At 43.5% G+C, this 66869-nt stretch overlaps 7 protein-coding genes and 1 pseudogene across 10 annotated transcripts; 7 read left to right on the forward strand and 1 right to left on the reverse strand.

The window, feature by feature from the left end:
- The first annotated feature begins 2317 nt into the window (after nt 1-2317).
- On the forward strand, nt 2318-5879 carry LOC114797458 (zinc-binding protein A33-like). Its single transcript, XM_028992433.1, has 6 exons — nt 2318-2793; nt 2909-3004; nt 3682-3912; nt 3989-4011; nt 4092-4207; nt 4545-5879. The coding sequence occupies exons 1-6, from the start codon at nt 2392-2394 to the stop codon at nt 5087-5089; spliced, it is 1413 nt and encodes a 470-aa protein (XP_028848266.1). The 5' UTR covers nt 2318-2391; the 3' UTR covers nt 5090-5879.
- Nucleotides 5880-7470: 1591 nt separating this feature from the next.
- LOC114797416 (zinc-binding protein A33-like) lies at nt 7471-10484 on the forward strand. Its single transcript, XM_028992373.1, has 6 exons — nt 7471-7872; nt 8076-8171; nt 8295-8525; nt 8602-8624; nt 8705-8820; nt 9158-10484. The coding sequence occupies exons 1-6, from the start codon at nt 7471-7473 to the stop codon at nt 9700-9702; spliced, it is 1413 nt and encodes a 470-aa protein (XP_028848206.1). The 3' UTR covers nt 9703-10484.
- Nucleotides 10485-11533: 1049 nt separating this feature from the next.
- On the forward strand, nt 11534-17070 carry LOC114797461 (zinc-binding protein A33-like). Its single transcript, XM_028992436.1, has 6 exons — nt 11534-12476; nt 12680-12775; nt 12899-13129; nt 13193-13215; nt 13296-13414; nt 14211-17070. The coding sequence occupies exons 1-6, from the start codon at nt 12075-12077 to the stop codon at nt 14753-14755; spliced, it is 1416 nt and encodes a 471-aa protein (XP_028848269.1). The 5' UTR covers nt 11534-12074; the 3' UTR covers nt 14756-17070.
- A 7820-nt stretch (nt 17071-24890) lies between these two features.
- On the forward strand, nt 24891-27815 carry LOC114797453 (zinc-binding protein A33-like). Its single transcript, XM_028992428.1, has 6 exons — nt 24891-25687; nt 25883-25978; nt 26102-26332; nt 26409-26431; nt 26512-26639; nt 26823-27815. The coding sequence occupies exons 1-6, from the start codon at nt 25286-25288 to the stop codon at nt 27380-27382; spliced, it is 1440 nt and encodes a 479-aa protein (XP_028848261.1). The 5' UTR covers nt 24891-25285; the 3' UTR covers nt 27383-27815.
- A 1054-nt stretch (nt 27816-28869) lies between these two features.
- Nucleotides 28870-35954, forward strand: LOC114797460 (zinc-binding protein A33-like). The gene is made up of 6 exons (XM_028992435.1): nt 28870-29485; nt 29902-29997; nt 30776-31006; nt 31083-31105; nt 31199-31317; nt 34167-35954. Exons 1-6 carry the CDS (start codon nt 29084-29086, stop codon nt 34709-34711), a joined length of 1416 nt encoding a protein of 471 aa, XP_028848268.1. The 5' UTR covers nt 28870-29083; the 3' UTR covers nt 34712-35954.
- A 3074-nt stretch (nt 35955-39028) lies between these two features.
- Nucleotides 39029-41676, forward strand: LOC114797423 (zinc-binding protein A33-like; annotated as a pseudogene).
- A 3496-nt stretch (nt 41677-45172) lies between these two features.
- LOC114797419 (zinc-binding protein A33-like) lies at nt 45173-47696 on the forward strand. The gene is made up of 6 exons (XM_028992378.1): nt 45173-45834; nt 46037-46132; nt 46256-46486; nt 46563-46585; nt 46666-46781; nt 47044-47696. The coding sequence occupies exons 1-6, from the start codon at nt 45433-45435 to the stop codon at nt 47583-47585; spliced, it is 1410 nt and encodes a 469-aa protein (XP_028848211.1). The 5' UTR covers nt 45173-45432; the 3' UTR covers nt 47586-47696.
- A 12401-nt stretch (nt 47697-60097) lies between these two features.
- LOC114796762 (gap junction alpha-8 protein-like) lies at nt 60098-63472 on the reverse strand. 4 transcript variants are annotated; one of them, XR_003750779.1, is made up of 3 exons: nt 63335-63472; nt 60907-63171; nt 60098-60228 (listed from the first exon to the last, which is right to left on the reverse strand). XR_003750779.1 is itself a non-coding variant. In XM_028991245.1 (2 exons), exon 2 carries the CDS (start codon nt 63155-63157, stop codon nt 61214-61216), a length of 1944 nt encoding a protein of 647 aa, XP_028847078.1. In that variant the 5' UTR covers nt 63158-63171; nt 63335-63472; the 3' UTR covers nt 60104-61213. The 4 variants fall into 4 exon arrangements, 2 of the variants coding, with proteins under 2 accessions (XP_028847078.1, XP_028847079.1); XR_003750780.1 differs by having other exon boundaries at nt 60198-60225; XM_028991245.1 differs by having other exon boundaries at nt 60104-63171.
- Nucleotides 63473-66869: the final 3397 nt, after the last annotated feature.

A 66869-nucleotide genomic window follows, 5' to 3' on the forward strand; every position in this document is an offset into this window, starting at 1 on the left:
AAAATTTGACCTTCAAAACAATCCTCTGATCCACACCGTTGAAAGGTCATTAAGTGGACTGGTGAATCTCTAGGAGTTTAATTTGCACTACCTGATCTTTTCAAGGTGGTCTGCAGCACAGGAGCCCCACAGGGAACATTCTGGTGTGTTCCTCCTCACCATCTACACTGCAGACATCACAAACAGATCAAACTGCCCTGCACACACAAAACATGTGTGCCAAAACAAATGATAACAAAATGCTGAATACTGACAACCACCCAAGCTTACACAAATTCCTCTCCACCGAATGTGTACCTGAGGCCACAAACACAGCAGCGAAACTGTAAATCTGGTCCTTAACCTGCCTAACACAAGCTATCTTAACCTACCTGATCTTTGGAGGGTACCAATTGGAGGCAACTTTGAATGCCAAACGTCACCCCAGTCAGACTCAAGCCAAGGCTGTCCGTGTGATGATGTACCCCCACACGGAGAGAAAGAAAGGAACAAAGCAAAAAGACAAAAGTGGTGCTCTGCAGGGAGGGAAATGCTACAGCAAAGACCCCAAGATACACCCTAACTTACTGGATATACGATTCTGATCTGATCTGATTCTGACTCCGAACCAGGTGAAAACATCCCGGACGAGCCCCCATTTGTCGTATTCCTAGGGGTCTAAGAAATGCGACAAGGATGTGGAGAGGAGGACGTCCACTGTTACACACACAAACAAACAAAGCATTAAAATAGTGCTTTTATTTATAGTGAGCTGACAGGTTCAATAAAACAGCGGACTCAGCCCAGCTAACTAACATCAGTACAGCCTAAAGGAAGGGATTTTCCAGTTAGGATAACTCAAGCACGCACAAATGTTAATGAAAAGGGCTCATAAAGCTAACAGGCTAGCACAGGCTAACAACAAAAGGGGTATATCACACAAACTAACAAGACACACAAATGAAGTCCCCAACGGAGCTCCTTGCAGATCTCTGTGGACCCTGGAGACCTCCCAAAAGAAAAAGGGCCTAGCAGACCCTGGAGACCTACCGAACACCATTCAAAGTCTATTTATATAGGTGAAGGTGACCAATAGGCAGATGGTAGGTGGAGCTGGTAGGCTTCAACTCCTCCCATGAAGTCAACCTAAAAAAGACAGGACACAAAAACGCAGCCAGCCACACAGAACACGTAGGAGTATGTGTCCAGGAATGCAATACTTGGTGTTTGTCTGAACTATAAACTGGACTGGACTTACAACTCTTATGCCCTCTACAGGAAAGAGCAGAGCAGGCTGTAGAGGTTTTTAAAAAGTTCAAATTAATTTCTCTCTTGATACTTGAAAACCAGTTTGGTTTTTATGACCTATAGATTTTATGAAAACAACAAATTTTGAAAAAGCCAGACAGTTCAAATCATGTGGTCATGTGGAGGGAAGTCATGTGGAGGGACAGAAGGCAGCATTATGCATACAGCGCTTTTGTATCCTACAGTGGGAGGGATGAGTGCTGGGTGGTGGATGGAGTTCTAACACCGGAATATTCGAATATAAAATAAATTATGTCAAAAGTCACGTGACTGTCTTTATGAAACACCACAGAACAGCACATATTGACACAACGAAATGTGTCCTCTGAAATTAATCCATGACCTTGATGAGCAGTGTGCAGCCATGACAGGCGCCCAGAGAACAGTGTGTGGAGACGGCACCTTGCTCAGTGGCACCTTGGTGGCACCTTGGTGGCAACCTTTCGACTGACACACTAGGCCAACCACTTAATAAAACATTTCATTCATAAAATTAAAGTCATTATAACTTTATTATTTGTCAATTACATGTTTATATTTACCAGTAAAGAGAAGGCAAGGCCACACCGACATGGGGAGGGGCCTTTGAGGAGACCTTTAAATTTATTGTCATTGGACTCTCTTTCTTCATTAGAGAATAAGAGAGAAATGTTTCTTAAAAAGTTCTCTCTTGATACTTAAAAATCAGTATGATTTTTATGACCTGTAGCTCATAAATAAACATCTATTTTTTATGAAAATAACAAATTTGATAAAAACCAGACAGTTCAAATTATTTTATTTGTTAGTTTAAAAAAATACAAGTATACATAGATAAGTGAATTCTGTAATTAAATCAAATATATATATTTTAAAAAGTATTAGTTTAAGGGAGTGCACACTTATACTGCCAACCTATTAAATTTTTTTTACTCAATGGAACTCTAGTGGTTAAAGGTCACATTTGTCTTTCCAGAACAAGGAAGTGAAGATGAAACTGCCATTTGTAAACTCCGTGTTATGTTACAGTACAAACTAATATTCTGTAAACTGGAAGTAAGATGCAGTGCTGCAGATCATGAGGATTATAGATGGAATAAAAAGAGTTACAGTCAGATTAAGAAAATGGCTTCAAAATCTTTCTCACAAGAGGATTTTTCCTGTCCTGTGTGCTGTGAAATCTTCAAGGATCCTCTCCTCCTGTCCTGTAGTCACAGCGTCTGTAAAGTTTGTCTGCAGAAGTTCTGGGAGAGTAAAGAATCTCGAGAATGTCCAGTGTGTAGGAGAAGGAGCTCAAAAGAAGATCCTCCTGTTAATCTTGCTTTAAAGAACATGTGTGAGTCCTTCTCAGTAGAAAGAAGTCAGAGATCTTCAGCAGGGTCTGAGGTTCTCTGCAGTCAACATGGTGAGAAACTCAAACTCTTCTGTCTGGAGGATCAGCAGCCTGTGTGTTTGGTGTGTCGAGATTCCAAAAGTCATAAAAACCACAACTTCAGTCCAATAAATGAAGTAGCTCTGGATCTGAAGGTAAGAAAACTAAATGAAAATAAAATACATTTAAATATTCAGATAACATCACCAACTGTAATACAGAACATCTACTATAAATGATTTGTTTTTAATAAAAAAATTATATTTTCAGGAGGAGATGAAAATTAAACTGAAGCCCTTAAAGGAGAAGCTGGTCATCTTCAAAGACGTTAAACTCAAATATGATCAGAGTGCAGAGGAAATGAAGGTACGAGTAATCAATTATATCCTTTTCCATGCTTGCACATGAGAGCAGAATGAGATCAGGGAATAACACACCCAGATAGTCATATGAAAATCAGAACTGAAGAACAGTTGGTCCAGCAGGGGGCACCATGATGCAGATGAGACTCCAAGAGACTGTACTGGGTTCTTGTGTCTCTTGTTTTTTTTCTTATTCATCCCAAAACCCCATACAGTTAGTCTGAGTGGACTTTGACTGGACCTACATTTGACACCACACACTTTGACCCTTTCTGCAGACTAAAAACAGGAAGCAGGATCTAGAGTAACTCAGAAATAGACAGATTAGACTCGGGCAGCTGGGACTGAGTGGTTAAGGAAGATATCTGTGGACATGTGTCCCGGTGCCCAGGACAGTGTAGGTGAGATGAGCGTTATAGAATTTGTGGATTTTAACTGTTATGGAATGCTTGGCTAAAAAGTTGTGTCTTTACCCTGGACCTAAATATTGACACTGTATCTGAGTTCCCAACATTAGCAGGAAGTCTGTTCCAAAGCAGGGACGTTCTGTAGAAGAAAGCTCGTCCACCTGCTGAGAATTTGTTCATTCTCGGTACCAGTAAGAGTCTTGTAGTCATAATTCTCATGTAAAGACGTACACAGTTAAATACAAATCATGACAACACATTAATCTATTTCTAGATCCAGACCCAACACACAGAGAGGAGGATTAAGGAGGAGTTTCAGAAGCTTCACCAGTTTCTACGAGATGAAGAAGCAGCCAGGATAGCAGCACTGAGGGAGGAAGAGGAGCAGAAGAGTCAGATGGTGAAGGAGAAGATGGAGAAGATGAGTAGAGAGATATCATCTCTTTCAGACACAGTCAGAGCCGTAGAAGAGGAGATGGGAGCTGAAGACGTCTCATTCCTGCAGGTACCAAGACTGTTCTTGCTCTACCAGGATTTTTATAGATTTTATTAATAATAACTGGCATATTCCTGTTTCTCAGAACTACAGAACCACCATTACAAGGTAACTGACAGGCTTCTCTATCATCTCTGTGGTTCTGAACCCAAATCCACAGCAACTCTGACTCCTGAATGTTGTTCCAGAACCCAGTGCAGACTGGAGCATCCAGAGAGGCTTTCAGGAGCCCTGATCCATGTGGAGAAACACCTGGAGAACCTGAAGTTCACAGTCTGGGAGAAGATGCTGGAGATTATTCACAGTGAGTCTCTCACACACACGTACATGTAATAATAATTTGAATAATGAATTTGTGATGATATCATAGAAACTGCAGCAAAGTTTACAGTCTGAGAAAGATGCTGGAGATTATTCACTATAGTGAGTCTCTCACACACATAATAATAATTAGAATAACGAATCTGTGATAATTACACAATTTTGCACTTTTTTCATAATCTGTCTCTTTAAAATTATCTAAAATGATCTCTCTGGTGATTATTCAGACACTCTGTCATATCAATCCTAACTTCTGAATATAAAATATCAGACCTGCATCTTCTCTACCAAACCTCATGTGTGTGTTTTTCTCTCTTCAGCTCCTGTAACTCTGAATCCCATCACTGCTCACCCACAACTCGTCCTGTCTGAAGATCTGACCAGTATGAGATACAGTGATGAGAGACAGAAGCTTCCTGATAATCCAGAGAGATTTGATTTGTATGCAGCTGTTCTGGGATCTGAGGGCTTCAACTCAGGGACTCACTGCTGGGATGTTGATGTCGGGGAAAATACAAACTGGAGACTGGGTGTCATGGCAGAATCTGCAGAGAGGAAGGGAGAAGTTTGCAGCAGGAGTGGAATCTGCTATATGTTTTATTGTGCTGGTAAATATACAGCACGTTCTACACCGAAACCAGAGACTCTCCTCAGTGTTAACAGGAAGCTGCAGAAGATCAGAGTGACGCTGGACTGGGACGGAGGAAAGTTGTTGTTCTCTGACGCTGTTAATAACACACATCTACACACTCACACACACACTTTCACTGAGAGAGTCTTTCCTTACTTTAATACTGCCTGTAACCTCTCTCCTCTGAAGATCTTACCAGTGAAGGTTCGTGTATCAGTAGAACAGCAGAGCTGAAGAGGATGCTGCATCAGTTTCTGGGTTTTAAACATCACAGAAATGAGTCTGATGCTTGTTTCTGTTGTTTTATTTTTTTTTCACAATTTATTGTCAGTCTATAAAACTCATATTTGGGGTGTTTTTGATGATGATGATGATGATGGTATTAGTGCTGAATAGGAGCTGATCCTCACACAGCAGAACACACACAGGACCTCACACACACACACATTTACATTTACAGTATTTACCAGATGCCCTTATCCAGAGCGCCTTACAATCAGTAGTGACAGGGACAGTTCCCCCTGGAGACTGTCCCCCACTCAGGGTTAAGTGTCTTGCTCAGATGAAATATACTGGCATGTTCATATCTAGTGGCCGGGTTTGTATTTTAAAACTCATGCCACTGATCATTAAGGGTAATTGGCTAAATTCAGGACACATTTCTTTGTGCTTGCTTTGTATTACAATGACAAAAACACGTTTACTTTCTCTTGTGTGTTGTTAATTCCCTTGTTCCAGGGTCGTAGTGGTTTGAATATTGTTTGCATGTTCTCTGCTGTGGGTGTGTGTTTGTGTGTCTTTTTTCCTTTTTAGATGATTGAGGGGATGGAATTGGTGATTGGTGACTCCGCCCACACTACCATGTGCTGTCCCCAGGATGTATTTAGGACGCCTCTTTAACACAGATGCTCACAGAGGAAAGAGAGGAGATTATTACTTTGTTGTTTATGTTCTCTACCCCTAGACAGGAATGTGACGGTGTGTGTTACTATTAAATAATAATAAAATATTACATTTATTAAAATCTAAGTGTCTGCCTGTGTTTTGCTGTTGGAACCTGGGTCAGTGGGTTGTGAAAAGTTGTTCAGTAGGAGACACCGGTTATGACTCAATATGGCCAATACTCTGGATCAGACTTCCATCAGCTTCAACTAGTCATGACTAAACTAATCTAGAATGATTACATTCATAATTTTCCTTGTTATTGTTATAAATATCTTAAAGCATTCATTCAAATAAAAATTTGTGTTATTCTGAGATAGTGCAGAACCACCCAAGGTCACAAAGCATAATGTGTCCACCCTTGGTTAGCAGTGGGCAGTGAGAAAGGTGCTCGGGGAGCAGTGTGTACGGACCTTCATCAAGGTGGCACCTTGTCAGTGGCACCTTGTCCGATCTGGATTCGAATGAGCCGCTTCCTTAACTGCTAGGCCACCTCTGCCCAGCCTGTAGAGATGTATGGCAGGTATATTATTACTAGGCACAAATCTAAAGAAATACCAGGGTTAACATCCAAATTTCATTTTAATATAGTACTCTCTGTCTCTCTCAAACACACACATACACACACTCAGTGTGCGACATGAATGCCAGTACCATTCACACCTTTGCACAAAGCAGCAGTCAAACTTGGAGGATTAAACTAGTGCAACACTGACACCTGCTGGTTGATGGTGGAATCTCATTTAGCGCATCTTGGTATCTGTATGGGGGGAACAAACAACATAACACACGTCTACACACATCTCTCACACACACTTTCTGCATACGTTTCTACAGTTTACACGCCTACCAAACTCTTTCATTGGCCAAGTTTGAGATGTGTAGTCAGCTAAACAGCTAAACAAGTCACGATAAATTGCACTAAAAATCTAGTCCCCTATTATGAAATTTTCACTTTAATTATTAATTTAACATTAATAAGAGATCCCCTAGACTGTCTATGGTCCTGCATTGGCTATAAATGTCAATAGAAGTGCGGCATAAACAGTTCCTGTTTGCGGCAAACAGGAAGTGTTGAAGACGATTGCCTCTCAACTTCTATAGGCCGCTCTCCTCCTCATCCCGTCTCTCTCCTCCTCATTAGCATTTAAAGCTACAGACACCGAAACAGCGCACCCTGGGAAATCTAATTGTGGGACGGGATCAAAGTGGCGGTAATTCTGCACCACGGCTGAATTAAGAAAGAGACGTCACATATAGAATTAGGGGACCAACAAGACTGATATAAAAGCAAAAATGTTTCTCTGTATAAGGGCGGTAAAAAACATAAATGTAAACTGTTTATGTCGGTTCCACCTGGTGCGACTGGGACCAGCCTCTGCCTGTAAGATATTGAGATGAATTCCTGTCAAGTCCTGTCACGCCGGAGTCTGATATAAGGAAGACGAGGGACGGCAAAAGGGACAAGGGAAAAGAACAGTTTATTGCCGTTCAGGTATTTTATTCAACATTTGTAAACTCCATGTTATGTTACAGTACAAACTAATATTCTGTAAACTGGACGTAAGCTGCAGTGCTGCAGATTTTGATGGAATAAAACGAGTTACAGTCAAGATTCTTCTCAACAGTGAAAGTGGAAATTAAATCAGTTGTTCTGGTCTTTGGAAAAGAAAATGGCTTCAAAATCTTTCTCAGAAGAGGATTTCTCCTGTCCTGTGTGCTATGAAATCTTCAAGGATCCTCTCCTCCTGTTCTGTAGTCACAGCGTCTGTAAAGTTTGTCTGCAGAAGTTCTGGGAGAGTAAAGGATCTCGAGAATGTCCAGTCTGTAGGAGAACTAGCTCAAAAGGTGAACTTCCTGTTAATCTTGCTTTAAAGAACCTGTGTGAGTCCTTCTCGGTAGAAACGATCCAGAGATCTTCAGAAGGGTCTGAGGTTCTCTGCAGTCAACATGATGAGAAACTCAAACTCTTCTGTCTGGAGGATCAGCAGCTTGTGTGTTTTGTGTGTCGGGATTCAGCCAAACACAGAAACCACAGATTCCAGCCTGTAGATGAAGCAGCAGAGGAATTTAAGGTATCATCAAAAAACTATACCATTATGGTCGGTATAATCAGTCAAACTTTTGTCTTCATTAACCTGTTTAAATATATGATACAGTTTTTTATATTATTTTACATATCTAATAATATTTTCTAGCAAGACACTTTAAAACAAACCCAATACTGAGCTGAATGTTTCAGGTCTGTTACATGATGAATCTTCCTGATTTTTTTCAGGAGAATCTGAAGATGAAACTGAAGCCCCTACAGGAGACGCTGAAGATCTTTAAAGATGTTAAACTTACCTGGAATCAAACAGCAGAGAAGATTCAAGTAAAATAATAAAATACAACATTACAAACACTGAATATCAATAATACTGTACAGCTACAATTTAGCAATAAGAACAAAGACTGTAAACAGAATATTAACAATATCAACGTTAATCACACACAGATCCAGACCCAACACACAGAGAGGAGGATTAAGGAGGAGTTTCAGAAGCTTCACCAGTTTCTACGAGATGAAGAAGCAGCCAGGATAGCAGCACTGAGGGAGGAAGAGGAGCAGAAGAGTCGGATGATGAACGAGAAGATGGAGAAGATGAGTAGAGAGATATCATCTCTTTCAGACACAATCAGAGCCCTAAAAGAGGAGATGGGAGCTGAAGACGTCTCATTCCTGCAGGTACCAAGACTGTTCTTGCTCTACCAGGATTTTTATAGATTTTATTAATAATAACTGGCATATTCCTGTTTCTCAGAACTACAGAACCACCATTACAAGGTAACTGACAGGCTTCTCTATCATCTCTGTGGTTCTGAACCCAAATCCACAGCAACTCTGACTCCTGAATGTTGTTCCAGAACCCAGTGCAGACTGGAGCATCCAGAGAGGCTTTCAGGAGCCCTGATCCATGTGGAGAAACACCTGGAGAACCTGAAGTTCACAGTCTGGGAGAAGATGCTGGAGATTATTCACAGTGAGTCTCTCACACACACGTACATGTAATAATAATTTGAATAATGAATTTGTGATGATATCATAGAAACTGCAGCAAAGTTTACAGTCTGAGAAAGATACTGGAGATTATTCACTATAGTGAGTCTCTCACACACATAATAATAATTAGAATAACGAATCTGTGATAATTACACAATTTTGCACTTTTTTCATAATCTGTCTCTTTAAAATTATCTAAAATGATCTCTCCGGTGATTATTCAGACACTCTGTCATATCAATCCTAACTTCTGAATATAAAATATCAGACCTGCATCTTCTCTACCAAACCTCATGTGTGTGTTTTTCTCTCTTCAGCTCCTGTAACTCTGAATCCCATCACTGCTCACCCACAACTCGTCCTGTCTGAAGATCTGACCAGTATGAGATACAGTGATGAGAGACAGAAGCTTCCTGATAATCCAGAGAGACTTGATTTGTATGCAGCTGTTCTGGGATCTGAGGGCTTCAACTCAGGGACTCACTGCTGGGATGTTGATGTCGGGGAAAATACACGCTGGGTACTGGGTGTCATGGCAGAATCTGCAGAGAGGAAAGGAGAAGTTTGCAGCAGGAGTGGAATCTGCTATATGTTTTATTGTGCTGGTAAATATACAGCACGTTCTACACCAAAGCCAGAGACTCTCCTCAGTGTTAACAGGAAGCTGCAGAAGATCAGAGTGACGCTGGACTGGGACGGAGGAAAGTTGTTGTTCTCTGATGCTGTTAATAACACACATCTACACACTCACACACACACTTTCACTGAGAGAGTCTTTCCTTACTTTAATACTGCCTGTAACCTCTCTCCTCTGAAGATCTTACCAGTGAAGGTTCGTGTATCAGTAGAACAGCAGAGCTGAAGAGGATGCTGCATCAGTTTCTGGGTTTTAAACATCACAGAAATGAGTCTGATGCTTGTTTCTGTTGTTTTATTTTTTTTTCACAATTTATTGTCAGTCTATAAAACTCATATTTGGGCTGTTTTTGATGATGATGATGATGATGGTATTAGTGCTGAATAGGAGCTGATCCTCACACAGCAGAACACACACAGGACCTCACACACACACATTTACAGTATTTACCAGATGCCCTTATCCAGAGCGCCTTACAATCAGTAGTGACAGGGACAGTTCCCCCTGGAGACTGTCCCCCACTCAGGGTTAAGTGTCTTGCTCAGATGAAATATACTGGCATGTTCATATCTAGTGGCCGGGTTTGTATTTTAAAACTCATGCCACTGATCATTAAGGGTAATTGGCTAAATTCAGGACACATTTCTTTGTGCTTGCTTTGTATTACAATGACAAAAACACGTTTACTTTCTCTTGTGTGTTGTTAATTCCCTTGTTCCAGGGTCGTAGTGGTTTGAATATTGTTTGCATGTTCTCTGCTGTGGGTGTGTGTTTGTGTGTCTTTTTTCCTTTTTAGATGATTGAGGGGATGGAATTGGTGATTGGTGACTCCGCCCACACTACCATGTGCTGTCCCCAGGATGTATTTAGGACGCCTCTTTAACACAGATGCTCACAGAGGAAAGAGAGGAGATTATTACTTTGTTGTTTATGTTCTCTACCCCTAGACAGGAATGTGACGGTGTGTGTTACTATTAAATAATAATAAAATATTACATTTATTAAAATCTAAGTGTCTGCCTGTGTTTTGCTGTTGGAACCTGGGTCAGTGGGTTGTGAAAAGTTGTTCAGTAGGAGACACCGGTTATGACTCAATATGGCCAATACACTGGATCAGACTTCCATCAGCTTCAACTAGTCATGACTAAACTAATCTAGAATGATTACATTCATAATTTTCCTTGTTATTGTTATAAATATCTTAAAGCATTCATTCAAATAAAAATTTGTGTTATTCTGAGATAGTGCAGAACCACCCAAGGTCACAAAGCATAATGTGTCCACCCTTGGTTAGCAGTGGGCAGTGAGAAAGGTGCTCGGGGAGCAGTGTGTACGGACCTTCATCAAGGTGGCACCTTGTCAGTGGCACCTTGTCCGATCTGGATTCGAATGAGCCGCTTCCTTAACTGCTAGGCCACCTCTGCCCAGCCTGTAGAGATGTATGGCAGGTATATTATTACTAGGCACAAATCTAAAGAAATACCAGGGTTAACATCCAAATTTCATTTTAATATAGTACTCTCTGTCTCTCTCAAACACACACATACACACACTCAGTGTGCGACATGAATGCCAGTACCATTCACACCTTTGCACAAAGCAGCAGTCAAACTTGGAGGATTAAACTAGTGCAACACTGACACCTGCTGGTTGATGGTGGAATCTCATTTAGCGCATCTTGGTATCTGTATGGGGGGAACAAACAACATAACACACGTCTACACACATCTCTCACACACACTTTCTGCATACGTTTCTACAGTTTACACGCCTACCAAACTCTTTCATTGGCCAAGTTTGAGATGTGTAGTCAGCTAAACAGCTAAACAAGTCACGATAAATTGCACTAAAAATCTAGTCCCCTATTATGAAATTTTCACTTTAATTATTAATTTAACATTAATAAGAGATCCCCTAGACTGTCTATGGTCCTGCATTGGCTATAAATGTCAATAGAAGTGCGGCATAAACAGTTCCTGTTTGCGGCAAACAGGAAGTGTTGAAGACGATTGCCTCTCAACTTCTATAGGCCGCTCTCCTCCTCATCCCGTCTCTCTCCTCCTCATTAGCATTTAAAGCTACAGACACCGAAACAGCGCACCCTGGGAAATCTAATTGTGGGACGGGATCAAAGTGGCGGTAATTCTGCACCACGGCTGAATTAAGAAAGAGACGTCACATATAGAATTAGGGGACCAACAAGACTGATATAAAAGCAAAAATGTTTCTCTGTATAAGGGCGGTAAAAAACATAAATGTAAACTGTTTATGTCGGTTCCACCTGGTGCGACTGGGACCAGCCTCTGCCTGTAAGATATTGAGATGAATTCCTGTCAAGTCCTGTCACGCCGGAGTCTGATATAAGGAAGACGAGGGACGGCAAAAGGGACAAGGGAAAGAACAGTTTATTGCCGTTCAGGTATTTTATTCAACATTTGTAAACTCCATGTTATGTTACAGTACAAACTAATATTCTGTAAACTGGACGTAAGCTGCAGTGCTGCAGATTTTGATGGAATAAAACGAGTTACAGTCAAGATTCTTCTCAACAGTGAAAGTGGAAATTAAATCAGTTGTTCTGGTCTTTGGAAAAGAAAATGGCTTCAAAATCTTTCTCAGAAGAGGATTTCTCCTGTCCTGTGTGCTATGAAATCTTCAAGGATCCTCTCCTCCTGTTCTGTAGTCACAGCGTCTGTAAAGTTTGTCTGCAGAAGTTCTGGGAGAGTAAAGGATCTCGAGAATGTCCAGTCTGTAGGAGAACTAGCTCAAAAGGTGAACTTCCTGTTAATCTTGCTTTAAAGAACCTGTGTGAGTCCTTCTCGGTAGAAACGATCCAGAGATCTTCAGAAGGGTCTGAGGTTCTCTGCAGTCAACATGATGAGAAACTCAAACTCTTCTGTCTGGAGGATCAGCAGCTTGTGTGTTTGGTGTGTCGGGATTCAGCCAAACACAGAAACCACAGATTCCAGCCTGTAGATGAAGCAGCAGAGGAATTTAAGGTATCATCAAAAAACTATACCATTATGGTCGGTATAATCAGTCAAACTTTTGTCTTCATTAACCTGTTTAAATATATGATACAGTTTTTTATATTATTTTACATATCTAATAATATTTTCTAGCAAGACACTTTAAAACAAACCCAATACTGAGCTGAATGTTTCAGGTCTGTTACATGATGAATCTTCCTGATTTTTTTCAGGAGAATCTGAAGATGAAACTGAAGCCCCTACAGGAGACGCTGAAGATCTTTAAAGATGTTAAACTTACCTGGAATCAAACAGCAGAGAAGATTCAAGTAAAATAATAAAATACAACATTACAAACACTGAATATCAATAATACTGTACAGCTACAATTTAGCAATAAGAACAAAGACTGTAAACAGAATATTAACAATATCAACGTTAATCACACACAGATCCAGACCCAACACACAGAGAGGAGGATTAAGGACGAGTTTCAGAAGCTTCACCAGTTTCTACGAGATGAAGAAGCAGCCAGGATAGCAGCACTGAGGGAGGAAGAGGAGCAGAAGAGTCGGATGATGAACGAGAAGATGGAGAAGATGAGTAGAGAGATATCATCTCTTTCAGACACAATCAGAGCCATAGAAGAGGAGATGGGAGCTGAAGACGTCTCATTCCTGCAGGTACCAAGACTGTTCTTTTTTATAGATTTTATTAATAATAACTGGCATATTCCTGTTTCTCAGAACTACAGAACCACCATTACAAGGTAACTGACAGGCTTCTCTATCATCTCTGTGGTTCTGAACCCAAACCCACAGCAGCTCTGACTCCTGAATGTTATTCCAGAACCCAGTGCAGACTGGAGCATCCAGAGAGGCTTTCAGGAGCCCTGATCCATGTGGAGAAACACCTGGAGAACCTGAAGTTCACAGTCTGGGAGAAGATGCAGGAGATTATTCACTATAGTGAGTCTATTACACACATGTAATCATCATGTGAATATTGAATTTGTGATAAGTAGTGTGAGATGGGGCATTCTGCATGACCACGGTACTTCTGCAACTTTACCTTGTGGAGAGGAAAACACCTCTTTGTTCTTGTGGCAATTTGGTGGTGATGGTCCATGGGGGTCGGTCTCCTGTTCTTTGTTCTTGTGACCATTTGGTAAATAATAGGTGTGAAGCTTCTAGGGTGTGACGACAGAAACAAAAAATTCTGATTGGTCTGTGACAACTTCCTGTTGGTCAAACGTATAAAGGATGTTCATGTGTGGTAGCGGTGGACTTTTTTCAGTTCTCGAGTCTTGTTCCATTTTCTCCTGGATCAGGTGATGTCTCTGAAGCTTGGTTGAGGCTTTTCTGTCTTTTTTCTATCTTTTCTCCTGTCTTTCAGCTTGGTTTTCTCTGCAACATTGGTACCTTTTTTACATACAATATTTACATGTAACTGCAATAATAATCTACTGTTGTTAATACATTAGAAACTGTTCATCCTTTTAACGTTTATTGTGCCATGCCTCTTTCTGCCAGGTAACATCAAGTTGAAGAGGTTTGAATACAGTACTTTTGTGCGTAGAGAGAGAGTTTATAACCATTCTCCAAAGTTTTACATTAGTTTTTTCATTATCTGGCTCTTTAAAATTATTTCCTCTCTCTGGTGTTTATTCAGATACTCTGTCATATCAATCCTAACTTCTGAATATAAAATATCAGACCTGCATCTTCTCTACCAAACCTCATGTGTGTGTTTTTCTCTTTTCAGCTCCTGTAACTCTGAATCCCATCACTGCTCACCCACAACTCGTCCTGTCTGAAGATCTGACCAGTGTGAGACTCAGTGATGAGAGACAGAAGCTTCTTGATAATCCAGAAAAAATTGATTACAACACAGCTGTTCTGGGCTCTGAGGGCTTCAACTCAGGGACTCACTGCTGGGATGTTGATGTCGGGGAAAATACACGCTGGGCACTGGGTGTCATGGCAGAATCTGCAAAGAGGAAGGGAGCCATTTTCAGCAGGAGTGGAATCTGGTATATGTGTTATTTTGATGGTAAATATTATGAAGGTTCTACACCAAAGCCAGCAAATCTCATCAGTGTGAACAGGAAGCTGCAGAAGATCAGAGTGACACTGGACTGGGACGGAGAAAAGTTGTCGTTCTTTGATGCTGTTAATAACACACATCTACACACTCTCACACACACTTTCACTGAGAGAGTCTTTCCTTTCTTTGATACTTTCTGTAAACTCTCTCCTCTGAGGATCTTACCAGTGAAGGTTCGTGTATCAGTAGAAAATCAGAGCTGAAGATATTGATGCATCAGTTTCTGGGATTTAAACATCACAAAAACAAGTCCCAGAGTCTGATGTGACATAGACTTACAATCAGTAGTGACAGGGACAGTCCCCCCTGGAGACACTCAGGGAGTGTCTTGCTCAGAAGAAATATACTGGAATGTTCATATCTAGTGGCCGAGTTTGTATTTTAAAATCGTGTTTTTATCTAAATAACTATGCTTGAATATGGTAGAATATTGTAAATTCTCACTGCTTGGCACAACAAGGCAAAATTTCCCATGCAGCAGATGTTCCCAGAGGGTTTAATCGAGTTCAGTTATTCACTTTACAAGTTCTGAGGGCGGTAATAGCCTAGTGGATAGTACATTCACCTATGAACCAGAAGACCCAGGTTCAAATCCCACTTACTACCATCGTGTCCCTGAGCAAGTCTCCAGGGGGGGACTGTCCCTGTTACAACTGATTGTAAGTCGCTCTGGATAAGGGTGTCTGGTAAATGCTGTAAATGTAGTTAGCATGTGGTAGTTAGTAGAACAGCCTGTACAGTGCAACTGAAAAGTGCTCACAGTGCATCAGTTTTTCCATATTATGCTATGTTACAGCCTTTTTCCAAAATGGATTAAATCCTTTTTTCCCCAGAATTAAACACACAACCCCCCATAATGACAACATGAAAAAAAAATATTTGAGGTAATTGCAAATTTAAAAATAAATAAATAAATAAAATAGCAATTACAGTCTTTTTGAATATGAGGCCACAATCTTGGCACGCCTATCCTTAGCCAGTTTGTAGATCCTCATTGGATGGGAAGCGCCGGTATGAAGTCATTTTAAATTTTCTCCCAATATATTCAATTGGATTCAAGTCTGGGCTCTGGCTGGGCCACTCAAGGACATTCAGAGTTGTCCTGAAGCCACACCTTTGATATCTTGGCTGTGTGTTTAGGGTCGTTGTCTTGCTGAAAGATGAACCGTCATGAGCTCTCTGGAGCAGGTTTTCATCCAATGTCTCTGTACAAGCTTCGCTGTAGGGATGGTATTGGCATGGTGATGAACGGTGACTGGTTTCCTCCAAATGTGACACCTGGCCTTCACACCAAAGACCAGAGAGTTTTGTTTCTCATGGTTTGAGAGTCCTCCCTGACTAAGATGCTTCTCCCCCAGAGTCCCAATTTGAGATCTGGTGGTTTTGAACTTCTAGCATTTATGGATGATGTAGGTCACTGTGCTCATTGGGACCTTCATAATAGCAGAAATATTCTGTACCCTAACACAGAATTGTCAAAATAATCCTGTCTCTGAGGTCTACAGACAATTCATTTGACTTCTTGCTTGGTTTGTGTTCTGACATGAACTTTCACTTGTGGAACCTTGTGTAGACAGGTGTGTGTCTGAAAGAGAAGTGATTGTCATTGTGAGAGACTGCAGCACAGCACACGGTGACATGGTGAAACATGTCCTCTGTATTTAACAATCACCCTTGGTGAGTAGTGGGCAGCCATGACAGGCACCCGGGGAGCAGTGTGTGGGGACGGTGCTTTGCTCAGTGGCGCCTCAGTGGCACTTTGGCGGATCAGGATTCGATCCGGGAACCGGAGCCACTTCCCGCTAAGCCACCACTGCCCCTAAATTTTCCAAAACCTCAATTAAACTTTTTTCACTTTGTCATTATGTGTATGTAGAATTCTGAAAGAAAAAAAATAATTTAATCAATTTTGTAATTTGTGCTAATTTGTCAATAAAGATAACTGAAATTGCACATTCCAGATGTAACAAGGCAATAATAGCTACACAAAATAATATTTACAGTGTGCGCCTGTTTGACCAGTAGGATGATAGTGCAACTGAATGTTTGTTTCTTTATTGTTGTTCTTTCGTATTTCTCGGACTTTTCTCGTAACTTTTCTCGTTATGCTATCACGTAACTCATACAGGTATAACTTTATCTAAAAACACTTTTAATTACGATGCCATGTTACTCATTGCCTTAAATTATTGTGCAATCATTAATCCAAATTAACAAAAGAAATCTCATAGCTTACTGACTTCCTTCTATGGTCCATTATAGTGCCAGCTACAGTTAGTGTAATGTTCTTTTTTATTATTAGGTTTACTACATTCAGATTTAGTGTTTTTGCAGTCCACATTTGATCTTTATACATGTATTGCTAGACTTAGAGGCTGGTTCCATTACAGAGGATAACTTAAAAGAGTCTGGATGCATGTCTTGCTCTTCATTTTATAAGAGGCAGTTCAAGACGAAGGTGTTAGCCAATGGCTGCTGTCCTTGTATTAATTAATAAAAAATGTTCTTCCCCAATTAATAGTTGCAAACATATGTTTTATATTACTGAATATTAAAATGTAATTTGAATGCTAATTGCACAATTACATAAGTGTTATATTTTAAAGGTAGGACAAAGGTATTTTGTTATTATGCTATATTTTAAAGGTAGGACAAAGGTAGGAATTTTTCAAGATGGAATGTGGAATTCAAATTCTCTGATTCCCCGGGGCCACAGGGCATCACAGCAGGGACCCATTCACTCGATTATGGAGTCCTGATCCATTGCACCTGGGACCAATTGGGCTTAATGGATTGGGACTCCCATAAAACTGGAATGCAGGCAGCAGACCGAGGCTGTGACATTACAGCGGACTCTGTGACTTACTTTATGTATGTTTTCAGTTCCTGACAATAGCGGGGTTTGCGGGTTTGTTTCCTTTTTTTCAATGCAACAACTGAGCAATTGAAATTGAACAATTTCAATTTAAATTTAAACAGTGCAATTCAGAAAGAAATATTTACAATCAAATTCTAAAGTCACAAATATCAACCCATAAATCAGATGGGAGAAGATGGATTGATTGCAAAGCATCTATTTCACCAGCAGATGACGGCTGTATGTTCTTTGATAGTAATAGTTCTTTTTTGATACTTTGTTTTAAAAAGTAGTAGTGGTGGTAGCCTAGTGGGTAACACACTTGCCTATGAACCAGAAGACCCGGGTTCGAATCCAACTTACTACCATTGTGTCCCTGAGCAAGACACTTAACCCTAAGTTGCTCCGGGGGGGGGGGGCTGTCCCTGTAACTACTGATTGTAAGTCGCTCTGGATAAGGGCGTCTGATAAATGCTGTAAATGTAAAAGCCTCGCTTCACCATGTATTCCTGATTAACCTTAGCACATATTGTAGACCAGACTCAAAACTATGCAGTCTATGTAACATGTGTCAGGCTTGACGGCAGCTGGGCTCCACACCTGACTCCAATCCTGACGCCCCATAAATGCCAGAGACTTCCGCCCCTTCGAGATCTCCGGCATTTTCGCGAACTTGACATTGTAACCGTGTAGGTGTTAGTATTTTCAGTTCTGGCAATCGCCACACGCCTGCGGGTTTGTTTGTGTTGTTCCCCTTTATTTCCCGTTTTTGGCCACCGCGCCATTCTTTCTTTGTGTTTATTGTTTGTTATAATAAAAACCCTTCCCAGTATGTCAGACCTCTGCGCTTCCTTCCCCCGTAAGTCCGTAGTCGTGACAGAATGCCAGAGATCCACCCAAAAGCACAGAGGTAAAAAGCAGAGTAGAAAATGCACTGCGAAGGACACAGCCCGGCGCGGGCGGAGTGGGCGGAGCAAGGACGTTGGCGTCGGCAGCAGCGAGGAAGTGACGTGGGCAGCGAGCGCAGAGGATGCGACCCCCACGATCTTCGCCATGTCGAGCAAAGAACTCTGCGCTCTGCTGGCCAGGCTCCCCGTGGACTGGGACGACACTGACGACGACGAGAGAACGGGAGACGGGAGTTGGGCTCCACCCATCGCAGCAGTCTGCGATCGTCGCGAGGTCCGTGGGGACCCACGTCACTTCCAGGGGGGTGAGAAGCGACAACAGCGGCGTCCCTCCAGCGAGGAGGTGGGCAGGCTCCAGCCCGAATGGCCAGAGTACTGTCCCTGGGAGTTGATCGCACCCTGGGTCCAGGATGTCCGCAGGGTGGACGACCCTCGGAGTCACCGGTGGGAGGACACGGATGACGTGAGCGACAATGACGTGGATTTTCGTTGGGCAGTCGGGGCCGGGATGGCTCCACCCAGCGCACACGTCCGAGATTGTCGCGACATCCATGAAGATCCACGAGGTCGACACGGACTACGACGAGGATGACGGCAATTGGGCAGTCGGTGCCGGGATGGCTCCGCCCATCGTGCCCGTCCATGATCGTTGCGAGGTCCGTGGAGACCCACATCAGTCCCAGAGGTGTGACAACAGCGAGGAGGAAGACAGCGATGCGGGGGTAAGCTGGTGGAACAGGGCGACAGGAGGTCGCCAGCCAGCAACTGCACTGCCGGAACTGCCTCACAGGGAAGACGCCCTTCCAGCTTCGGTCGCCGACCCGCCTTCCCTCTGCCCGGACGTTCCCCAGCTGATCGGCAGCGCAGCACCAGCGCCCCCGCATGCTGGAGAAGACGTCCACCACCCCCCACGCCCACCACCATCTCCAGCGATGTGCCCAGCCCCGTGTGGGACAGCCCAATGGTCCCAGGACCCTTCAGTGGGGCAGCAGACACGGATGAGGTCACCACCATCCTCACGTGTCTGACTGGATCAGCATGGGGCTGGAGCGCAGCCCTCTGGCAGCAGGGAGAGACAGACAGGAGTTTTCGGGACTTCCAGCAGAGACTGAGGGCGGAGTTTGATCGGCCAGAGCCTGAGCCAGGGATCGAACTCTGCCCCTCCACATCCAGCACCAGTCAGGATCCGGGGCAAGAAGACCAAGCACTGGCGGGCGACGAGAAGGTCGCACCTCCCGAGAACCTGGCTGTTCCCCCTGAGGAGGTCCCGGAGAGCCCAGAGAGGGAGCCAGACGACCCTCTCTTCTGTCTGTCTCTGTCTGTGTGTGTTTGCATGGTATATGTGTCCGTATGTCGCCCCCACTTCCCCTCTTTGTGTCCACCAGATGACGACCCAGCCGCGGAGCCGAACCCCAAAGAGGGGGTTCCTGACCCGAATGTGCTGGTCCAAGGCGAGGTGGACAAGCCCCAAGGTACCCCTAAGTCCAGCCGGGGGGGGTGCTCCCCCAAAGAATTTTTTGGGGGGGGGTGCAGTTCAGGTTAGGGACTCCTCCTGAGGGGAGGGTAGGTGGGGAAGCGATTGAGCTGGGTCCTCCGGTAGCCGGTGAGGAGGGTGGGCCAGGCATGGGTCTGTGTCCGCCTCCAGAGGGGTGGAGCGCCATAGAGCCCCCTGGTAGGCATGATGTGTTTATTGTTTGTTATAATAAAAACCCTTCCCAGTATGTCAGACCTCTGCGCTTCCTTCCCCCGTAAGTCCGTAGTCGTGACAACATGCCAGTTACAATAAAATGCCAGTTAACAACAAGAACCTCCTAATCATGAGTTGGAATGAAACACTGCTTTGTCCCTGATCTTTAAATGTAATTTCACATGCTGAGTTAAACATAAAAAATTTAATACTCTATCAGAGAGAAAAATACTTGCTACATAGAGATATAACATTTGCAACGCAACACCCCCTCACACTTCCTCAGTATGCAAATCAACAGCCAATTGCACATTAGTGCAGAAACAGTCCTGTATGTCTCACTCATCAGTATAGTACAACCTGGATCCTCACCTTGTCCACTGAAGAAGATTCCAGGAGGTAGGGTGCTTACCCACTAGGCTACTACTAGGGTGGTAGTAGCCTAGTGGGTAAGACACTCGCCTATGAACCAGAAGACCCAGGTTCATACCCCACTTATTACCAGTGTGTCCCTGAGCAAGACACTTAACCCTAAGTTGCTCCAGGGTGGGACTGTCCTTGTAACTACTGATTGTAAGTTGCTCTGGATAAGGGCGTCTGATAAATGCTGTAAATGTAAATGAGGTCAGTAGAAAAGCTTGTTTGATTAATTTAGAACCTGTTTCTAATGTAGAATGTCAACAAAAATTTAATAGAGCAACCTGTAGTCTGCTTGAAGTTGTGTTTGTGTCATAAACTAATTGATGGTAAAATACAGAAGTATTTCACTCACTAATGCATCAGTTAATTCCATACATGCTTCTTTAATTGGTTATTGGATGATAGGTGACAACCATTAATACACATAAACGTTTTTTCAAGGCTGAACATACATGTAGTGGTTGACTGGAGTGAATGGGAAGATGAAGAGATGAAAAAACCCAGTGAGGAGGGTAGCGGTGTATGGAGGGTTGCTTTAACAGTTAATGACCTTTCATGAAATTTCCAACTGAACTTTGTTCAAAAGAACTGAAGGAGGTTTGCCAGAATCTTACAATTTCACTTCTGTGTTACGCTTCAACAAGATCATGCGAAAATCATGTGAAAGTGAAGTGATTGTCACTTGTGATACACAGCAGTACAGCACACGGTGCACACAGTGAAATGTAAACAGGAGCTAAAAGCTCAAATTCTGTTCATACATTTAGATTCTTTCTCTAAAATATAATCAACTGAATACAAATAAATTTAAACACATATGCACATCTACTCATATCTGTTTTACTTGTTTCTTTAAGGTAATGGTGTGGAGATGATTGTTGCTGGTCTGTTTGCTTATTTTGTAGCTCTGCTAGAACTTGATTTATAATATTATGAGCTCAGAGATGTGAAAGATGTCACTTTTGAAGGCATTGAGAAGCTGAAGCTGTAAACAAAATCATCAACATTCAACTATATATATCTTTAGGGGGTTAGTGAGACTGACAAAATTTGATCTTCAAAACAATCCTCTGATCCACACCGTTGAAAAGTCATTAAGTGGACTGGTGAATCTCTAGGAGTTTAATTTGCACTACCTGATCTTTTCGAGGTGGTCTGCAGCACAGGAGCCCCACAGGGAACATTCTGCCATGTTCCTCCTCACCATATACATTGCAGACATCACTTAAATTTCAGAAGCTAACTAACATCAGTACAGCCTAAAAGAAAGGAATTTTCCAGTGGGGACAACTCAAACACACACAAAAGTTAAAGGGCACATAAAGCTAACAGGCTAAAATAGGCTAACAACAAAGGGGTCTATCACACAAAGCAACAAGACACATGAATAAGAGCCCCAACGGAGCTCCTTGCAGATCTCCGTGGACCCTGGGGACCTCCCAAAAGAGTAAGGGCCTAGCGGACCCTGGAGTCCTACCAAACACCATTCAAAGTCTATTTATATAGGTGAAGGTGACCAAAAGGCAGATGGTAGGTGGAGCTGGTAGGCTTCAACTCCTCCCATGAAGTCAACCTAAAAGGGACAGGACACAAAAACACAGCCAGCCACACAGAACACGTGGGAGCGTACATCCAGGGACGCAACACTTGGTGTTCATCTGAACTATAAACTGGACTGGACTCACAAGTACAAGTATTATGCCCTCTACAGGAAAGGGCAGAGCAGGCTGTACAAGTTTCTTAAAATGTTCTGTAAAGGGCCACAATTGTCCTTTTATGGGTTTGACATTTTTCTTGATATAAATATTACGATTTTATTTTATTCATTTATATTTTCTATAATGTGGGTCGTTCATGTGTTTGTGATGATGTGTGTGTCCATGTGGTCTTGTGTTTTGGCCACTTGTAAAATAACAGAGGAATTGATTGTCCTGCTGTATGTTTGCATTCCTTGGTGAGCGCAGGGAGGTATGTTTATTTTCATGTGTATTCATAATTCTGAATTGTGTAAAATGTATAGTTATGTGTATGTTTCTGTCTATTTTAATGTAGTTTTCATGGTGCTGTAAAGAGACAAAGACTGGATGGGTTCTCAAGAACTTTGCAAAAATAAACTTTGTCAAGTCAAGTCAGCTTTATTGTCAATTCTGCCACATGTACAGGACATGCGGAGAATTGAAATTACGTTACTCTCTGACCCATACAAGTAACATTAAATACAAAAACAGTAACAGTAACAAATACAAAGTATAAATACAATTTAAAAAAAAAAACACAATATACAATTTTAAAAACACCATATACAAATAAGGGCACATGGTGGAGAGTGCAAAACCAGGAGAGTGCAAAACCAATAGTGCAACAGAGGTAAGTTTAAAGTGACGAAGTGACAAGTGAGGTAGTTGGCAGACCAGAGCTGCACAGAGTGACTGGTGCATGGTCAGTTTGTGTGAGTTAGAGTTCAGAAAGTTTGTGGAGCTGAAGAGGGGAGTGAGGGGAGTGGGGGCAGAGCCGGGAGGGAGTTGAGTTTCCTGACAGCCTGATGGGTGAAGCTGTCCTTCAGTCTGCTGGTCCTGGCCTGGAGACTCCGCAGTCTCCTCCCTGATGGCAGCAGGCTGAAGAAGGTTTGCATTGGGTGGGTGGGATCAGCTGCTATGCCGAGGGCTTTCTTGGTGAGGCGTGTACTGTAGATGTCTTGGAGGGAGGGGAGAGGGACACCGATGATTTGAAAACCAGTTTGGTTTTTATGATCTATAGGTTTTATGAAAACGAAAAATTTTGAAAAAGCCAAACAGTTCCAAATGTTTTATTTGTGAGTGTGACCATGTAAATTTCCCACTTGAGGGAGTAATAAAAGATAATCTTCTCTGGGCTTGATCTTCTTTATGATGGTGGTGCTTCTTCTTCAGTGGACAAGGTCCTTTCTTTCTCCCTCTTTACCACATTTCTCATGGTTGGCTGGGGGAAGTCATGTGGAGGGACAGAAGGCAGCATTATGCCTACGGCGCTTTTTATATCCTACAGTGGGAGGGATGAGTGCTGGGTGGTGGATGAAGTTTTAACACCGGAATATTCAAGTATAAAATAAATTATGTCAGAAGTCAAGTCATTATGAAACAGCACAGCACACAGTGACACAATGAAATGTGTCCTCTGAATTTAACCCATGACCTTGATTAGCAGTGGGCAGCCATGACAGGCGCCCGGAGAACAGTGTGTGGAGACGGTACCTTGCTCAGTGGCACCTTGGTGGCAACCTTTCGACTGACACACTAGGCCAACCACTGAATAAAAAAATTCATTCATAAAATGAAAGTCATTTTAAATACATTATTTAGAGGGGAAAATCCAGAGAGATTGGATCTGTTTAGGGTTGTTCTGGGCTCTGAGGGCTTCAACTCAGGGACTCAATACTGGGATGTTGTTTTCGGGGAAAATACAGGCTGGGCTCTGGGTGTCATGACAGAATCTGCAGAGAGGAAGGGAATAATTTCAAGCAGGAGTGTTACTATTAAATAATTATGAAATATTAAATTTATCATAATCCAAGTGTCTGGCTGTGTTTTCAGATGGTTCACAGGCGAGTGTGCTACCCACTAGGCTACTACCACCCTATCTGTATGGGGGGAACAAACAATATAACACACATCTACGCACAGAGGACACATATCACTGTGTGAACTGGATGCTGTCCTGTTGAGTGTCACATGTGAATACTGAAAGTGAAGTGATTGTCATTGTGAAAAACTGTAGCACCACACACAGTGACACAACAAAATGTGTCCTCTGCTTTTTATTTTAATGTAGTTAATGTAGTTTATTTTAATGTAGTTAACACACTCGCCTATGAACCAGAAGACCCAGGTTCAAATCCCACTTACTACCATTGTGTCCCTGAGCAAGACACTTAACCCTGAGTTGCTCAAGGGGGACTGTCCCTGTAACTACTGATTGTAAGTCGCTCTGGATAAGGGCGTCTGGTAAATGCTGTAAATGTAAATGTCTTATCATCATCCTTAATGAGCAATTATGCTCCATTCAAAGAGTGGCAGCATAGACAGTCCTCATGACATCGTAAGGGGAAAGGTTACCTCCCGTTTCTCATGAATTTTGCACCCATTCCCTAAAACATTATCTCCACAGAATGTCATGGCTTCCAATCGTGTGAAGTATTGCAGTTAATCGGTGATTTGATGTAAAATTGAACACAAATGTATTTTTCTTGTTCCATCACACGAGACCAGAACCAGTGGGTTCATAAATTTTTTTCTGGAAAAACGCAGACACTTCCTCTTTGCGGCACACAGGAAGTGTTGATGACGAATGCCCCTCAACTTCTATAGGCCACTCTCCTCCTTGTCCCGCCTCTCTCCTCCTCATTTGCATTTAAAGCTACAGACACCGAAACGGACAGAGAGAGAGACGTCAGATATAGAATTAGGGGACCAACAAGACTGATATAAAAGCAAAAATGTTTCTCTGTATAAGGGCGGTAAAAACATAAATGTGAACTGTTTATGTCGGTTCCACCTGGTGTGACTGGGACCAACCTCTGCCTGTGAGACATCGAGATTAATTCCTGTCAAGTCCTGTCACGCCGGAGTCTGATATACGGAAGATGAGGGACAGCAAAGGGACAAGGGAAAGAACACTTTATTGCCGTTCAGGTATTTTATTCAACATTTGTAAACTCCATGTTATGTTACAGTACAAACTAATATTCTGTAAACTGGAAGTAAGCTGCAGTGCTGCAGATTTTGATCGTGAGGATTATAGATGGAATAAAACGAGTTACAGTCAAGATTCTTCTCAACAGTGAAAGTAAAAGTTAAACCAGCAGGTCTGGTCTTTGGAAAAGAATATGGCTTCAAACTCTTTCTCAGAAGAGGACCTCTCCTGTCCTGTGTGCTATGAAATCTTCAAGGATCCTCTCCTCCTGTCCTGTAGTCACAGCGTCTGTAAAGTTTGTCTGAGGCAGTTCTGGGAGAGTAAAGGATCTCGAGAATGTCCAGTCTGTAGGAGAAGGAGCTCAAAACCTGAACCTCCTGTTAATCTTGCTTTAAAGAACCTGTGTGAGTCCTTCTCAGTAGAAAAGATCCAGAGATCTTCAGCAGGGTCTGAAGTTTTCTGCAGTCAACACGGTGAGAAACTCAAACTCTTCTGTCTGGAGGATCAGCAGCTTGTGTGTTTGGTGTGTCGGGATTCAGCCAAACACAGAAACCACAGATTCCAGCCTGTAGATGAAGCAGCAGTGGAATTTAAGGTATCATTAAAAAATTATACAATTATGGTCGGTATAATCAGTCAAACGTTTGTTTTCATGAACCTGTTTAAATATACGATCAATTTTTATTGATATTATTTAAAAAATGTAATATTTTCTAGCAAGACACTAAAAACAATAATGAGCTGAATGTTTCAGGTCTGTTACATGATGAATCTTCCTGATTTTTTTCAGGAGAATCTGAAGATGAAACTGAAGCCCCTACAGGAGACGCTGAAGATCTTTAAAGACGTTAAACTTACCTGGAATCAAACAGCAGAGAAGATTCAAGTAAAATAATAAAATACAACATTACAAACACTGAATATAAATAATACTGTACAGCTACAATTTAGCAATAAGAACAAAGTCTGTAAACAGAATATTAACAATATCAACGTTAATCACACACAGATCCAGATCCAACACACAGAGAGGAGGATTAAGGAGGAGTTTGAGAAGCTTCACCAGTTTCTACGAGATGAAGAAGCAGCCAGGATAGCAGCACTGAGGGAGGAAGAGGAGCAGAAGAGTCAGATGTTGAAGGAGAAGATGGAGAAGATGAGTAGAGAGATTTCATCTCTTTCAGACACAATTAGAGCCGTAGAAGAGGAGATGGGAGCTGAAGACGTCTCATTCCTTCAGGTACCAAGACTGTTCTTGCTCTACCAGGATTTTTATAGATTTTATTAATAATAACTGGCAAATTCCTGTTTCTCAGAACTACAGAACCACCATTACAAGGTAACTGACAGGCTTCTCTATCATCTCTGTGGTTCTGAACCCAAACCCACAGCAGCTCTGACTCCTGAATGTTATTCCAGAACCCAGTGCAGACTGGAGCATCCAAAGAGGCTTTCAGGAGCCCTGATCCATGTGGAGAAACACCTGGAGAACCTGAAGTTTTCAGTCTGGGAGAAGATGCAGGAGATTATTCACTATAGCGAGTCTCTCACACACGCGTGCACATATATAAGTAATTTTAAAAAAATAATTTGTAATAAACGCACAATATTTTTTTCATAATTTGCTCTTTGAAAAAATGTCCTCTCTGGTGTTTATTCAGTCATATCAATCCTAACTTCTGAATATAAATATCAGACCTGCATCTTCTCCACCAAACCTCATATGTGTGTTTTTCTCTCTACAGCTCCTGTGACTCTGAATCCCATCACTGCTCACCCACAACTCGTCCTGTCTGAAGATCTGACCAGTGTGACATTCAGTGATGAGAGACAGAAGCTTCCTGACAATCCAGAGAGATTTGATTACAACACGGCTGTTCTGGGATCTGAGGGCTTCAACTCAGGGACTCACTGCTGGGATGTTGATGTCGGGGAAAATACATTTTGGAGACTGGGTGTCATGACAGAATCTGCAGAGAGGAAGGGAGCACTTTACAGGAAAAGTGGAATCTGGTGTATGGGTTATTATGCCAGTAAATATAGAGCAGGTTCTACACCGAATCCAGAGACTCTCCTCAATGTTAACAGGAAGCTGCAGAAGATCAGAGTGACGCTGGACTGGGACGGAGGAAAGTTGTCGTTCTCTGATGCTGTTAATAACACACATCTACACACTCTCACACACACTTTCACTGAGAGAGTCTTTCCTTATTTTAATACTGTCTGTAAACTCTCTTCTCTGAGGATCTTACCAGTGAAGGTTCGTGTATCAGTAGAACATCAGAGCTGAAGACGATGCTGCATCAGTTTTTGGGTTTTAAACTTCACAGAAACGAGTCCCAGAGTCTGATGCTTGTTTCTCAATTTTTTTCTGTTCACAATGAATTGTTAGTCTATAAATCTCATATTTGGGGTGTTTTTGATGATGATGATGATGATGGTATCAGTGTTGTAGTTGAGAGGAAGCAGCTGCTGAATAGGAGCTGATCCTCACACAGCAGAACACACACAGGACCTCACAGACACACATTTACATTTAGAGTATTTACCAGACGTCCTTATCCAGAGCTCCTTATCATCAGTAGTGACATGGACAGTCCCCCTGGAGACACTGGGGGTTAAGGGTCTTGCTCAGAAGAACATTTAGGCATGTTCATATCTAGTGGCCTGGTTTGTATTTTAAAATCGTGTTTTTATCTAAATAAATTGGCTTGAATATGTTAGAATATTGTATTGTAAATTCTCACTGTTTGGCACAAAGAGGCATAATTCCCAAAGCAGTAGATGTTCCAGAAGGTTTAATCCAGTCCAGTTATTTAGATGAAATTTTCAGCACACAAGGAAAGTTCTCCTTTCCGTCACATTTTTATTGTGAACCCCCAAAAACATTCTCTAAATAAGGCATAGAGCTTCACCAAAAGACAACCTGCTTCCTGTCATGAAAAGAGATGAGAGGGGGTTTCTCAAGTGGCTGTAATTAACAGAACTAGTTTGGTATGCACATCCACGCCACTGTCGGCAAAGTTAAAATATCCCACACATAGTATAATAATTATTAAGGAATTAAGGAGTCAGCCCTTTTACAATCATGTGTGATAAATGTATTTTTTTATTTAAATCAAATCTGTGTCTTAACAAAGTTCTAGTGAGCGCAACTTGTTCAGCCATCTTCTTGTATGTTTTTTCTCAGCTGAATTGTAAAGATTACAGGTCACATGAAGCATTTTGAAATTATTTATTGTGTTTGTTTTTTTTTTCTTTTGTTTTGCATGACTAAAATCTGCCATTTGGTAAGTTGGTAACCATTATGTGTGTTGCATTTTGCAATTTCTGGCACCAAGCTTGAATCACAGCATGATTCCACTCTATAAAACGCTTACATATAAAAAAGAAAAAACAACTAGAACACTTACCTCTGAACCTGACATCCACAGGTTCAAACCCCACTAACTACCATTATGTCCCTGAGCAAGACCCTTAACCCTGAGTGTCCCCAGGGACACTGTCCTTTTAACTACTGATTTTAAGATGTCTGATAAATGCAGGATGTAAATGTCAGTTCCTCCAAGCATTACAGGGCGCGGTCTGTGTTTGTGGTACATTGAGCCAGATTCCAGTAGAGTCAAATCCACACATCCATTCATTTTCAATCTGCTGTTCATAACTCTTATTTTGTGCTAAATGTGCCTTTTATACAAACTGAAGTTCCCAGCCAATCAGTGAATATGAGCAAATCACAAGGTTTATAGAACAAAGCTCCTCCCTCTGTGTGCTTTTCCAGAACAAGGAAATGAAGACGTTCCTGTCGTGGACTTTAGTTTTTATTTATGTTATGTTATGAATTATATTTTCTGTGTTTCTTTTACTCTAATTAGATGCAGTGGTTTTCATCATGATGATTACAGATGGAATAAAAAAGTTACAGTCAGGATTCTTCTGAGGAGTGAAAGTGAAAATTAAACCAGCAGGTACTGTTTTTGGTAAACAAAAAATGGCTTCAAAATCTTTCTCAGAAGAGGATCTCTCCTGTCCTGTGTGCTGTGAAATCTTCAAGGATCCTCTCCTCCTGTCCTGTAGTCACAGCATCTGCAAAGTTTGTCTGCAGAAGTTCTGGGAGAGTAAAGAATCTCGAGAATGTCCAGTGTGTAGGAGAAGGAGCTCAAAAGAAGATCCTCCTGTTAATCTTGCTTTAAAGAACCTGTGTGAGTCCTTCTCAGTAGAAAGAAGTCAGAGATCTTCAGCAGGGTCTGAGGTTCTCTGCAGTCAACATGGTGAGAAACTCAAACTCTTCTGTCTGGAGGATCAGCAGCCTGTGTGTTTGGTGTGTCGAGATTCCAAAAGTCATAAAAACCACAACTTCAGCCCGATAAATGAAGCAGCTCTGGATCTGAAGGTGAGAAAACTAAATGAAAATAAATTAAATTTGAATCATCAGATAACATCACCAACTGTAATACTGAACATCTACAATAAATGCAATTGTCATGATCCGGACCGGCAATGGTGACTCCGGATCCGGAGTTCGGACCGGAGTTTCATGTTTGTCTCGTGTAATGTTCCCTGATCGTGTTCACCTGCTGTATATTTATATAATTGTATATAATTATCCTGTCTATTTATATAATTGTATAAAACTATCCTGTTCATGTCTGTTCGCCATCGGGTCATTGTGCGTGTTTATGTTCCCTTGTCTCGTGTAGTATGTATTAAACCCCTGTCCTGTGAAATCGTGCGAATGCGTCCTCCTTCATCGCCATGTCCAGCCCACCCGTGGCAGCAATGTTTTTATTAAAAAAATTATATTTTCAGGAGGAGATGAAGATTAAACTGAAGCCCTTACAGGAGCAGCTGGTCATCTTCAAAGACGTTAAACTTGAATATGATCAGAGTGCAGAAGAAATTAAGGTACAAAGAATCAATTATGTCATGTTTCACTTTTGTAGCACAACATGCTTGCACATGAGAGCAAAATGATCACCAGAATCCATGATGAAGAGCTTTACCATGAGGTAAAGCTCTACAAGATCAGGGAATAACACACCCAGTTACTCATATGAAAATCAGAACTGAAGAACAGTGGGACCAACAGAGGGCACCATGATGCAGATGAGACTCCAAGAGACTGTGCTGGGTTCTTGTGTCTCTGGTTTATTTCTTATTCATCCCAAAACCCCATACAGTTAGTCTGAGTGGACTTTGACTGGACCTACAGTTGACCCCCGACACTTTGACCCTTTCTGCAGACTAAAAACGGGAAGCAGGATCTAGAGTAACTCAGAAATAGACAGATGAGACTCGGCCGGCTGGGACTGAGTGGTTAAGGAAGATTTTGGGCTATATAAGAAATAAAAAAAAAAATATCTGTGTACATGTCGAGTGTCCCCGGTGTTTAGGACAGTCTAGGTGAGATGATCGTTATAGTACTTGTGGGTTTTAACTGTTATGGAATGCTTGGCTAAAAAGATGTGTCCTTACCCTGGACCTAAATATTGACACTGTATCTTAGTTCCCAACAATAGCAGGAAGTCTGTTCCAAAGCAGGGACGTTCTGTAGAAGAAAGCTCGTCCACCTGCTAAAAATTTGTTCATTCTTGGTACCAGTAAGAGTCTTGTTGTCGTAATTCTCATGTAAAGAAGTACACAGTTAAATGCAAATCATGATGACATATGAATCTATTTCTAGATCCAGACCCAACACACAGAGAGGAGGATTAAGGAGGAGTTTGAGAAGCTTCACCAGTTTCTACACAATGAAGAAGCAGCCAGGATAGCAGCACTGAGGGAGGAAGAGGAGCTGAAGAGTCAGATGATGAAGGAGAAGATGGAGAAGATGAGTAGTGAGATATCATCTCTTTCAGACACAATCAGAGCCGTAGAAGAGGAGATGGGAGCTGAAGACGTCTCATTCCTGCAGGTACCAAGACTGTTCTTGCTCTACCAGAATTTTTATAGATTTTATTAATAATAACTGGCATATTCCTGTTTTTCAGAACTACAAAACCACCATTACAAGGTAACTGACAGGCTTCTCTATCATCTCTGTGGTTCTGAACCCAAACCCACATTAGCCAAACCCACATTACCCAAACCCTGAATGTTATTCCAGAACCCAGTGCAGACTGGAGAATACAGAGAGGCTTTCAGGATCCCTTATCCATGTGGAGAAACACCTGGAGAACCTGAAGTTTACAGTCTGGCAGAAGATGCAGGAGATTATTCATTACTGTGAGTCTCTCACACACACATACATGTAATAATAATTAGAAAAATGAATTTGTGATAATAGCATAGAAACTGCTCCTTCTTGAACCAAGTTTGAGAGTTTGGGAGGGTCTCAGGTAAAATTGGCCTCAGGTAAAGGGCAAGACAAAGAATGGTTCAGAAGACCTTTCAAGGAAAAAAAACAAAGAGTCAGTGTACCCGGCCAGGGTGGGAGGGAGGGAACCCACCCTGAAGCCAGGCCTGGGGTTGGGGCCCATGACCCAGCGCCTGGTTGCCGGACTTTCGCACAAACCAGATACATGCGCTCATCCAACTGTGAACCCACCATCTGCAGGAGAACAATGAAGGGTCCGGTGCAATGTGGATCGGGTGGCAGAACGAGGCGGGAGCTTTGGCGGTCCGATCCCCGAACAAGGAAACTGGCTATTGGGACATGGAATGTCACCTCTCTGGCAGGGAAGGAGCTGGAAGAGGTTGAGCGGTACCGGCTAGATATAGTCGAAGTCACCTCGACACATAGCATTGTCTCTGGAACTCAAGTCCTTGAGAGAGGTTGGACACTCTCCTTTGCTGGAGTTGCTCCGGGTGAGAGGCGGAGGGCTGGGGTTGGCTTTTTGTTAGCCCCAAGACTCTCAGCCTGTTTGTTGGGGACATTGAGTCCGAATGGACCTTGTTCTGCTCTGCGATTGTTGAGGTGCCTATTGGTAGCTGAGATCATAAGCTGAACGGTGCCAGTCGTGGCGGTATCCCCCGTATCCGCTGGTGGACACCAGAGGTTAGGGGAGCTGTCAGGCTGAAGAAGGAGGCCTATGGGGCATGGCTGGTCTGTGAGTCTCCAGAAGCAGCAGACAGGTACCGGACGGCCAAGCGGGGTGCAGCAGTGGCAGTCGCCGAGTCAAAATCTCGGGTGTGGGAGGAGTTCGGTGAGGCCATGAAGAAAGACTGCTGATTTGCTCCAAAGACGTTCTGGCAAACCATCCGACGCCTCAGGAGAGGAAGGCAGCAACTTGCTCACACTGTTTACAGTGGGGATGGGGAGCTGCTGATGTTGACTGGGGCTATAGTCGAGCAGTGGAAGGATAACTTTTAGGAGATCATAAATCCCACCGACGCGCATTTCGATGAGAAACCAAAGCTGGGATGCCTGGGTATGAACTGTCCAATCTCAGGGGCAGAAGTTGCTGAGGTAGTCAAACAAATATACAGCAGCAGAGCCCCGGGGGTGGATGAGATCCATCCAGGTTATCTGAATGCTATGGATGTTGTAGGGCTGTCATGATTGACACATCTCTACAACATTGCGTGGACATCGGGGGGAGTTCCAGTGGAGTGGCAGACTGGCGGTCCCCATTTTAAAGAAGTGGGACCAAAGGGTGTGTTCCAACTATAGGGGGAATCACACTCTTCAGCCTCCCTGGAAAGTTCTACTCCAAGGTAACTGGAGAGGAGGGTCCGGTCGATACCTGAATCTCGGATTGAGGAAAAACAATGTGGTTTTTGCCTGGTTGTGGAACTCAGGACCAGCTCTTTACCTTTGCTGGGGTGATGGAGGGGGAATGGGAGTTTGCACAACTAATCCACAAATGGGGGGCACTTCAGGAGTATGGGTCCCTGTACCAGAGGAGTGTGAGTTTCGTCCGCATAGCCGGCAGTAAGTCGGACCTATTCCCGGTGAGGGTTGGACTCTGCCAGGGCTGTCCTTTGTCATAACATATATGGACAGAATTTCTAGGCACAGCCGTGGTGTGGAGGGTGTCGAGTTTGGTTGCGGGGGAATCTTCTCTCTGCTTTTTGCAAATGATGTGGTCCTCCTAGCTTCATCAGTCGCTGACCTTCAGCTCTTGCTGGGTAGGTTCACAGCCTAGAAGACCCAGGTTCAAATCCCACGTACTACCATCGTGTCCCTGAGCAAGACAATTAACCCTGAGTGTCTCCAGGGGGGCTGTTCCTGTAACTACTGATTATAAGTCGCTCTGGATAAGGGCGTCTGATAAATGCTGTAAATGTATATCTGAGACCATGGTTCTCGACCGGAAAAGGGTGGCTTGCCAACTCTGGGTCGGGGTCTTGTTCACGAGTGAGGAAAGAAGATCGACAGGATTTGGGCAACGTCTGCAGTGATGCGTACACTGAACCGATCTGTCGTGGTGAAGAGGGAGCTGAGCCATAAAGCAAGGCTCTCGGTTTACCGGTCATACTACATCCCAGTCCTCGCCTATGGTCATGAGCTTTGGGTAGTGACCAAAAGAACAAGATCGTGGATACAAGCGGCCAAAATTAGTTTCCTCCATAGGGTGGCTGGGCGCAACCTTAGAGATAGGGTGAGGAGCTCAGACATTCATGAGGGACGAAGAGTAGAACCGCTGCTCCTCCACAACGAAAGAAGCCAGTTGAGGTGATTCGGGCGTCTGATCAGGATGCCTCCTGGATGCCTTCCTGGGGAGGTGTTTTGGGCATATCCTGCCGGCAGGAGGCCCCTGGGTCGACCCAGGACAAGCTGGAGAAATTATATCTCCAGTCTAGTCTGTGAACGCCTCGGGGTCCTGCCGGAGGAGGTGGCTGGTGAGAGAGCTGTCTGGGATTCCCTACTTGGGATGCTGCCCCCGCGACCCAGACCCGGATAAGCGGAGGTAGACGAGGACGAGCATAGAAACTGCAGCCATGTTTACAGTCTGAGAAAGATGCTGGAGAGTTTTACTATAGTGAGTTATCATAAACAGAAACATGTATTTATAAATAACAATATGTGCATTTATTCAGATACTCAATCATATCAATCCTAACTTGTGAATGTAAATATCAGACCTGCATCTTCTCTACCAAACCTCATGTGTGTGTTTTTCTCTCTTCAGCTCCTGTGACTCTGAATCCCATCACTGCTCACCCAAACCTCATCCTGTCTGAAGATCTGACCAGTGTGAGATTCAGTGATGAGAGACAGAAGCTTCCTGACAATCCAGAGAGATTTCATTACTGGCCTGTTGTTCTGGGCTCTGAGGGCTTCAACTCAGGGACTCACTGCTGGGATGTTGATGTCGGGGAAAATACAAACTGGAGACTGGGTGTCATGGCAGAATCTGCAGAGAGGAAGTGGGACGTTTTAAGCAGAAGTGGAATCTGGTATATGGGTTATTATGAGGGTAAATATTATGCATGTTCTACACCAAAGCCAGAGACTCTCCTCAGTGTTAACATGAAACTGCAGAAGATCAGAGTGACGCTGGACTGGGACAGAGGAAAGTTGTCATTCTCTGATGCTGTTAATAACACACATCTACACACTCATACACACACTTTCACTGAGAGAGTCTTTCCTTACTTTGATACTGTCTATAACCTCCATCCACTGAGGATCTTACCAGTGAAGGTTTGTGCATCAGCAGAAGAGCAGAGCTGAAAGATGATGCTGCATCAAAGAATTGAGCCACTAAGTGAGCCACAATTTTCTGCCATTAGATGAGAAAGAAATGAGAAAGACTTTAGATCTGCATCAGTTTTTAGATCTTCTGACCTGGAAATATCTTTTATATAAAGTGAGATTTTTTGAACTCTTAATGCCATAACGTATTTTTGCACAACCCATATAATCAAAGCAGGTGAGTTTTCTTTCTGCCAGTTCGACACAAACACAAACAGGAATGAAGGAAAAGCTGATCCTAACAGTCTCTACAACACTACATTATTGTCTTACTGGGAGTTTAGATAATCACCCATATTTTCATGAAAGTAGCTTAAGATTTTCTACAATGAGCAGTAAAATGGTCTGTGTTCAGTCCGCGCTCACCTGACACCACAGACGTCTGAACCAGACGTTCTTCTGGTGTTTGTGGCTTCAGGTTGGTGTAGTGGAGAAAACTCTGGTAAAGCACTCAGAGAAAGGTGTGCATTTAAACAAGTACTACCAGTACATACAAATGTTACAAGGTGAGCGTGGACTAAACGCAGAGGTTTTCTGCTCATTGTAGCAAACCAAAGTGTCCAAACAGGTATAGGAGACCTTAACATCATGTGTTAAACATCATGTGACCATGTAGAAAATGTATAGGATGCATCGTGATGCCTCGATAACGAGGAATTTTTAATCATAATCGAATCATAAGACTAGTGAAGGTTCTCTATACACGTAATGTGAAAGTGAAGTGACAGCAAATGGTGCACACCGTAAAAAGTGTCCTCTGCATTTAACCCATTTGTCAGGCTGCAGGGTCAGAGGCGCACTTGCGTCTCTAGGTTACAAAACAAGGTTAACAGAGTCTGAATTGTACAAACACGTGGCGTGAGCACTGTGCCGCTTGGATGGCTGAGTGGAGTCGAGGGGGCAGCAGCTCAGGCAACAGACAGGGTTCTGGGGCTCACTCCATGGTGGGAGGAGAACACAGTGTAGGCAAGGAAACAGTTGTCTTTACTGTGATGTAGGTGTCCTGTAAGACAGCAGGCTTGAAAGGTGTCAGACAGAAACGGTCAGAATCCAAAGGGCGAGGTACATCAAAGGTGCATCCAAGAGAATTGTCACAAATGTAGCAGAAGTAAGAGAACATCTGGGGACTATTCCAGAAGAATAGTCACGGGGAAATCGATCAGCAGGAACAGGCTTGAAAAGAACAGCTTACAAAAATGCAATAAATGATGATGAGCAGTTTCTTCATGTGTCTGCTGTGTCTTTATACATCACTCTGACCTTTGTCCTCTCCGCCTAATCTGTTTCCGGGTCAGCAACTCTGTGGGTAGTCGCATGCCCCCTGTGGGTTTTGTGGTGAGACAGCAGTCATGACACCATCACCCTTGGTGAGCAGTGGGCAGCCATGACAGGCGCCCAGGGAGCAGTGTGTGGGGACCGTACCTTCATCAAGGGGACAATAGCCAATCAGAAAATTGCAGCATTGTATCTGGGTAAAATGCAACACAACCACCAATGAAAAGGCATCCTGGTATTCTTAGTGGTTATTGTATTCTTGTAACGAAAACTTCCAAAAAACATTGTTGACCCCACGTACTCCGAACATCACTTCAAGCACAGAGTAAGTCATCTTCTGTTTTAATGTTACAACAATTTTACACCTTGTTGGAAACAATGATAACTTGAGTGCTGTTAGAGAATGTTGCCCAGATATTTAGCATCAGTTTTTCAATGCTGAGTGTCTGTAGCCTAGATTTTTACAGCCTGTTCACTGACAATATCTGTTTAGAACATAAAGTCTCAGTCATATTTCATTATCACAGGATGACGGACATATTATCACATTATAATCATCTCTCTCCAAACAGGCTAAATAGATTTACTGAATTGTCTGTGTTGTATATCAAAACAGACAAATTAATAAAAAAACGAATAACTCTAATAATTATTAATGAAACTCCCCCATTCCTGCAGTCCATCCTGCAGCTCATCCTCCATTCAGGTGGTGGGATCACAGCCAACCCAGAATTCCTGGAGCATGAACCTGGTGGTGTCCCAGACGTACAGACTTAATCAGTGGCAGTCACTCTTGGAAACAGTTGACATGTGGTGGGCACCTGTAATTGTCATTGTGAAACACTACAGCACAGCACACGGTGACAAAACAAAATGTGTCCTCTACATTAAACCATCACCCATAGTAAGCAGTGGGCAGTCATGACAGGCGCCTGGGGAGCAGTGTATGTGGACAGTACTTTGCTCAGTGGCATCTTAGTGGCACCTTGGCAGTTACCTTGGTGGGTTCCGATTACGGGTTTGCTTCCTTAACCGCTAGGCCACCAGTGATACTGATAATATACCATTATTCCCTTCAGTGTGAAAAAACTCAAATTAACAGAATACAACTGGACTGAGATAGATGGGGGTCTAAAGTCGTAGTTGACAGCTGTTACTATGATGATATAATGCAGATGCAAATTTAGAGACATGTATGGCAGGTATATTATTACAAGGCATCAATTAAAAAGCAAAACAAGTACAAGAGACAAATTAACGCCAGGGTTAATAGCCAAGTTTCATATTGAAACTGTTAATATAATACTCGGTCTCTCTGTTTCTCTCACATTCACACACTCCAGTAGCATTCAGAACTGACCTGGAGATTTAAACCAGTGCAACACTGACACCTGCTGGTTAATAGTGGAATCTCACTTAACACGTCCTGATATGTATATGAAAGTGAAGTGATTGTCACACGTGATACACAGCAGCACAGTGCACACAGTGAAATTTGTCCTCTGCATTTAACCCATCACCCTGAGTGCTTTGCTCAGTGGCACCTCAGTGGTACCTTGGCAGATCGGGATTCGAACCAGCAACCTTCTGATTACGGGGCCGCTTCCTTAACCACTAGGCCACCACTGCCCCATGGGGGAACAATATTGGGGGAACAAACAATATAACATATTGTCATGGCCAACGCGCCTCCAGCCCGCTAGAGGGCGCCTCACCAGCCTGGGAGACGACGACCCGGAAGAGGAAATGGAAGCGGGCGGTGGCAAGTATAAAAGTGAGGTAACCCCAAGGAGACATGCCCGCTCTTTGTATGAGTTTACTTGCCAGAGACGCTAGCTCTCTCACCCACTACCTAAGATAATTGTGATTCCTGAAATACGACCTTTGCCTGCCCACGACTTCGAGAATTGCCTGATCCCCTGGAAACCACGAAAGGAACCCCGACCGGAACTTCCTGGCTACAACCTCTGCCCCTGCCCCTGACCTTGAATCTACCTGACCCATCGGTTAAGATGGGATTCCATGCTCCCCTACCTTCCTGCCGCCCAAGACCTACTCCCGTCCAGTCCAAGATCCCGGACCATCCTGAAACCCGCCGTCTTCCGGTTCTCCTCTGCCCCGGTCCTTCCCAAAGATCCCGAACCGACTCCCCGCTGCGTTGCAGCGCGTCCATTACTTCCTCATTCCTCGCCGGCCAGGCGCCCCCGGTCCTCCTGCCCCGCTCGCCCAGCGTCCTCTACCGGTACGACGGCTTATCCCCACGCCCAAAGTATGTCTGCAAGTACGTCATCGAATTCCCCCTGTGACACATATAACATTTACATATAATTTACATTTACATATAACATTTACATTAACACACATCTACACGCTCTCACACACACTTTCTGCATAAGTTTGTACAATTTACACGCCTACCAAACACTTTCAGGGGCAAAGTCAAAGTTTGAGATGTTTAGTCAGTTAAACAAAAATCTCATTGTGAGACTGGTTAAAGTGGCTGTAATTTCGGAAACAGACTTCACACTACAAACAGTATTTGGGGACTAAGACTGATATAAAAGCAAAAGTTTAATAATAGGTGACCTGTCACTGAATAATGGACATTGGTTCCACATGATTCATTTGATTTAGGCTGTCCTAATTCCTTCACATTATTTCAAACCAAACATATTAAAATAGTTCCGCTTCATTTGATTGTAAGTTTCTCTGTATAAGGGGATCTGATAAAAGCCATAAATGTAAACTGTTTATGTCGGTTCCACCCGGTGTGACTGGGACCAGAATCTGTCTGTGACACATCGAGCTGAATTCCTGTCCAGTCCAGTCCAGGTATCCAGTCCACAAATTCATTCATTTTCATTTCTATCATTTTCTATCTACTGCTCATAACTCTTATTTTATGGCTGCATGTTCTTTTTATACAAACATAAGCTCCCAGCCAATCAGTGAACATGAACAATACTGACCAATCACAAGATTTATAGAACAAAGCTCCTCCCTCTTTTTGCTTTTGCAGAAGAAGGAAGTGAAGATCCTGCCGTTCAAGTATTTTATTCCTTTATATGTTATGTTACAGTACAAATTTATATTCTGTAAATTAAGCTGCAGTGCTGCAGATTTTGATCGTGAGGAATATAGATGGAATAAAATGAGTTAAAGTCAAGATTCTTCTCAACAGTGAAAGTAAAAGTTAAACCAGCAGGTCTGGTCTTTGGAACAGAAAATGGCTTCAAAATCTTTCTCAGAAGAGGATCTCTCCTGTCCTTTGTGCTGTGAAATTTTCAAGGATCCTCTCCTCCTGTCCTGTAGCCACAGCGTCTGTAAAGTTTGTCTGCAAAAGTTCTGGGAGAATAAAGCATCTCGAGAATGTCCAGTGTGTAGGAGAAGGAGCTCAAAATATGAACCTCTTCTTAATCTTGCTTTAAAGAACCTGTGTGAGTCCTTCTCAATAGAAAAGATCCAGAGATCTTCAGCAGGATCTGAGGTTCTCTGCAGTCAACATGATGAGAAACTCAAACTCTTCTGTCTGGAGGATCAGCAGCTTGTGTGTTTTGTGTGTCGGGATTCAGCCAAACACAGAAACCACAGATTCCAGCCTGTAGATGAAGCAGCAGTGGAATTTAAGGTATCATCAAAAAATTATACAGTTATAGTTGGTTAAATATATAATAAGTTTTTTTCTAGCAAGACACTTTAAAACAAACCCAATACTGAGCTGAAGGTTTCAGGTCTGTTACATGATGAATCTTCCTGTTTTTTTCAGGAGAATCTGAAGATGAAACTGAAGCCCCTACAGGAGACGCTGAAGATCTTTAAAGATGTTAAACTTACCTGGAATCAAACAGCAGAGAAGATTCAAGTAAAATAATAAAATACAACATTACAAACACTGAATATAAATAATACTGTACAGTTACAATTAAGCAATAAGAACAAAGACTGTAAACAGAATATTAACAATATCAACGTTAATCACACACAGATCCAGACCCAACACACAGAGAGGAGGATTAAGGAGGAGTTTCAGAAGCTTCACCAGTTTCTACGAGATGAAGAAGCAGCCAGGATAGCAGCACTGAGGGAGGAAGAGGAGCAGAAGAGTCAGATGATGAAGGAGAAGATGGAGAAGATGAGTAGAGAGATATCATCTCTTTCAGACACAATCAGAGCCATAGAAAAGGAGATGGAAGCTGAAGACGTCTCATTCCTGCAGGTACCAAGACTATTCTTGCTCTACCAGGATTTTTATAGATTTTATTAATAATAACTGGCATATTCCTGTTTCTCAGAACTACAGAACCACCATTACAAGGTAACTGACAGGCTTCTCTATCATCTCAGTGGTTCTGAACCCAAACCCACAGCAGCTCTGACTCAGCTCTGGGGCAGTCGTGGCCTAGCGGTTAAGGAAGCCGCCAAGGTGCCACTGAGGTGCCAATGAGCAAAGCACCATCCCCACACACTGCTCCCCGGGCGCCTGTCATGGCTGCCCACTGCTCACTCAGGGTGATGGGTTAAATGCAGAGGACAAATTTCACTGTGTGCACCGTGTGCTGTGCTGCTGTGTATCACATGTGACAATCACTTCACTTTACTGAATGTTATTCCAGAACCCAGTGCAGACTGGAGCATCCAGAGAGGCTTTCAGGAGCCCTGATCCATGTGGAGAAACACCTGGAGAACCTGAAGTTCACAGTCTGGGAGAAGATGCTGGAGATTATTCACTATAGTGAGTCTCTCACACACACATACATGTAATAATATTTTGAATAATGAATTTGTGACAATTACAAATTTTTCACTTTTTAAAATTATTTTCTCTCTCTGGTGTTTCTTCAGACACTCAGTCAAATCAATCCTAACTTCTGAATATAAAATATCAGACCTGCATCTTCTCTACCAAACTTCATGGGTGTATTTTTTTCTCTTCAGCTCCTGTGACTCTGAATCCCATCACTGCTCACGCACAACTCGTCCTGTCTGAAGATCTGACCAGTGTGAGATCCAGTGATGAGAGACAGAAGCTTCCTGATAATCCAGAGAGATTTAATAACATCTGTGCAGTTCTGGGTTCTGAGGGCTTCAACTCACTGCTGGGATGTTGATGTCAGGGAAAATACACGCTGGGTACTGGGTGTCATGATCGAATCTGCAGAGATGAAGGGAGCAGTTTGCAGCAGGATGGAAACTGGTATATGGATTATTATGATAGTAAATATGGAGCAGGTTCTACACTGAAGCCAGAGACTCTCCTCAGTGTTAACAGGAAGGTGCAGAAGATCAGAGTGACGCTGGAAAGGGACAGAGGAAATTTGACGTTCTCTGATGCTGTTAATAACACTCATCTACACACTCTCACACACACTTTCACTGAGAGAGTCTTTCCTTTCTTTATTACTAGTAGAACAGCAGAGCTGAAGATGATGCTGCCTCACAGAATTGAGCCTCACACAGATCTGTGAGTCTGATTCTTCTGCCACTAGATGAAAAATAAATGAGAAAGACTTTAGATCTGCATCAGTTTATAGATCTTATGACCTGGAAATATATTTTATATAAAGTTGTCATGATCCGGACCGGCAGGGGTTACTGTTCGTTTCATGTTCGTCCTGTGTAATGTTCCCTGATCGTGTTCACCTGTTGTATATTTATATAATTGTATAAAACTATCCTGTTCGTGTCTGTTCGCCGTCGGGTCATTGTGCGTGTTGATGTTCCCTTGTCTCGTGAAGTTTGTATTAAACCCCTGTCGTGTGAAATCGTGCGAATGCGTCCTCCTTCATTGCCATGTCCAGCCCACCCGTGACAGAATGACCCGACCATGTGGACGCAGCCGATCTACGCCCCGCTGAGATCCAGGCAGCCGTGGTTGGTCGGGAGGACGTCTGCCCCACAGATCCATGTTCAAGGTTCCATGTATGGACGTCCCCCGACGCCGCCGTCTCGTCCGGATTCCAGCGACGCACCTCTGGTAATCGCCAGTTCCCCGCCATGATCCACGTCATGTTTTATCGGTTCCCCAAGCGTGACAGACTCTCGGCGACCTACAAAAGCTACCGTGGGGTCGAGAGCTGTCCATGTTCCCCCTGGCGATTCTGGAGGCGGGGAGTACCGACAAATCCGTGCGACCGGACCTCGATGGCCTGCGAAAGCTACCTTGGGGTCGAGGAGACCGGTCGCGCAGTTCAGGTGCTCCCGGCGTTAACCGAGACGAGGGAGGCGGCGAACTTTCAGCAGGGCGTGCTGGAGACAGACCGGAGTGACGGTGCCTGCGGACGGTGGACAGGATGCCGGTCCCCCACGGACGAGCCGTGCTTTGGTCCGGGCCTGACGCCGCTGGTGCAGGACAACCGCCACTCGTCCTTATGGACTTCTCCCCCCTTTCATGGACCGTTTTGTGTGGCACTCCCAGGTGGTAGTGCCTTTGAGGGGGGAGTACTGTCATGATCCGGAGTTTCATGTTAGTGTTGTGTAATGTTCCCTGATCGTGTTCACCTGTTGTCCATTTATATAATTGTATATTTGTAAGCTATCCTGTTTGTGTCTGTTCGCCGTTGGGTCATTGTGCGTGTTTATGTTCCCTTGTCTCGTGTAGTTTGTATTAAACCCCTGTCCTGTGAAATCGTGCGAATGCGTCCTCCTTCATCGCCATGTCCAGCCCACTCGTGACAAAAACGTATAGACAACCAACTCTCCTTCTCGACTCACATCAGCAATCTTTCCCGCTCATGTAGATTCCTTCTTTACAATATCAGACGAATCCACCCTTATCTTCAAGGAAACAGTTGTCTTTACCGTGATGTAGGTGTCCGGGGAGACAGCAGGCTTGAAAGGTGTCAGACAGAAACGGTCAGTATCCAAAGGGCAAGAGAATTGTCACAAATGTAGCAGAATTCAGAGAACATCTGGAGCTACCAGGAACATAAAGAAAGAATCCAGAAGAATAGTCACGTGGAAATCGGTCAGCAGGAACAAAATTGATCACTTCATCGATGGTAACATGGAAGCAAGTTGTAAGACGCTCTGGATAAGGGTGTCTGCCAAATGCCTTAAATGTAATCCTAACTTCTGAATATAAAATAACAGACCTGCATCTTTTCTACCAAGCCTCATGTGATAATCCAGAGAGGTTTGATAATATCTGGTCTTTTCAGGGCTCTGAGGGCTTCAACTCAGGGACTCACTGCTGGGATGTTGATGTCGGGGAAAATACACGCTGGGCACTGGGTGTCATGGCAGTATCTGCAGAGATGAAGGGAGCAGTTTACAACAGAAGTGGAATCTGGTGCATGTTTTAATATGATGGTAAATATCAGGTTCTACACTGAACCCAGCGATTCTCCTCAATGTTAACAGGAAGCTGCAGAAGATCAGAGTGACGCTGGACTGGGACAGAGGAAAGTTGATGTTCTCTGATGCTGTTAGTAACACACATCTACACACTCTCACATACACTTTCACTGAGAGAGTCTTTCCTTACTTTAATACTGACTGTAAACTCTCTCCACTGAGGATCTTACCAGTGAAGGTTCGTGTATCAGTAGAACATCAGAGATGAAGATGATGCTGCATCAGTTTCTGGGTTTTAAACATCACAGAAACGTCTGATGGTTGTTTCTCTCATTTTTTCACAATTTATTGTCAGTCTATAAAACTCATATTTGGGGTGTTCTTGATGATGATGATGATGATGGTATCAGTGTTGTAGTTGAGAGGAAACAGCTGCTGAATAGGAGCTGATCCTCACACAGCAGAACACACACAGGACCTCACACACACATTTACATTTAGACTATTTACCAGACGCCCTGGTAAATACAGAGCTCCTTACAATCAGTAGTGACAGTGACAGTCCCCCTGGAGACAGTGTCTTGCTCAGAAGAAATATACTGGCATGTTCACTCCTAGTGGACGGGTATGTATTCTAAAATTGTGCCACTGATCATTAAGGGTTATTGGCTAAATTCAGGACACATTTCTTTGTACTTGCTATGTATCACAATGACAAAAACAATCACTTTTTGTATATTTTTTGCATGTTCTGCAGACCCACACAAGGTGACAAAACAAAATGTCTGCTCTGCATTTAACCATGACCCTTATTAGGGCAGCCGAGACAGGCACTCAGGGAAGTGTGTGGGGATGGGACCTTCATCAAGGGGACCTCCGAGGAACTTTGTTCTATCTGGATTCGAATTGTCCGCTTCCTTAACTGCTAGGCCACCACTGCCCAGCCTGTAGAGATGCATGACAGGTATATTATCACTAGGCACAAATCTAAAGAAATACAAGGAACAAGTTAACACCAGGGTTAATATCCAAGTTTCATTTTAATATAATACTCTCTCTCTCTCTCTCTCTCTCTTACACACATACACACACTCAGTGTGCGGCACGAACGCCAGTACCATTCACACCTTTGCACAAAGCAGCAGTCAAACCTGGAAGTTTAAACTAGTGCAACACTGACACCTGCTGGTTAATGGTGGAATCTCATTTAGCGCATCTTGGTATCTGTATGGGGGAAACAAACAACATAAGGCATGTCTACACACATCTCTCACACACACTTTCTGCATACGTTTCTACAATTTACATGCCTATCAAGCGCTTTCATTGGCCAAGTTTGAGATGTCATGGCAGAATCTGCAGAGAGAAAGGGAACAGTTTACAAGAGGAGTGGAATCTGGTGCATGTTTTAATATGATGGTAAATATCAGGTTCTACACTGAACCCAGCAATTCTCCTCAATGTTAACAGGAAGCTGCAGAAGATCAGAGTGACGCTGGACTGGGACGGAGGAAAGTGGTTGTTCTCTGATGCTGTTAATAACACACATCTACACACTCTCACACACACTCAACTTCTATAGGCCGCTCTCCTCCTCATTAGCATTTAAAGCTACAGAGCTGCATGTCCTGGGAAATCGAATTGTGGGACTAAATCAAAGACTAAATCAGAGATGTCAGATACAGTATTAGAGGACCAACAAGACCGATATAAAAGCAGAAATGTTTCTCTGTATAAGGGCGTCTGTTAAAAACATAAATGTGAACTGTTTATGTCGGTTCCACCAGCTGTGACTGGGACCAGCCTGTGCCTGTAAGACATCGAGATGAATTCCTGTCAAGTCCTGTCACGCCAGAGTCTGTTATACGGAAGACGAGGGACGGCAAAGGGACAAGGGAAAGAACAGTTCAGTGTCGTTCAGGTACTTTATTGAAGTTTTATTGGAGTTTAACATTTGTAAACTCCATGTTATGTTACAGTACAAACTAATATTCTGTAAACTGGAAGTAAGCTGCAGTGCTGCAGATTTTGATCGTGAGGATTATAGATGGAATAAAAAGAGTTACAATCAAGATTCTTCTCAAAAGTAAAAGTGGAAATTAAATCAGTTGTTCTGGTCTTTGGAAAAGAAAATGGCTTCAAAATCTTTCTCAGAAGAGGATCTCTCCTGTCCTGTGTGCTGTGGAATCTTCAAGGATCCTCTCGTCCTGTCCTGTAGTCACAGTATCTGTAAAGTTTGTCTGCAGAAGTTCTGGGAGAGTAAAGGATCTCGAGAATGTCCCGTCTGTAGGAGAAGGAGCTCAAAAGATGGACCTTCTGTTAATCTTGCTTTAAAGAACCTGTGTGAGTCCTTCTCAGTAGAAAATATTCAGAGATCTTCAGCAGGATCTGAAGTTCTCTGCAGTCAACATGGGGAGAAACTCAAACTCTTCTGTCTGGAGGATCAGCAGCTTGTGTGTTTGGTGTGTCGGGATTCAGCCAAACACAGAAACCACAGATTCCAGCCTGTAGATGAAGCAGCAGTGGAATTTAAGGTATCATCAAAAAATTATACAGTTATGGTTGGTATAATCAGTCAAACTTTTGTCTTCATGAACCTGTTTAAATACATGATCATTTTTTTATATTATTTTAAATATCTAATAATATTTTCTAGCAAGACACTTTAAAACAAACCCAATACTGAGCTGAATGTTTCAGGTCTGTTACATGATGAATCTTCCTGATTTTTTTCAGGAGAATCTGAAGATGAAACTGAAGCCCCTACAGGAGACGCTGAAGATCTTTAAAGACGTTAAACTTACCTGGGATCAAACAGCAGAGAAGATTCAAGTAAAATAATAAAATACAACATTACAAACACTGAATATAAATAATACTGTACAGCTACAATTTAGCAATAAGAACAAAGTCTGTAAACAGAATATTAACAATATCAACGTTAATCACACACAGATCCAGACCCAACACACAGAGAGGAGGATTAAGGAGGAGTTTCAGAAGCTTCACCAGTTTCTACGAGATGAAGAAGCAGCCAGGATAGCAGCACTGAGGGAGGAAGAGGGACAGAAGAGTCAGATGATGAAGGAGAAGATGGAGAAGATGAGTAGAGAGATATCATCTCTTTCAGACACAATCAGAGCCATAGAAGAGGAGATGGGAGCTGAAGACGTCTCATTCCTGCAGGTACCAAGACTGTTCTTGCTCTACCAGGATTTTTATAGATTTTATTAATAATAACTGGCATATTCCTGTTTCTCAGAACTACAGAACCACCATTACAAGGTAACTGACAGGCTTCTCTATCATCTCTGTGGTTCTGAACCCAAACCCACAGCAGCTCTGACTCCTGAATGTTAATCCAGAACCCAGTGCAGACTGGAGCATCCAGAGAGGCTTTCAGGAGCCCTGATCCATGTGGAGAAACACCTGGAGAACCTGAAGTTCACAGTCTGGGAGAAGATGCAGGAGATTATTCACAGTGAGTCTCTCACACACACGTACATGTAATAATAATTTGAATAATGAATTTGTGATGATAGCATAGAAACTGCAGCAAAGTTTACAGTCTGAGAAATATGCTGAAGATTGTTTACTATAGTGAGTTATCATAAACAGAAACATGTATTAATAAATTACAATATGTGTGTTTTTTCACTCATATGAATTTTAAATTCTGAATATAAAATACCAGACCTGGATCTTCTCTACCAAACCTCATGTGTGTGTTTTTCTCTCTTCAGCTCCTGTGACTCTGAATCCCATCACTGCTCACCCACAACTCGTCCTGTCTGAAGATCTGACCAGTGTGAGATTCAGTTATGAGATACAGAAGCTTCCTGATAATCCAGAGAGATTTGATAATATCTGGTCTGTTCTGGGATCTGAGGGCTTCAACTCAGGGACTCACTGCTGGGATGTTGATGTCGTTGGAAATACATTTTGGAGGCTTGGTGTCATGGCAGAATCTGTAGAGAGGAAGGGAACAGATTACAGCAGGAGTGGAATCTGGTATATGGGTTATTATGATGGTAAATATTATGCAGGTTCCACACCGAAACCAGCGGCTCTCTTCAGTGTTAACAAGAAGGTGCAGAAGATCAGAGTGACGCTGGACTGGGACGGAGGAAAGTTGACGTTCTCTGATGCTGTTAATAACACACATCTACACACTCTCACACACACTTTCACTGAGAGAGTCTTTCCTTACTTTAATACTGGCTGTAAACTCTCTCCTCTGAGGATCTTACCAGTGAAGGTTCGTGTATCAGTAGAGATGAGATGATGCTGCATCAGTTTCTGGCTTTTAAACATCACAGAAACGAGTCCCAAATTCTGATGCTTGTTTCTCTCGTTTTTTTCTTTTTCAATATTAAATGTCAGTCTATAAAACTCATATTTGGGGTGTTTTGATGATGATGATGATGGTATCAGTGCTGTAGTTGAGAGGAAGAAGCTACTGAATAGGAGCAGATCCTCACACAGCAGAACACACACAGGAATTTACACACACATATTTACATTTACAGCATTTACCAGACGCCCTTATCCAGAGCGTCTTACAATCAGTAGTGACAGGGACAGTCCCCCTGGAGAAATATACTGGCATGCTCATCCCTAGTGGCCGGGTTTCTATTTTAAAATCGTGTTTTTATCTAAATAACTAGGCTTGAATATGGTACAATATCGTATTGTAAATTCTCACTGTTTGGCACAGAGAGGTGTAATTTCCAAAGCAGCAAGTGTTTACAGGGCATCAATTTTTTCATCATATTTTGCTATGTTACAGCCTTATTCCAAAATTTATTAAATGCATTTTTTTCTAGAATTAAACACACAGGCCCCCCATAATGACAATGTGAAAAAAAAGGTTATTTGAGATATTAGCAAATTTATTAAAATAAATAAATAAATAAAATAGCAATAACAGCCTCAAGTATTTTTGAATATAAGGCAACAATCTTGGCAAACCTATCCTTAGCCAGTTTGCAGCACCTCTCAAGCTCCATCCATTGGATCGGAAGCGTCGGTACCAATTCCATTTTAAAATTTCTCCAAAGATTTTCAATCGGATTCAAGACTGGGCTCTAGGCCACTCAAGGACATTCAGAGTTGTATTGAAGCCACACCTTTGATATCTTGGCTGTGGGTTTTGGGTCATTGTCCTGCTGAAAGATGAACAGTCATGAGCTCTCTGGAGCAGGTTTTCATCCAATGTCTCAGTACATGCTTCACTGTAGGGATGGTATTGGCCTGGTGATGAACGGTGACTGGTTTCCTCCAAATGTGACATGTGGTGGCATTCACACCAAAAAACAGTTTCAGAGTTTTGGAAACTTTGATTTTGTCTTTATTTTCTTTTTTATTGTAATGTTTGTGTTGGATCATACAATTTAGAATTTGGTACTATTGTGGCAAACTGGACTTATAAATGTTTTATGGGGTGGTCTGAACATAGTATGTAAATTATACCTCCTAAAAGTTTAATAAAAATGACTATTTCTGATTTATGATGTGCTTTTTCGCATCAAGTAATTTAAAGTAAATAATTAACTTTTATTCAGAATAAATATTAAATTAAGTAATATTTTACTTTTACTCAAGAAGATTTTTAAATGGTTTACTTGAGTAGAATTTAAGCAAAATACAATAACTTAATTTACTGTAATTGTACATGATGGCACCACACACAGAGGCGCTGCAGCTCCAGGTTCTCCACTTAGTTGCTCCACTTTTTTGTCATTTTTTGCTCTGTTAGTGTGTTATTTTACAAACTACTGCAAAGTCAAACTAAACAATAGCCCTCTGGATTTATATAACATCGGATATAACAGTCAGATCCCTGTTACAATCGACGAACTGAACTTACTACTCCGCGATTGTTGTGCCTTGGTCGTCATGGAGACATGGCTACGAGAGGAAATTCCCGATGCCTTGATGCACCTAGCAGGCAGCTCAATGAGATATAGAGGCAATTTCTGTCATGTGCAGACCATTCTACCTGCCTAGAGAACTGCCTGTAGTGCTAATAACTGCTGCCTACATACCTTCAGATTTAAATTTACATTTACACCATTCATCAGACGCCCTGATCCAGAGCGACTTAGCAACAGTAAAGATAAAGTGAAGTGATTGTCACAGTATTTATAGGGACAGTACCCCCCTGGAGACACTCATGGTTAAGTGTCTTTCTCAGGGATACAATGGTAGTAAGTGGGGTTTTAACCTGGGTCTTCTGGTTAATAGGCGAGTGTGTTTCCCACTAGGCTACTACTTCCCACCTCCGGATGCTATTCTTAGCTCAGCCCTTGCCTACTGGCATGACTCAATTGAGTAGCAAAAGACATCAACAAAGGATACTTCAGCCCTGAACCCAAACCCACAGCTGTGACTCCTGAATGTTATTCCAGAACCAAATGCAGACTGGAGCATCCAGAGAAGCTTTCAGGAGCCCTGATCCATGTGGAGAAGCACCTTGGGAACCTGAATTTCACAGTCTGGGAGAAGATGCAGGAGATTATTCATTCCAGCGGACTGGTGATTCCCCAGGAGTTGAATTTGCACTACCTGATCTTTTCAAGGTGGTTTGCAGCACAGGAGCCCCACAAGGAACATTCTCTCGTGTTCCTCCTCACCATCTACACAGCAGACATCACTTAAAACTACAAGAGAGCTACAGGTACCTTGGTGTTACATTCCGAAGTCTACACATCTGTGTACACAAACAGATCAAATTGCCCCGCACACACAAAACATGTGCGCCAAAAGAAACAAAAACAAAACACTGAATACTGACAACCACCCAAACTTACACAAATTCCTCTCTACCAAATGTGTACCTGAGGCCACAAACACAGCAGCAAAATTGTAAATATGGTCCTTAACCTGCCTAACACAAGCTATCTTAACCTACCTGATCTTCGGAGGGTACCAATTGGAGGCAACTTTGAACGGCAAATGTCACCCATTTCAGCACCCCCACCCGGAGAAGCTCCAAAAGAAAGAAAGGAACAAAGCTCTGCAGGGAGGGTATTTCCGCAGCAAAGACCCCAAGAGATACCCTAACTTACCAGAAATACGATTCTGATAACAAACACCGAACCAGGTGAAAGCATCCCGGACAAGCCCCTATTTGTCATATTCCTAGGGGTCTAAGAAATGTGACAAGGGTGTGGAGAGGAGGATGTCCACTGTTACACACACAAACATACAAAGAATACAAACAGAGCTTTTATTTACAGTGAGCTAACAGGTACAGTAAAACAGCGGAGTCAGCACAGCTAACCAACATCAGTACAGCCTAAAGGAAGGGATTTTCCAGCCGGGACGACTCAAACACACACAAAAGTTAATGAAAAGGGCACATAGGGCACATAAAGCTAACAGGCTAACACAGGAAATGAGATCCTCAACGGAGCTCCTTGCAGTTCTCCGTGGACCCTGGGGACCTCCCAAAAGAGTAAGTGCCTAGTAGACCCTGGGGACCTCCCGATCACCAGCCGAAGTCTCATTATGTAGGTGGAGGTGACCAATAGGCAGATGGTAGGTGGAGCTGGTAGGAACTGTAGCTGTACAGTGTTATTTATGTTATCAGTGTTTGTAATGTTGTATACCTTCATCAGACTGCATCAAATCCGCATGGAACCCCTTTTGTCTCCACTCACCATCACCTACGTGGACAGTTATAATCCTTTGGGACCCATAACTCACTGCACAGTGGCTCTGCGGCTCCATGTTGATTCCCACATCGAAGACATCTATCTCCTTATCACCCCTATCATCACCTCACCACTCCTCCTCGGGTTCCCCAGGCTGGTCGTCCGCACCTGTCCGCACCTGTCTTGGTCATCAGGCGTGGTGTTGGAGTGGGGAGCGCATTGTCATCGCCACTGTCTTCTGCCACTGTCTTTTTCTTGCCTCTCAGAACCACCACGTCCCGTCCTATACACCGTCCCTGCGGCTAGGTGACTTGGCCATTGACCTGAGCAGTTTGTGGCAGAGGCACTTCAGAACGGCACCATCCGCCCATCCACCTCACTGGCCGTGACAGGGTTCTTCTTTGTCTCGAAAGAAGGATGGTGGGCTGAGACCCTGCGTCGACTATCGCAGCATCAACAAAATCACAGTTGAAAATAGAACACCCTTGCCACTCACCAACACTTGGCCCTCTCGGCCAAGTATTTCACTAAGCTGGATCTGCGCTATGCATACAATCTGATCCACATTTGAGAGGCCGATGAGTGGAAAATGCCATTCATCACACCCACCGGCCACTTTAAAGCACTTGTCATCCCCTTTGGACTGTGTAGAGCACTCGCTTTCAGCAGTTCATCAACAACGCTCTCCACGACATGCTGGGACGGTGGGTGTATGCCTACCAGGACGATGTCCTCATTTACTCACCTACCCTGGAAACCCACATCCAACACATGAGAGCAGACTGAGATTGCTTGCCCATAGGCTGTACTGTAAGCTGGAAAAATGCACCTTCCACCAACGCTCCACCACGTTCCTGGGCTTTACCATCGTGCCCCAGGGTGTGGCCATGAAGCCCAAGAAGCTTGAAGCAGGTGCATCGTGGCCCCTACCCACAACGCTGAAACAACTGCAACAGTTTCTTGGGTTTGCTAATTTCCGTGGGTACAGTACAGTCGCAGCCCAACCCACTGCTCTCACCAAACCTTCAACACGCCCTTTACACATGACCAGAGTTGCCATCCACGCCTTCAAGTCCCTGTACCGTCGTTTCACAACCACCCCTGTCCTTCAACATCCGGACCCTTCACTTCCTTTTGTTGTGGAAGTGGATGCGTCAGAGGTGGGTGCTGCCGCCGTCCTCTCACAACGTGGCCTAGACCAGAAATTGCACCCGTGTTGCTTCTTCTCATGACAGTTCACTCCGACGCAGCACAGGGGGCCGTGAGCTGCCTGCGGTCAAGTGGGCGTTCGAGGAGTGGTGGCACTGGTTGCAAAGCTGTGACACCCCCTTTCTGGTCTGGACCAAACATCAAAACCTCATCACCATCAAATCCACCAAACAACTCAATCCCCGTCAGATGAGGTGGGCCATTTTTTTAGAATAATTACATTTTCTACCTGTCTTACCATCCTGGTTCCCGGAATCAGAAAGCCAACACCCTGTGCCAACTGTATTATCCAGACACCTCTTCATCTGAACCCGAACCAATCACTCCATCCCACCGCATCCTAGGCCCTCTTCGCTGGTCCCTGGAGACTAAGGTCTGGGCCGCCCAAACGTCAAACCCTGGCTCATCCAACATCCCACCAGGGTGCCTGTATGTCCCCAACACCTGCCGGTCTGATGTACTGCACTGGGGTCACTCCTTGGTTCTCTCTGGCCACCAACAGACCATCTCATTCATTCGCCTGGTTGCCGGGTGATCGGGAACCCCAGTTTGTCTGCAGTGCTTCTCTTCGGACCATCAGCCTACCTGACCCGGTGACCTCCTTTGGGATTCCAACCGGCCATCTTCGCCCACCAGGTTCCCACAGGTGGGGTCCCGTCGACCCGTCAGATGATCCATTGCTCATCACAGGGTGCACTGGACCTGTTACGGGCCTGAAAAACGTTCACGGATCCCGAGTCGCTTCAACCTAGACCCTTCCTTGGTGACTGAGTACTGGCAGCGTACCGACCACTGCCAGCCACTCAGTCATTTATTCCACTTGACTTGGCTCCTACTTCACCTCAAATCGTAAGATTTTCCCTGATCATCTCCTCACCTCTCTACTCTCCCTCTCATCCTGCCCCATCCCCAATTCAACCTAAAACGCGAACATCAACATCCGTGTGGTGTTGCTGCTCACACCAGCTCTCGTACACATATTACACCAGAGAAAACTTCCCATCCCACTGGGGTTTCTCATTTCGTCCAACATGCGGAAAAGCAAACAGAGGGAGGAAAAGTATGTGTGAGCTTTGTATGTTGATGTGTGAGTAAAAGTGGTGTATTTGCGAGTTTTCTATGTGTATGTGTGAATAAAAGTGGTGTATTTGCGAGCTTTGTATGTGTATGTGTGAGTAAAAGTGGTGTATGTGTGAGCTTTGTATGTGGATGTGTGAGTAAAAGTGGTGTATGTGTATGCTTTGTATGTGGATGTGTGAGTAAAAGTGGTGTATGTGTATGCTTTGTATGTGGATGTGTGAGTAAAAGTGGTGTATGTGTATGCTTTGTATGTGGATGTGTGAGTAAAAGTGGTGTATGTGTGAGCTTTGTATGTGGATGTGTGAGTAAAAGTGGTGTATGTGTGAGCTTTGTATGTGGATGTGTGAGTAAAAGTGGTGTATGTGTGAGCTTTGTATGTGGATGTGTGAGTAAAAATGGTGTATTTGTGAGCTTTGTATGTGGATGGGTGAGTAAAAGTGGTGTATGTGTAAGCTTTGTATGTGGATGTGTGAGTAAAAGTGGTGTATGTGTGAGCTTTGTATGTGGATGTGTGAGTAAAAGTGGTGTATGTGTAAGCTTTGTATGTTGATGTGTGAGTAAAAGTGGTGTATGTGTATGCTTTGTATGTGGATGTGTGAGTAAAAGTGGTGTATTTGCGAGCTTTGTATGTGGATGTGTGAGTAAAAGTGGTGTATGTGTATGCTTTGTATGTGGATGTGTGAGTAAAAGTGATGTATTTGTGAGCTTTGTATGTGGATGTGTGAGTAAAAGTGGTGTATTTGCGAGCTTTGTATGTAGATCTGTGAGTAAAAGGGGTGTATGTGTGAGCTTTGTATGTGGATGTGTCAGTAAAAGGGGTGTATGTGTGAGCTTTGTATGTAGATGTGTGTGTAAAAGTGGTGTATGTGTGAGCTTTGTATGTAGATGTGTGTGTAAAAGTGTTGTATGTGTGAGCTTTGTATGTAGATGTGTGTGTAAAAGTGGTGTATTTGCGAGCTTTGTATGTGGATGTGTCAGTAAAAGTGCTGTATGTGTGAGCTTTGTATGTAGATGTGTGTGTAAAAGTGGTGTATGTGTGAGCTTTGTATGTGGATGTGTGAGTAACAGGGTGAACGTTATGAGTGGTAGTAGCCTAGTGGTAACACACGCCAGAAGACCCAGGTTCAAACCCCACTTACTACCATTGTGCAGTGTTGGGAAGGTTACTTCTAAAATGTATTCCGTTACAGATTACAGAATACATGCCCCAAAATGTAGTTTGTAACGTATTCCGTTAAGTTACTCAATGTGATTGATTACGTATTCCGTTAAGTTACTCAGTGATGGATTACTTAATATATTGTCATGCTTTTTACAACTACATGAATGTGGCAATGACAGATAATAAAAAGCCCTGTTTTTCCTTAACCATTTCTTTATTTATAAAGCTGAAAAGTGGAAGAGAAACATAAAATATGCCATTGAAAAGAATTTACTGTTATGGTGACCAACATATTCCATCACTTAGTTAAAATAAAAAGTAGCCTTGCACAAGAAAAATGTGGTTTGACCCTCTTTGACCCTCAAACCCTCCGAGCGGCGACTTTAAACCGGGTGATGGCGTGTCACCTTACACACACTCAGTCCATGTGCACTGTAAGTGTATAAAGATCATGGTGTAATAGTGAATTAAATCATATTTATTTACAATTTCAGGGGTAGCGTGGATTTATGGGTGCTGAAACTTGACGTACTGCGCATGCGCAGATCCGCTAGGTAGCACAACTCGATAGGCAGCATTTTCGACAGAACACCTGTGTTATGCGTGGTCCACGCAGCGTGGAATTAACAAAATTAGAGAGGACTTAAAGAGGGGATAGCCTAACATATGAAACAGGAAAAACCCACCATGTAATCCATTTATTTTAAAAAAGTAACTATATTCTGTATTCTGGGGCAGCGGTGACCTAGCGGTTAAGGAAGCGGGTTGCCGGTTCGAATCAGAAGGTTGCCGGTTCGAATCCCGATCCGCCAAGGTGCTACTGAGGTGCCACTGAGCAAAGCACCGTCCCCACACACTGCTCCCCGGGTCATGCAGAGGACAAATTTCACTGTGTGCACCGTGTGCTGTGCTGCTGTGTATCACATGTGACAATCGCTTCACTTTTTTTTTTAAAACACACTTAGAGCAGGAAATCTGTTCTGATTTTTATCCTGACTGTGGTTTTATTTCCGCTTTGTTGTGCTCTGTGAGTAAAGGGTGGAGTTTGACGTTGCTTTGCTCCTCTAAATTTGTCACAGTCCTCCTCAGAACTGGTGCTTCTTTGGACTGGTGCAGTAAAAGAACTTTATTTTTTTTATTTTTTACATGATGTTGTGCTCTTTTGTGTGACAAGACCAGGTAATCTTCTCTGTGGTATAATTTTGATGGTAATAACTCACTTGGTTTCTGCATTATATAAAAATGGAGAGTGAACACCAAACACCGTTGTCTCATGACAGGTGCCCGGGGAGCAGTGTGTGGGGACTGTACTTTGCTCAGTGGCACCTTGGAATCGAACCGGCAACCTTCTGATTACGGGGCCACTTCCTTAACTGCTAGGCCACCGCTGACCCCTAATGAAGGTAGCTAGTAAGAAAAAGGAATGTTATTTCTGAGTGATAGTTAATAACATCTCCCCTGTTCTGTACATGAGGTGAAACTGAACACCTTGTGGTTGAGAGTAGGTACTACGCCACCTTACTTTCACGCCGTGCTTTACAGTCGGGTGACACATAACAGCACTTCTCATACTGAGTTGGTTGTCTTCTCATGTCCTCCATATAATCGAATGGTTCTGTAAGATCTCAGCGTAAGAAGATCTGCTCATGTGGAGTGTGTCGTGCTATGTCTGAAAAATGAAGCATATCTAATTTATGGAATAAAGGGTTTCAAAAAGTAAGGAGTTGAGTGTTGCCCAGTGTAGCAGAGTAAGAGTAAAGTTTCTAATTCAGTAATGTGCTCGATTAAAAGTAAAAAATGTGGCGTTTATTTTTCAGAAAGACACTCAAGTAAAAGGCGCTCATGCAAACTAACACAGAGATGCAGAAAACCAGAAGCTTATAATACACTTAACCAGAAGCTTCACCTTGCACGTTGTGACTGGACTGCTGGTTAACTAAGTTAACTAATTAATCACACAATTTGCCACAAATTAATTGCATTAAATAAACGTAATGCAAATGACCACCTGACTGTCTGATTCTAAAACTTTCCAGCAGGTCGGGAGGCTTTTCTGTTTTGAAGGTGAAAGGTTCCAGGCCGTCTTTTTGTCTCCAAGCAAAATGTATCGGGAAATGCGGGGATTTTATGTGGATCTGGCAGTCCGCACACTGGACCTGGTAAAATTTTTATTATAATATCACAGAAACGCTGTGTGATGACGTCATGTTTGATGACGTCATGCGCCCGAACTGCGCCATAGTGGAAGTGAAAGTGATGTGATTGTGGTGTCCTCCAGGTGTCACCAGAGTGTCATCTGTTATCTGTTTCCAAACGTCCCTCTAACAATGACATTTAACTGAACATCTTTAACGCTCTCGTCCCATTTCTTATCTCTACACATGTGTCCCTAGTCCATATCTTGCGAGCTTTTTTAAAAAAAAATATATATTACATTTATTAAAATTCGTTCTTTCAAGTTGTGTTTCAGTTTCGCTTCTGAGAAAAGAGAACGACGACAGGATATAAAATAAAGTAAAAGAAAGTAAAGTAATCTCTAATTAAAGTAAACCACTAGATCTGATTAAAGGATTTTTGTGTTTCAGGACGAGGCATGTGAAGGGTGGAATAATAACGCGTATTTGCGTGGAAGATCATTTTTAAATCCTACTCATCGTTCTACTGGTCTGGCCCCGCCCACTCAGTCGCGTTCATAACGTCCTGCTCACTTTTATTATCACGCACCCTTCCTGGACCAAGACGGGAAATCCATAAATACTTTATCATCGAACTTTCACTTTCCAGAGCTCGCAGACTGGAAGAAGGTCGCCTGGTGAAGGTCCAGCCTGGTGATGGCCGTGAGAGCCGTGGAGACGTGCAGGTCTCTTCAGGACGATCTGCTGCTTCTGCTCCCGAGCAGGGAGACGAGGAGACCGCTCCGACCCGCGGGAGACGCGTCCTCACAACGCTTCATGAAGCCCACACTGTCCCGCCAGGTAGGTGACAGCACCCACATTTCTGTACTGATGTACACATTTCATACTAATCACGGGGTGAATAAAACGGACCTCTTTTTATAACCAGACTGGTGACAGCTGCAGGTATACTATTACCAGGGTGATATCACAGTTAGACAGAATATTCAAGGTAAACACATACACACACACACACACACACACACACACACACACACACACACACACACACACACACACACACACACACACACAGATGACTGCAAAAAGCAGAAATGAAACTAAAAAACACAAACATCTCTCAGGCATGTTTTGATGAACATGAAATAATGATGTCAAAATTCCAACCTCTTATTTTACATCTCAACATCTTATATGTGTTAGATTTTTAAACAGTTTAAACAAGTTTTGTTTCATAAATTCCATAATTTCAGAATTCACCATCATTTTATTATTATAATTATTTTTTTTTTTTATCTTAGACCGGGACAGAACCTCTTCAACCCAGTTTAGAGATGGACAACTGGAGTTTGGAGGAGTCTCAGCAGTTCATTCTTAAATGGGGAGAAGAAATAACAAATATCCCATATTTCAAAATGAAGGTACCAGTAAACCCCAGCTAGATAGATGAATTCTTTATTGATCCCAGGGGACATTTATCAGAAGTGAATCATCTTGCTCACAGGCGGCCAGCAGGAGGGCATCAAGGTCCAAAGAAGAAGATGTGAAGAACCACAGCCAGAAGGTCCGGCTGGAGAGGGCACAGCAGACCTTGTCTAAGTGGACAAGGGCCAACCTGGGCTCCAGGCCGGAGGTCAGGAAAACTGCCGTTCTGCATCTCTGGCTACGTCCCCATCTGCTGAGGTGACGGCGTGTGTCCCTGTCCTCTCCAGAACTCGGTGTGTCCAGGTGAGGACGTGAGCGCGGTGCTTCAGGACCTCCGCGAACGATGGAAGTTGGGCCGACTGCGCAACCTTCTACCGGTGATGGACGTCCTGATGCAGATGGCGTTACGGAGCCCAGGTAGCTACGACAACGACACATCATCCCGTCTCCCGGGCAACGGCGAAGGAGAGTCGGGCGAAGTTTAGTTACTTTGGCGGCCGAGCGCACATGAACCTTGATTAAGCCACTCGGATTTGTTTACTACATTAATAGCTGTAGCTACTTTAAGCTACATTAATCAAATCATTTCTTCGTATGTCACATTAAAATATGGATTTGTGCGTCTGCATTAAAGTGAGAATATTTCCTGTGAACTGGAGTTGCGTGTAACACCTTCCTGTTCCTCCCCATCGCTCTCTGCTCCAGGTTAAATGTGAAACCGCGGCTCGCGCTCACACGGCCCGCTGCTAGAAGACCATGCGAGTCTGCAGTCTCCACCCGATGGAATTGTTGGGCCCTCGTGTCGTGCATTTAACTGCAAACTGTAACATACTGTGGATTGCTTCATATTTGTACATTGATGGGCGAATGTATAGTCGTGCGGCAACCTACCATGGGAAAAATTAAAAGGAATATTAAAATGCAGCAATATTACAATATTTCATTATATTTACAAATATTTAGGGGAATAAATCAAGCTGAAAATATGATTCAGTGGTAGATGTTTGTTGTGTCAAAACTGTTCAAACCGTTCAACCTGTTTAAGGTCCAGACACAAAAAAAGGAGAAGGAGGAACTTACAGGGTAACCCCGAATGTCCTCAGGGGGGGACTGTCCCTGTAACTACTGACTGTAATTTTCTCTGGATAAGGGCGTCTGGTAAATACTGTAAATGTAAATGCCTATATGCAAAAATATGTAATAAATGCAAAGATATCGATTCTGTTACGTTTAATGGTGTTTGTATGATTGTTTGCATGTTTATTTATTAGCTTATTGCCCAAGTGACCTCGTAACTTCCTTATCATCTGATCTACACGAGTGTGGAAGAGCCTGATTGGTATGTGACCATTTTTTTTTTTTATTTCATTTATTTGGCTGAGTCGATGATGAATCCAGTCTGCATCAACTTGCAAGCCCAGTTCTACACCAGGACAGAAAACACGGAACAATAACTTAAAAAAATGAGGAAGTTCAACTGGGACAGACCCTTTGAAATGCATGAGAAATGCAAGAAAACAGAACGTAAATTGTAAAAAAAAAGGAAGTAAGTTGTAAGGTAAAGGAACGGAGGGGAGAAAAAGTGGAACCAAACATGTTTTTTTTTTTTAAGTTGTTTTTCTGTTTCATGTACACCACAGCTGTGCTGGGTCATATCACAAGTGAAACGGCAATGATCCCTCTCAGAACGGCTCATTTCTACTTCTTTCTCAATTTCAGGGATTTAAAGCAGTAATGCAAGTAAAAGAAACGTCCGTTTTTATTTAAAACCCCTCAGAGTGAACTTTCTGAAATGTGTAAAGCACGACTTCAGGGACAAGTTCTCATGCAGAAGTTCAAGTCCTCATGCACTTCTGGCAAACTAAGTAATAATAATTTGACCTGAATAAGAATACATTACTGTTCATGTGCATTTTCCCAGCACTTCTCCCAAATGCTCCATCAGCTTGAGAACAACACATGACAGCAGCGATAGTGTAAATCAGTCATTTTAATAAATCTCTATCAATCACCTCACAACATAAACGGAACATTGATTCTCGTTAAATTTGATCACTTAATTCTGTTAAATGTTAATTTCACAGATTTCAAGGTAGTAGCGTGCACATACACGCATTCATATCGATAAGGGCTCTACGTTTTTGTGTGTGTGTGTGTGTGTGTGTGTGTGTGTGTGTGTGCATGTGGATTCACAGGAACGCCGAGCCCAACAATGCATTGCGCTGATTGGGCGTGATCTTTATCTCCATGGTGGTGCTGCTTCATGAAAACGGAGAGAAGGGAATAAAAAAAAAAAAACTTTTATTTATTTATTTATTTAAGTTTTATTTACCAGCTACACATCCACCATGTAGACATTGCAGAAACTGTAAACATGAAATGTCAAAAGCACCAAGACAGCTTTTTATGTTCACCGGGAATAAGCCTGAAGGAAAAAGCAGGTTTGGAGAACAAATTCTGATCACGTGACTTGAACAAGACGCTAAAGTGAAAACTTTAACTTTAAAGGCCTCTAAATTGTAAAATGAAAGTGCAGCAATACGGAATTTCCTCTTATTTTATAGTCGTTGTTGTTATTAAAAGGTTCTACTGTTCTTTACTGTAAAGTGATCTTGATGTGTACATATAAATATGTTTCCCGTCCAACCTGCTTTACATGAACTATGTAAATTGTCAACCTCCAGTTTTTTTTTTTTATCTTAGTCACATTATCATGTCGTGGTTAGTCACTAATCCCAAGTCTGGTGTGCTTCATACTTTTTATTTTAGTTTTGAAATTTTTTTTTTTTAACATTGGTAAACATCCACATTCATGCTCAGTAAAAAAAAGATCATTTAACTCTATGTAGGTCTATGAGCCGTTTCTCTTGATGTAGACATGAGAAGTGAGTTATGCGAGTTACGAGTTACGTTGACAGTTCTGGTTGGGTGACATACCTTATCTTCTCTTTGCGTGCTTGTGTGGTTTTTTTTCTGCTGCCGGAGATCAGATGATAAACGTTGTGTAAAGGACCTTTCCAGCGAGTGTAATTTAAAGGAGAAGGACTACATCTTTTATGGTGATGCAATGTTACATTGCAAATGATGTCATACGTCTCCCATGTTGCTTTGTGCTAAATACCTTGCCATTCTTCATGGGCTCTGCTCAAACCAAGTCCAGCTCTTAGAAGCCACAGTAGAACGGTATATGAGTTAGGCAACAAATAATGACACGGGCTGAAGGTCTGGTCACACATGGTTTGGCTTATATAGTTAAATCATCAGATCTGGCCCGACTGCTGCCTCGACTAAGGCGACTCAGGGGTCTGCTGTCATCCAGCACCTCTGAAAGTTCTTCTGACACACGAGGCTTCGCCACCTTATCCAGAACCATGGCTTCTTCTAGCTCTACTAGTTGGGACTCATCAGCAGGAGGTTCTTTTGGCTCCTTCCCCTCTTCTTTCACCTCTTCCGCTGTCTTTTCTTTTTGCTCTGCTGTTGTATCTTCAGTCACCACCTCATCCCCCTGTTCTCCCTCCTCTTCTTTGATGACCTCTTCTGATGTTTCTGGAAGAGGATTTTTTACCAACTGGTCCAGATCTTCTCCTACGCTCATCTGCCCGGACTCTAAAGTCTCTTGATTGTTTTGGCTTTCTACATCGATCAATGTTTCTGTGTGCTCCTCTTTTTCCAATTGATCCAAAACCACTGCCTCCTGCAGATCTTCTACCTCATCCTGGACCTCCTCAGACAATTCCTTTAAAACCTCTGGAACAGTTTGTCCTGTTATGTTCTCTGCTTCCTTTATTTCTCCGTTTAGTTCCACCTCCTCTTGTAGGTCCACAGGCAGATCCTTCTCTGTATCAACATCATTTTTGTTGACCTCACATTCCTGCAGGTCGGTGGCCAATATTTCTTCCCCTTGACCTTCGGTTCCTTTTACGTCCACCTCATCTGGCAAGACGTCTTGAATGTTCTCAATTAAATCCTCCAAAATCTCATCTGTTTGCCTGACCAAGTTTTCAATCTCCATCACCAGGCCATCCACCTCATCTGCAACCTCAGGCATCTGGCCCGTCAGATCCTCAATTGGCTCTTGTGCAATCTCGTCAGATATTTCCTCTTCAGGGTTGCCCACAGTGTCTTCAGTCACTTCCTCTTCCTCCTCCTCTTCGTATTCCTCTAAGATCTCTCCAAATAACTCGGTAGTTTGTGCATAACATGGCAGGGTTTCATCGCAAACCTTGGAGATGTCCTCAGCCGACACTGACTGACTCACTTTCTCCAGGGGTTCTAAGAGCTTCGGCCCTCTCCCAGCCTCCATGCCCAGGTCTGTGAGTGGGTAGTAGTGTGATGTGGGTTTCTCCTCCTCCAACAGCCGGTACCCCTTCGCCCTGAGGATTGGCGAAGCGATGGAGGGCAGACTCCTCTGTGGCAGCACCTCACCATAACCATCTCCTTGTATCTGCGGGGACTTTCGAAAAACCAAATGGATCTTCTTCAAGCCCAAGTGGCTGATCTCTACGAGGTTGAGGAAGAGTGACACACAGGCCACGGCAAGCATGAAGATGATGAAGACCGTCTTCTCCGTGGGCCGCGAGACGAAACAGTCGACAGTGTTGGGGCAGGGCCAGCGGCTGCATTTGTAAAGCGGTAGGATGTGGAAGCCGTAGAGGAAGTACTGGCCCACCACAAAGCCCACTTCAAAAAGGGTCTTGAAGATGATGTGACAGATGTAGGTCCGCAGGAGAGTGCCCTCAAGGCGAAACTTCTTACTGCCCTTGGTACTGGTCTCCTTGGTGGTGCGGACGCTGCCCTGGTCGGGCGCCAGGGGCAGCCGCTCCTCGTTGGTCTCTTGCTGCCTGCTGAGCTCAGCCTCTTCGCGCTCCTTGCGTTTCTCCTCCATGTGGACGTGGTGGACGGCATGGCCCACGTACACCAGCGACGGCGTGGACACGAAGATGATCTGCAGGACCCACAGGCGAATGTGGGAGATGGGAAAGGCCTCGTCGTAGCACACGTTCTCGCAGCCGGGCTGCTGCGTGTTGCACACAAAGTCGGACTGCTCGTCGCCCCACACGAACTCTGCCGCCGTGCCGAGGATGAGGATTCGGAAGATGAAGAGCACCGTGAGCCACACCCGGCCGATCACAGTCGAGTGTTCATTCACCTCTTCTAGAATGTTGCCGAGGAAGCTCCAGTCACCCATGGTTGGCTTCAGTGCTGCAGAAAGACCACATGGAGGAACAGCATGAGCCACCAAGAGCTTCGGAAAAGAGGGAGAAAATAAAATGGAGATTTCCGCGTCAAATTAGCTCGTTAGCTCGTTAGCTTGTTAGTACAGTAACGAAATGACATAACAGCGGGTCGTAGCGGGGAGGCCTACGTTGCAGATGAAGCGCCCCGACGCTGGGTCAACGCTCGCCTGGGCGGAGGCGCGTGTGCTGTCCGGTGGCCCCCGAGGTGGGAAGTGAACTCGTCTCTCCGGCCCCCGCCCCGCCAAAAGCCCTCGCCCTTGTCGCCCGACTGAGCAGCGGTGAGTGTATGAGCTGTGATGGTCGGCTTTCAGCTCTGCCCCTGCGTCTAAGCTGCCAGACAGACAATGGGATCAACATACAGCGCGCCGGTGACATCGGCCGGGGTGGACTTACCCGGTCCGCCAAGGGACACTTTCCCTTTTTCCCATTTATTCACTTTAATTCAACGGCCCCAAGTCGCACTTTATATTAATTCTGTTGCATTTTCTCTATATAAGACATTCGACTTTATTGCGCTTGACCGACAAATTCCTCGTACGTGCTCAGGTACAAACTTGGCCAGGAAACGTTCTGATTCTGAAAGTGACTTTGCTAATGCGCTGCAAGGACGTCGGATTATGAATTCTGCCGACTTGGCTTGAGTGTGGCGGCTTAGTAGCCTTCAGGAAAAGGACGTTAGGCTGAGGTTCAGCATTGAAAAGTTTGCATTTGCTGCGAATTTGGCTGGATGACCGGACGCTGACGTTCCTGTTGTGAGCTGAGCCAGTTTTACAGCCTGCTTTAGAACATGGAACCTCAGCGTTTAAAGTGGATGTTTAATCTGACAGGCCCACGCCGCTGTGTGAGGATGTGATGAATTATCGTAAAAGTCAGCAGTGGCAGCAGTGGCAGGACACGCACGCCCATGTTCAGAACGTCTAGCGCTGTGTGCGGACGCGTTGATAGCCCCCCTAACAATGGGCAGCCAGACACCTTCCTGCAAATGTGAACTGTAATAAAAATATCATTGTTAACAGAGAAAAACAGGCCTGGGCCACAACATACTATCATTACTTACGGTGCATTACTGATCCTAAACAAAGATACGATTATGAGGAGGAGGAAAAGCACGGTTTGACCCTCGGCTCCTCTAGACAGCCTGTACTTTGTCTTGTAATCGCGGCGATAGCCTCTTCAATTCGAGCCACAACGACAACTTCCATAAATGCAATTTTTTACGTGATTTATGCTCAGTCAGCCATGTGCACATCAGAGAAGTTCAGACACTGAAGGCTTCTTTAAGCTTGAAGATATATAATCCGAAATTAAAAGAAATTCAAATTCATTTACATATGCAATACTATAAAAGTATGAGTATTACTTGAGTAATAATATTACTAATATTAATATCAAAGTTCAAACATTTTTATCAAGCTTTATGAACTGACTGGGCAGTGGTGGCCTACGGGTGAGGAAACAGACCCCTAATCGGCCAAGGTGCCACAGAGGTCCCCATGATGAAGGTACCGTCCCCACACGCTGCTCCCCGGGCGCCTGTCATGGTGCCCACTGCTCACCAAGAGTGTCATGGTGCCCACTGTCAAGGGGGCCAATGCTCACCAAGAGTGACAAGAGTGACTAAGAGTGTTCTGTGGTCACGTGACAACTTGACACGTGATCACTTCTTTCTGCTATTTTTACTATTTACTATCTTTACAATTGAACAGATAAATGACATAGAATCACGATATCTTGCACCAGATATCTAATAAAACAACAAGATTAATTTCTTATATTGAACAACATTGTATCTCTACTACGACACAAAAAATAGAGTCTAATATATTACTTACAGAAAATAAAAGATTACAGAAAGGATACACTGCACAGCACTGTATGTGCCGTAGGTGTTTAGAGTTCATATGCAGTAAAAAACATCGTGGGAATGGTTTACGCAAAGGGAAATCTTCTCAGCCATCTCAACCAACCATGTGAGCAGATGTAAGAAGAAGGAAGATGCTGATACTGCAGTTTATTTGGACCGCCACTGGACCGCATTGTTTTCGTGTGACCCGGCTGTTTCTTCAGACGCCACAGGGTGGTAATTCTGGCCAACAGGCATCCAGTCAATTACATAGTAATAAAACACGAGATGGTTGGACTCTTCATGCTTTATTTTATACATAAAGAGTGTCCTCAGTAGGACATGGTGCCGCACAGGGGCTCAATTAACCATCTGCTGTAACCTTTGACCTTTGCCCTGCCAGGTTGATTTGCTGCATCGCAGGAGCCCCGCCCGCTTGTCTCTGGTGGTCTGCTTGCGGACTGCCGCTATTGGTCCTGCGCACAGATGGTTGTTGATATAATGGCCGCTAACATGCTAAGCTGCTCAGGCGCTCGCTGAAAGCCGCCGGATTCCGCACAAAGACATGATGTCACCGCGGCCGCCAGGCGTCCATTCAGGATGTGCAGTGGGCCGTGTGCCCGCTTTCTGCCAATGAAGCAGGGTGACGCGTGCACACCACGCAGGTATACGTGCGTTGCATGTGTAAGTAACGTACAAGTAACGCGCGTAATCTCACCCAACGTCACCCAGACCTGGTACAAACTCTTATATGAAGGACGGAAGTAGGTCCTAAGCTTCAGATCCCAGTGGCTGCCGTTAAGTGTGATGAGAAAACGATTTCTCCTCTGAAGGGGTTTCACAATGGGGGTCCTTACGTTCCGAATTTCGTTTCGCACGATTGGGAAAAGAAGTAAAAATGATACGAGTGAAGGAAACGGAAGATGCTTCAGAGAGGCATCTGTAGTCTCTTTCTCCTCTGAACAGAACCTTTCCTGGCTTTCAAAACAAATGCATCAAAGAACACCCATTTAACCTATTCATCAAAACGGGGAATCCTTTCATCCTGGAACTTCTCAAGAACCCATAAAATGAAGTGAAAGTGAAGGTGATACACTGCAGCACAGCAATGTGAAATGTGTCCTCTGTATTTAACCGTCGCCCTTGGTGAGCAGTGGGCAGCCGAGACAGGCGCCCGGGGACATTGTGTGGGGACGGTGCTTTGCTCAGCGGCACCTCGGTGGCTGTATAAATCACCGTAAATAATGGATATTAAACATTATTTAACAGCACACAGTACTATTAATACAAGGCATGTTCAGCTGCGGCCTGTCTGCACCCATCTCCACGGGAACGGCGCTGGCGTCCTTTCCCAACGATTATTTAAGAATTACGGCAGAATTTACAAAAGCATTCAGTCCACTTCCCCCGTTCACACACACACTTCAAGACAACTTGTACAGTTCGCTCAAGACAAACAAGCCGGTCAGATTTATACACAGTGGACGGTGCAAATCTGCCGGGCGGAGCCAAATAAAACTGTCGTGCGGTGTATACAGAGCGCCGGTGTGTTACACTCGTTTGTTATGCGCTGAATGCTGGAGATAAGCGTGTGCGGCTCTCTGAGGGCATTTGTTGTGTGTCTGTGTGTGCGCATGTTAGAGATAGTTAATTATAAAACACCGTATAACACACTGCTCAAAATATCTAGATCTGAATTAATGAAATATTCTTATTAAATACTTTGTTCTTTACATAGTTGAATGTGCTGAGAACAAAAATCCCACAAAATTATCAGTGGGAATTAAATTTGTCAGCCCATGGAATGATTTCGAGTGATC

Source organism: Denticeps clupeoides, chromosome 9 (assembly GCF_900700375.1).
Source record: "Denticeps clupeoides chromosome 9, fDenClu1.1, whole genome shotgun sequence".
Classification (NCBI taxonomy): Eukaryota; Metazoa; Chordata; class Actinopteri; order Clupeiformes; family Denticipitidae; genus Denticeps; species Denticeps clupeoides.

Excerpts from the sequence above, each read along its gene's own strand:
- LOC114797458 (XM_028992433.1), top strand. The coding sequence starts at position 2,392 with ATGGCTTCAAAATCTTTCTCACAAGAGGATTTTTCCTGTCCTGTGTGC. Across the intron at positions 2,794-2,908 it reads AAGTAGCTCTGGATCTGAAG|GAGGAGATGAAAATTAAACT; the intron begins GTAAGAAAACTA and ends TTATATTTTCAG. Across the intron at positions 3,913-3,988 it reads AAGACGTCTCATTCCTGCAG|AACTACAGAACCACCATTAC; the intron begins GTACCAAGACTG and ends CCTGTTTCTCAG.
- LOC114797416 (XM_028992373.1), top strand. The coding sequence starts at position 7,471 with ATGGCTTCAAAATCTTTCTCAGAAGAGGATTTCTCCTGTCCTGTGTGC. Across the intron at positions 8,172-8,294 it reads AAACAGCAGAGAAGATTCAA|ATCCAGACCCAACACACAGA; the intron begins GTAAAATAATAA and ends AATCACACACAG. Across the intron at positions 8,625-8,704 it reads TACAGAACCACCATTACAAG|AACCCAGTGCAGACTGGAGC; the intron begins GTAACTGACAGG and ends ATGTTGTTCCAG.
- LOC114797461 (XM_028992436.1), top strand. The coding sequence starts at position 12,075 with ATGGCTTCAAAATCTTTCTCAGAAGAGGATTTCTCCTGTCCTGTGTGC. Across the intron at positions 12,477-12,679 it reads AAGCAGCAGAGGAATTTAAG|GAGAATCTGAAGATGAAACT; the intron begins GTATCATCAAAA and ends GATTTTTTTCAG. Across the intron at positions 13,415-14,210 it reads GCAGGAGATTATTCACTATA|CTCCTGTAACTCTGAATCCC; the intron begins GTGAGTCTATTA and ends TTCTCTTTTCAG.
- LOC114797453 (XM_028992428.1), top strand. The coding sequence starts at position 25,286 with ATGGCTTCAAACTCTTTCTCAGAAGAGGACCTCTCCTGTCCTGTGTGC. Across the intron at positions 25,979-26,101 it reads AAACAGCAGAGAAGATTCAA|ATCCAGATCCAACACACAGA; the intron begins GTAAAATAATAA and ends AATCACACACAG. Across the intron at positions 26,640-26,822 it reads TATTCACTATAGCGAGTCTC|TTTTTCTCTCTACAGCTCCT; the intron begins TCACACACGCGT and ends CTCATATGTGTG.
- LOC114797460 (XM_028992435.1), top strand. The coding sequence starts at position 29,084 with ATGGCTTCAAAATCTTTCTCAGAAGAGGATCTCTCCTGTCCTGTGTGC. Across the intron at positions 29,998-30,775 it reads AGAGTGCAGAAGAAATTAAG|ATCCAGACCCAACACACAGA; the intron begins GTACAAAGAATC and ends ATCTATTTCTAG. Across the intron at positions 31,106-31,198 it reads TACAAAACCACCATTACAAG|AACCCAGTGCAGACTGGAGA; the intron begins GTAACTGACAGG and ends ATGTTATTCCAG.
- LOC114797419 (XM_028992378.1), top strand. The coding sequence starts at position 45,433 with ATGGCTTCAAAATCTTTCTCAGAAGAGGATCTCTCCTGTCCTGTGTGC. Across the intron at positions 45,835-46,036 it reads AAGCAGCAGTGGAATTTAAG|GAGAATCTGAAGATGAAACT; the intron begins GTATCATCAAAA and ends GATTTTTTTCAG. Across the intron at positions 46,586-46,665 it reads TACAGAACCACCATTACAAG|AACCCAGTGCAGACTGGAGC; the intron begins GTAACTGACAGG and ends ATGTTAATCCAG.
- LOC114796762 (XM_028991245.1), bottom strand. The coding sequence starts at position 63,157 with ATGGGTGACTGGAGCTTCCTCGGCAACATTCTAGAAGAGGTGAATGAA.